This window comes from Xenia sp. Carnegie-2017, unplaced genomic scaffold (genome assembly GCF_021976095.1).
Source record: "Xenia sp. Carnegie-2017 unplaced genomic scaffold, XeniaSp_v1 HiC_scaffold_3, whole genome shotgun sequence".
NCBI classification, from domain to species: domain Eukaryota; kingdom Metazoa; phylum Cnidaria; class Anthozoa; order Malacalcyonacea; family Xeniidae; genus Xenia; species Xenia sp. Carnegie-2017.
In genome coordinates this window covers 2807027-2879115 of record NW_025813493.1, presented here as the reverse complement: position 1 = coordinate 2879115, position 72089 = coordinate 2807027, and the positions used below count along the sequence as shown (strand labels likewise).

The 72089-nt window shown below is 37.9% G+C and overlaps 2 protein-coding genes, 1 long non-coding RNA gene and 1 other non-coding gene across 4 annotated transcripts; all 4 read right to left on the bottom strand.

Moving 5' to 3' along the window:
- Nucleotides 1-5270: 5270 nt before the first annotated feature.
- LOC124454900 (collagen alpha-2(I) chain-like) lies at nt 5271-6467 on the bottom strand. The gene is made up of 3 exons (XM_047005653.1): nt 6062-6467; nt 5762-5857; nt 5271-5572 (listed from the first exon to the last, which is right to left on the bottom strand). Exons 1-3 carry the CDS (start codon nt 6465-6467, stop codon nt 5271-5273), a joined length of 804 nt encoding a protein of 267 aa, XP_046861609.1.
- Nucleotides 6468-19925: 13458 nt separating this feature from the next.
- On the bottom strand, nt 19926-59010 carry LOC124454244. Its single transcript, XR_006951362.1, has 3 exons — nt 58958-59010; nt 36193-36315; nt 19926-19946 (listed from the first exon to the last, which is right to left on the bottom strand). It is a non-coding gene; the product is annotated as an uncharacterized LOC124454244 (long non-coding RNA).
- Nucleotides 59011-63686, bottom strand: LOC124454899 (C-type lectin domain family 4 member D-like). The gene is made up of 4 exons (XM_047005652.1): nt 63363-63686; nt 62345-62461; nt 59114-59353; nt 59011-59024 (listed from the first exon to the last, which is right to left on the bottom strand). The coding sequence occupies exons 1-4, from the start codon at nt 63625-63627 to the stop codon at nt 59011-59013; spliced, it is 636 nt and encodes a 211-aa protein (XP_046861608.1). The 5' UTR covers nt 63628-63686.
- A 1429-nt stretch (nt 63687-65115) lies between these two features.
- Nucleotides 65116-65194, bottom strand: Trnav-gac. The gene has a single exon. It is a non-coding gene; the product is annotated as a tRNA-Val (tRNA).
- Between the last annotated feature and the right edge of the window lie 6895 nt (nt 65195-72089).

The window sequence follows — 72089 nt, the reverse complement described above, 5'->3', positions numbered from 1 at the left end:
ATAAATTAAGCAATTTTATGTCTAATTTAAAGATGTATAATAAATAAATATGAAATTTTTTGTTTAATTTATTACTTTTGAATATTTCTGAATTGATTTTACGAGAATGTAAAAACATAATTGTCCTTAAATTTTCAAAGAATTTTCATGAAGTCACGTTAGCTTGCAACATAAGTTAAAAGATCTAGAATGACCAACTTACTGATATAAATCAAACCTAGTTCTTACATAGCTAATAGGACTATGAATTATGAAGTGTGACGTGTACCTACGACAGTTGCTATTTTGAATTATTTTCATCATTAATAAAAAAACCGAAAAACTACTTTGCCATTTAAAGCAATGAGTTTAACTTTTGAAAAATTCACACAACAAGGGCATATTAATTATCTCATCCTGTCGTTGCAAGTGTCGGAAATTTTGAGTTTGTTAATTCAAGATGTTGGATTATCTTTGCAAAAGAAAATGCATCGATTAACAAAATTATATGAAATTAAAGCATATCATCTACACCAAACAAGCTGGACGGTTTACCCGCAATAAATCCTTTAAAAAAATTTTTTACAAGAAATGGAAAAATCATATTTGATTCAAGCATGTCGTCATAGATATGCATATCTTGGTGTGAAAAGCATAGGTATTTGGAGACGTTGCATCTTGCTGTAAAATTTTAAGAAAATATTATTCAATCAAGCCTTATTCATTGCTTCATCAAGTAGTGCTCATTTTCAAATTTATTGTTTTCTAAGTAAATCAACACTGAAAAACCAACAAAACAAGACTAAATACAAGCATGTTGGCTACAACCAGGTCTAAAACTAGAACGTTGATTGGAGGGGGGGGGGGGTTGAATATTTATATATGTGCCAATATTCATGTTTTGTGACCTAATGTGCTCAGCAGTAGGGCGTGACGGATAAAGAAGTTATGTAAATAGGAATGGCTAAGAAGGTATGGCATTTTCATTATTGCCTAAAAGCAGGTCTTTTGAATTTATATAAGTTTGGGGAAGCTTTATCTAAGGTTCCGTTTTTGACACATTTACTCGGGTAAACCTATTACTAAACATAACTCTCAATTATTTTTGATATTTAAGTGACCATTCCCTGCATACCAGTTCTTATTGAATTGACATCTTTAAGTATGAACCAAGATATACTTGCATTTTTTCAGATTGGCCAAATTTGGTACCACATTAATATTAGTTGAATATGTTAAACTATATTTGGCGATAAGAGAATTATTTGTCTTCAGGCTATTAACACTTCATCTTGGGCCATTGATTGAGTCACTCTTAGTTGCACAAAAAGTTCAGAATTCGCTTTTAGTGCTCAACAATCTGCTACATGGTCAAATGAGTTCTCTAGTTCTAGCAATTTTTTGGCAGGAAAACAATAACTAAAGAATGCACCCATTTTACTACAAAATAGTACATTTATTTAAAGTACCTAATGTATTGATAATTATAGAAGCTACTCACAGCTTAAATTACCTCTCTCACGTTGACAGACGAAGTTATAATAATGCCAACATCCAACGTCATTCCACTTGGATATATAAATTAAGTCCTGAAATACAACGCAATCCTGTAAACCACCAGAATTATTAGGTTCTCCCGGATGCCATGATGTGAAATTAGGCTTGCCATTTTGAACTGTGTAAAATTGATTGTCGCTTTTATTGCGATACAAACCAATAAAATGATATTGATTGCGTTTTCTCAAGATGATTCTGGAAATGACATTATTCTCAGCATTATTTTTTGGAACAGCAAGATCTCCTCCCATCTGTTGACAAATTTTTCTTGCTTTATTCCATGTTGCTACTTTTGCACTGAAGAAATAACAAGATGATTCTATTTGCAACCAATCAGAAGGACAGCTCGCTAGACCTAAAAAAAACAAATAAGACAACAATAACAAGTAATTGTTTTCAGAATGATTTGTACGAATAGAATAAAATATTTAATATGCACTTTTTAACTGTTAAAGCTGATTAAAAATGCTTAAACAGGCAGGATTGTGTTTTGCAGACAGACGTTGTTTAAAACAAGTCTTTCAATACCTAAAGGGTTTTTAAGGAATAAGGAGGGTCTTTCAGCGGGTTTTGTATAGTAGCCACAAGTTGCAGAGAAAAGTATAATAGAATACAATTCTTAAAAAAATTGTATAGAAATTGTAAAAGAAATAAAAGAAATTGATTGTGAAGCTTATGTAGTCCGGCTAACACTTAAAATTTTAATCATAAGGGGAAACCTTTGTGTTTAAATGGATGGTTATTATAATCGTACACCAAAAATGTGCATGAACTTGAGTTAAGCTGTCAAATATAGCTCATTTTTATGCCCATTTCAAATAACATTCCTAATTTTCCAGATTAAAGTCAAATTCATTGTAATGTGTGCTTACATGAAATTATTATGTCTGAATAAACAATTCCAGTCTAACTCTAATAGCATTAACTTGAATAGTTAGAAAGTCATTTAAAATTTTATTAAACCCAGTAGAAATTTAATGCCATCTACTGAAAAACGTTGTTACACATTGTTTACATACATTTTTTTTAACTTATTTATTGTACCTCTTAAAAATCTTGCTTATTTAAGTTTTTAAAGGAAGTAAATTCTTAACAGTAAAACCTAATTTTCTTACATCGAAAATTAACAAGATATGTATGAATGCATATTATCAGTGAATACCATGCATACTAAGCGGCGGATGACTAATTGCGCGGCCTGTAAGCTTCAAAAAATTTGTGGGATTTTAAGTAATATAACTTTTGAGGACGTTTTCATTTCTTATGCTCCATTGCCTTTGCTTCAGTTTTGTTACTCATAGTGTAAACACTATGGAATAAATTTAAATTTTGAACAAGATAAACTTACTACTTTATGAGTTCGATACATAGAGCATTATAATAGTATATCGTACAGTTTCCAACAGGATATATTATTGAAAATTTGATCATTTATCTCATCTAGAATGGCAAAGAGTAAAAACTATGTTTAAAGAGAACAGGACTTTTAAAAACGCGGGAATGTAAGCTTCAGCCTACATAGCATACTGAGTAATCGGAGAACGGCCATATTTGTCGGTTCTTGGAATAAGTTCATAAAGCTAAATCCATTGGTTGAAGACATTTGATGTAATATTATTGAGGTGCACTCATTCTAGGAGGTCTGGAAGCATGTCTGTCAAAATGATTTTTAAAGTTTGGGTTTACAGAATTCTTAGTTTACGAAAGCCAAGCAATAATAAACTCAAGACCGTCAAATATGGGGTATCTAGGCTAGAAGGGCCATAGCTAGATTACTAACCTCCGGAGGAGTGTTAAACCTAACCTTAACCCTTACCCTAACCCTAACCCTACACCCTCCTTAATGTAGAGAAAATCAAAATGTGTTAATTGTGAAAATCAAAGCGTTGCAGCTAGCGAATTTCACCTTGAGAAAGCGTCATTTCCAGCGCACCTCACAGTTTGAGAAGGAGTATACACAAATCTAAGCGCCCCAGCCCTAGCTCACTTACGTACTTCTTGTAAATATGCTAGCATAATTACAGCGAAGATCAAACCCAGGACAACGGCAGGAGCCAAAGACGGCTGGCCCACCCCCCTTATTTAGAAGCAGCGTATAGAAGGGTACGTGGTAAGATGAATAGTGAATCCAAAAGAGTACGTATGAAAAGACAAGAACAAAAAAAAGAAGAGAAAGAGAGAAAAAATTGAATAATATAATAATAAGACAAAGAGAAGAACATCTTAAATTACAAACCAGGCTGCCAATACAAACAGGTACGATACAATTAGAAGAAGAATATTTTTATATTATATTGAATCGAGATGGACACTTTTAGAGAGATTCTGCAACTATATAAACAGGGTGTTGTAAGTGGAAGAGCTCTAAACTCATTCCTTGAAGCTTTTTAACAACTAGCATCTACATCAAGAAAGCGTACGAATACAGCTCCACCTGAACCTCCTTGGTACTCTGTAAGCGCAGACCTATTAAGCCTAATGACGTAATAGAAAGTAAACCCGCCTGTTATAACAAATTCTGTAGGTAAGAAAGCTACGTATGGAAATATGAGCGACCCAGCGTTAATACGCTATTACGCACTTCAGTTTCTAAGTGGAATTCCTCCAAAAACTAAAACTCAGACGCCTCCGGCGGCCGGTTCACTCCCTTTGCCAAATGTGAAGTGTTCTTATTCAGTTCTAGATAATGAAGGAAAGCCTTCGGAATCATCTAGCGCTTTGTGTAGCAAATCTTCATTAAACAACCGTTGAATATTCGGGTATTATACTTTCTATAGTGAGTGTGATAATTACTCCAGCAGTTCCCATCTGTTAAACAACTAATGTTGCATCAGTAGGTAAGTCTACATCTATAAAATTGCTATAGCTAAATTCAGAGTTGATATCACCAACACGATGTGTTTTTGTTTCACTTAAGACAAGTATTTTGCCAGGAGTTTAAAGTACTCGTAGCGCTCCTGCACTTGTAAAACATTTTCCACTTAATGATATTCGGTAGAATGCAGCGGTTTCGATGGTGATTGTAGAAGAATCTTCTTCACCTTTTTCACACATCGCGACATTGGTCCAATCTGAACCTCTTTTTCCAGTGACTGAAGTGCCAACTTGAGTGTACACACCTACTGCAATTTCTAGTCGCTTTTTGTGTTTTTCACGTCTTCTATGATGTTTTACACGACGGGCGTGGTAGTTTTTACCGGACTAAGCAAAGCTTTGAAAGCCTCACGCGTAGGTTTATCTACGTCTGAATAGTTCCAAGAAGATATGACTATATTTTCAGACAGAATTATCTTCTAGTTGGAATTTTTCAAAATTTTTCTCTCTATTTTGTCGTAAGTATACTTCTACTGCTCGGCGAAAGAGATCGTTTGTTGATTCAAATTCATGAACCGAAGTTTCAGCTGCGTTTCAGTTTCGAATGCTATTTTATTGTTTTTCCAGTAGGAGACGTTACTAAAGTTACATTTACTTCGCTCATACCGGGGGGGGGTAAAATCCATTAGGAGAGTTCAAAACAGGTTAATCTCCTTGGTCTCCTTTAAGCCAATCAGCTCCTGCCTGTCCTTGAGGTTCTTGACGTTCTGATGGCCCCTGAGGCCCTGTGGCTCCAGTATCTCCTTTAGGCCTTGAGCCCCTCGAGGTCACGCGGGCCCTGCAGACCCCGGCACTCCTCTTGGAACTGTTAGACCTCTAATGCCTTGTTGCCCTTGAGGTCCCTGAGGTCCTTGACGTCCTTAAGGCCCTTGAGCTCCTGTGGCCTCAGGCGCACCATCACTTCCATTGGTCCCATCAGTTCTGTCATCTCCTCTAGGACCCTCATCACCTTTCCCTCCTTTTGGTCCTCGAAGACCCGTATCTCCTTGAGCCCATGTAGCTCCTGTATCACCTTTTTTTTCCTTTGGTCCTCTAGGATCCGTATCTCCTAGAGACCCCTCAGCTCCTGTGTCACCTTTATCTCCCTTAACTCCTCTTGGGCCTCTAGGTCCTGGTGGTCCTACTTTTTCAGATCCATAACCATCATCAGTTCCACCGATTACTAATGTTGCCATTAGTTTGATGCGACGGTTAGTTTGATGCGATGTTTATTTTGATGCGAGGTTTATATACTTACTTTATATAATAGAAAATTTTTTTTATTAATTACTGGATTTATATTTGACCGCGAGACAAATCTATGACGAGCCTCCAGCCAGACCCGCGATTTATTTGAAAGCTTGAGCTTTACCTTCACGACGTGCGCTTTCAGCAGCGGCGGCAACAGCTTCTTCTTTTTCACGCTCTAAGTTCTTATTTGTCTTTTTAATCTCCTTGAGTAGAGAAGCTACATCGGAAGCCTATTTCGAATTCATCTTGAATAACGCGTTTACGCTTGTTAAAACGCCGCATTTGATCTAGAACCTGTTCAAACTCTTCATGTGAGACTCGGCTGTCACTGTGAGCACGTGACGTAATATTACCAACAATCATAAGACTCGTCGCAGCAGCTTGGGCTATGCGATTTTGCTGTTTAGCCTTTCTATCAAACTTTTACAAAGAACACGCCCAACACCTAAGATCAACCCGCCAGCGACTGCAAAAGCTTCAAGAGCGGCCCCAGCCGGAGCGCCCACACCAGATAGAGTGTGAGCAATACCTCCAGTTCCTGTCACGACTGTTAAGGCACTCGATGCAGCAGATAAGGTGTCGAGTGTCCAAGTAATGCGCGTGTATTTCTTACGCAGCTTATGACGAGCGTCACGCTCTTGGCGGAGCTCTGCCTCAATGTTTAAAATGCGAACAAGGCGAAAGTTGCTCGTTTCGATTGATGAAGGGGGTGATAGAACGTTTTCTACTCCTTGGTATTCATATTCACGTTTTAAACCAGGATATATCCGTGGTACTGGCCTAGTAACGTCCACTGGCTCGAATGGAGGTGCGCTTGCAGTTTCCATTTTCTGGCAGGATTATATATACATGCAGAAAAAATTGGTCTGTTAGTCTGATGTGTTATAATTAGTCTGATGTGATATGATATAATATGGCACTCATAAATTTCGACACACCCACCGCTAAAAAATCAAAGCGCCACCATTGGATGATGCCCGAAAGCCATTATCTGTTTGTAGGGCCTACTAATTCCAGTAAAACGAACCTTTTAATTAACATCATTATGTGTTGGCTTGATTGCACTAAATCAACTATTTACACAAGAAGTCGCGACCAGGAAAAATATCTGATTCTATCAGAGTTCTACGAAAGCATCGGCCTGGAAGAATGTGTTGAATTAAGAGACCCTGTTGATGTAATTCCAGTAGAGGAATTGGACACTTATACAGAGACAGTAGTCTTTAACGATATTCTGCTCGATTCAAAAAGCTTAAACCCAATCAAAGAGTATTTCTCAGCAAGTTGACATAAGAATGTCACAGCCATATAATTAGCGCAAAACTATATGACGTCCCCAAGTACATTCATCGAAATACCGGCTGTATTGTGCTTATGAGAGTTCTTTACCAGCGCGACGTGAGAGAAATTGCAGCTGACCACGCTGATGGTATTACAAAAGAGCAGCTAGCGGCGGCTTACCATGAAGCCACTAAAAAGAAGTACGGCTACTTTGTAATCGATCGTACTGCAGAGGAGGTTCCTATTCACTATCGGAAGCGTTTTGACGGAATTCTGGTAGCCCCGAAGTGGTAATCACTTTTTTGAAGACATCATTAGACTTATTCTTGTTGGCTCTTTTATATTTTGGAAGATGAAGATAGCTTCAACGGTTTCATCAGGCCAACCCGAGGCGTCGTATTTTTGAGAAATCGGAACGAAATTTGCTATGAAGGAGAGGTAATTTAAAGACTTTCCAGTAAACCAAGACATATCAGCCGCCATACGGCTAACATGGTTGCATTGAATTTCGTTGAAAGGAATGTTGTGTTTTGAGCAGATTTTATACGTATACGTTCTTACCTTATTAAAATGAGAGTAAATGACTTCTCGCAAGGATCTATAGACGATTTTTCTGTATAACGTGACTCTTCATCCGATTCCACTGTATCACTTGAAACAGGCACGGGCAGGGTAAAATGCTGTTTATTATCTTGAGATTGTGAATCAATAGATGCTAGAACAGACTGCAAAAAGTCACTCAAGCGGTTAAGGATACTCAACAGCAACTTGCCCAACGGCTTGATGATCTAGTCATTTTAACAAAAGACAAACCATCTTGGAAGGCTATAGAGAATTCAAATTCGCTTGATCGGTTGGAGGCTGGTGAGTATATAAACGACATAGATTTTGAAAATCTTGGAAAATCTATTGGCCCGTCTACAAGAAGAACTGCTTCTTCAGCTGACCGAGAGCTATGTAAAAAAACCTCGAACGTTACAATGTTTTAAAAGAAAAAAGAAGAAGTCGCCCCAAACGACTCTTTAAAACAACACGAACAGGAACTGGAGTGCACTATTATAATAGCCCATCAGAGCTTATTGACCGCCTTCACCTTTCCTGCAAGTCTGTAGAGGCTGGTAATGACTCTCGTGAGTTGAAAAACGATATTGAAGCGATTTTAACAAAACTGCTAGACGAAAGTGCGATATCGAAAAGTTATTACCGAAAAATTAGAAATTAATACGTGCGTTAAAAATTTTCTTCTTATATATATTATACAGAGCTATTGTTCATTGTTGATATAACCATAATGACTGGAGTATTAGAAGACGAAATTAGCATTGAGATAGACTCAACAAGAGCCATTGCGGCGCACGATGGAGAAGCGAATGACTTTCAAATTGGCTTTAGGCCACCTATACCTTTAGAGGTTAACAAAAAAGTGGCTCTTACTGAAGCTAGTTTGTGCAATTCGTGAAAAAATGTCATTACAAAAAACAATCAACTTGAGTTTGAGATAATAAAAGGAAACTATGGTGATACTGATGGTGCACAGAGAGGAGAGCTTAAACAGACTCCAATTCAACGGCAAAAAATCACAATACCTCCAGGCGCTTACAACATTCCCGATATCAATCAAGCTATTGAAAATGCTTTGAAAGCATTGGGCATAAAGTTCGCACATGAAGATGAAACCGCAAGACGTGATCCACCCTTTGTGCTCTCAGTAAATATTCCCACATCTAAATCTGAGATTACTATTAAAGGTGACCTTGTAGTTTCCTTTGACACAAATAACAGCATGGGCCCTATTCTTGGGTTTGCTGTTGGTGGAGATGATATTACTAGAGGAAAGACTTTAAGTCAGAATCGAATTAACATTACAGATGTACAGAAGATCCATATTCACTGCTCCCTTGTTAATTCAAGTATAGTAAAGGGGAAACCTAGTGATGTTATTAAATCGTTTACTCCAAACCGAGGACCAGGACGTTTGTTGGAAATAAGTCCTAGTCCACCGACCTACTTACCACTCATAAAAACTAGCCTTATTATTAAAGTGAGAATGGAAATCACTGATCAGTCAGGAAATATGATTGATTTAAATGGGGAGCAAGTAACTTACACTTTAAACATCCGTCCAAAAATGTAATCATACACGCTCATAAGCGGATTCCGATTCAGAAGCTGTTGCCATAAGGGCTTATTTTCTATATATAATATACTAGGCAAAATGATATTTCCTATGATTAGACGTGGTATAGTTCGTCGAAAAATTATCGGGGGGCTATTGATGGGAAACCTCGTGGGCCTTGCTGGTAAGGCAAAGTTTGCGCTATTCAGTGCAGGGAAGTCCGCAGCTACAGCCTTAGGATCTCGCGTTTGTAAGTTTGCTCCAAAAATTAAGAATGTGGCCGTGGCGGCTGGAAAAAAGCAATTCGTGACACGGCTACAGCAGCCAAAGAGGCTGTTATATCGACTGCAAAAGAGCAGTTCTCGCCTGAAAACGTAAGCAGTCTTGTTGCCGATCTCGCCCGCGGAGACGTTAAAGGAGTGGCAAGAAAAGCTAAATCACGTGCATCTGCATTGGCTCGTGCTGGGGCTGAAGCTGGTATTAGTACTGCAAAAACGTGCGCAAAAAGTGCTCGCACTGCTTTTTAACGAAAGAAGCTAGATCTAAACTTAAAGAGCTGGTTGGAACTTCTGAAGCTAGAAAAGCTCTAGTATCGCGCGCTAAAAGCCTTGCTAAGCAGCAGCTGACTTCTCGAGACTTATGTATTCTAAGCAACCTCGTGTCAGGTAACGGCATAATGTATGCCTAAATATCACATCAGACTAAATATCAGAAAGAATAATTAAACTACTTCGGTCTGATGATCGGCAAACGCAAAGTTTTTATAATATATATACTGTACGAACAACAAACTATCATAACAGTGGCTACGGACATGATATTCCCAGCACTTCGACTCTTTGACGAGCCCATCGTTGACCGCTCTGTTGAGCGTCTGCAGTACAAAAGAGTTCTTCCCCGCGATCCAAATTTCGATAATAAGAATATCAATATTGACACTGGGAACGTTGACCAGCTTATATGGCTTCACAGAGCCGTTCTTGAAGTTCGAGATCGCATGGTAAAGAACGAGGGCACGAATTATGATGCCGCCGACAATGTCGCTCTGGCAAATGGTGGCTGGAGCCTGTTTGAGACGGTCCAGATCCAGGTTAATAACAAGACCGTTGAAGAAATAAGTCAGTATGCTTCAACTGTCAACATGATCATGCGGCTTGTAACTTATTCGGATGATTCGTCCAGGAGCACCGCCACGAGTGCTTTCTGGTACCGCGACAGCAGAGCTACCAGTGGGGCAGTTTCTAATAAGCATGTAAACAGAACTAACGCTCAGTTGCTTCCTGCTGCTATTATAGGTAACGGTGTCGCTTTGAATGGCGGCAACTTCCGGGCTAACTTTAACTTAAACTTTAACGCAACAGAGAACCCTAACTTCAACATTGGTTTCGCCAGTGGCCGCCAGCTCTGCGCGGGCGCCAAAGACGTTACCATGATGCTTCTCCTCGCTGACATCCTAGGCTTTGCCAAAGATATTGATTCAGCTTTCATAGGTATAAAGTTCAATCTGAATCTCCCTCGTGCTTCTGCTGAATACTCACTTCATAGAGCAAATGAGGTAGATGCTGGAAAATTTCAGATAAAATATCTTTCGCTCTGGGTTCGTTTCATCAGACTTCGATCGAAGTTCAAACCATAATAGAAAGCAAGTTGGTTGCTGGTTACACACGCATGCTATACTTTGAGCAAGGTCGTATTTACCGAGAGAGATACACCAGAGGTCAAACCACCGTCTCATGGCGTGTGACGACAAACGGAAGTGAAGAGCTACCAACACACATCTTCGTAGCGTTCCAAGATGCAGAGTGCTCAGACAATCAAGTACAAACTATACATGTCTTTGATAATGCTCATTTGCTTCAGATTTATGAGCGGATGAATAACAATCACAAGTATCCTGAAGAAGAGCTTGAAGTCAATTAAACAGCTGCTGAAAGAAATTACAGCAGAGGTTACATGATGCTCCAAGACGCTGTGATGAAATACAGCCACCCGGATACAGGCTCTCAAGTAAACTTAGGAGACTTCGCAAACCTCTTTCCTATTTACAACTTTCACGTTAGTCTTCATCCTGAAACTTTGAAAAAAGCTCCGGTAAACATTGACGTTCGTTGGATCTTAGGTGGCCCTTTTAATAGTGCTATTAATGCTGGTGGTGAACAGGCGTACCACGTGTACTGCTTCGTGCTTAGCGAGCGTTTCCTTCGGCTCAATGCGATTAACGGTAAAGTAGACATAATGGTTTAGTCTGTTTGTCTGATGTGATGATTAGTCTGATGTGATATGTTACGTTTAATCCGATTACTTCGAAGCAGAATTAATTAGAAAATTTAAAAAAAATAAAAGTTTTTCGACTGTTTATATACGCAAATTGTTTTGCAAATGCACAAAAATGTCGGACATTGACAACGCAATATTCGTTAAAGCTCTCAGACCCGACATGGAGCGAGTAATCACTCAGGAGTTTAAAGGCGCTGGTAGTAATCTTCCTGGGTCAAGAAGTATAGAAGGTGGTAGCTTTATTGGAAATCTTGTTGGAAAACTCATACCTACGGTCATTAAACTCATACCAAAAGTGTTACCGTCTCTAGGCCTAGCAGCTATATAAGGTGCTATCCCCGGGAGCACGCAAAAGCAGTTGCTGGTAGTGATATAGTTAGAAGAAGAGGTATCACACCATTTAATGGACCTGAGTATAATAACAGTCTTCTTGATTTCGGTAGTAGCTCTTGTAAGAAAGTTCGTTTTGGATACACAGTTCACGGTATTAAACTTTCAAAAGATCAGAAAACTACCTTGGCAAAAGCAGTTAGAGACAAAAGCGGAGTAACTTTACGAATTACCAACAGCGCTCTTGAAGGTCCTGATATGCTTATGCTTACTAATACACAGATAAAGCGAATATTGGGTGCAAGATCCAAAGGATCTGGAATCGATCTAAAATTGTCTAAGAGTCAGATTACAGCCATGACGCGCGCGCAAAAAGGTGGATTCCTTGGTTCTTTGCTTACAGGTGTAGCTGCTCCCATCGTAGCGCCCGCCCTAGGAAAAATCCTTGGATTAGGAGCGTCGGGGGAAGGAGTATACCTCCCCAGGATGCGGTGACGCGGGTGCGGAAGTGGAAGCCGCTATCAAACAAAGATATCAGTCGTATAGTAAGTGGTAATCTAAAAGCAGTAGCTAAAGGTTTTAGGGGGGTGTTTTCAAAAGACATAATTCTTAAAGAGCCTCTTTAAGCTGAAGAAAGTGTTATAATCAACTTACAAGACTTTCTCGATGGAGGTTGTACTCACTGGATTTGCGCCTTTGCTGATGAGTTCTGTGTAGATTACTTTGACAGCTTCAGCCTTCCGCCATCTGACGTAGTTAAAAGTGGATGGAACGGTCAAAACTTGTTGTTTGCTATTCTTGTAAAGAGATACAAGATTGGCGCTCCATTATGTGTGGGTGGTACTGCCTTTTCTTCTTACAAGATCGGGTTCACAATCGGTCTGCGACAGATATTCTGTTACATTTCGATTCGCGCCCTTCAGCGCATAACGAGTGTATTGTAAAACGGTTTGCTAGATAAAATCTAAGAGCGCGCTAATAATTAACATCAGACTAAATTTTTGTGCATTATATAGAGATGCTCATCGCTTACTGTTTGTACTGTAAGAAACAACAACTTGTTGTCAAAGGAAAAATCGAATATACAAAAAACCAACCTAGGCTCACGGGGCGCTACCGAGTGTGTGACAGAGGCGTCTCCTAGTTTTTTTCTAAAAGTGAATTTCTGGATAAAAAAGGAGGAAGAATAAGAGGTTGGAATTGTGCGCTTCCATTCGGTATTAATACCATTGATTTGGCAATCAAAGCCGCTGATTAAATTTAAAATACCAGAAAAGCTTGGTGAGCATAACACAACAAACTAAAACATAGTCAAGCGAAAATGACGGTCGCGTTTTGTATGCGTTGCAAAAGACTGCAACCAGTTATAGATGGTATAGTTGTAAATCATAACGGCAACTCCAGAATTGCAGGGCGCTATGGTGTATGTGGTAGTGCTGTTTCTAGGTTTCTTTCCCAAAGAATCTCGTCGTAATGGAGGAAAAATAATCCTTTCTACGGACGGAAGCGTTGAAGAACGCCTCGCAGAGGCGTACTACAGTCCTGCGGGGTACTGGCGCGGCATTATTGCTATCCCAAAGCTAGCAAAAGAAGCTGGCGTCTGCGAGGATGAGGCTCATGAATGCCTAACAGGCCATCTGGCAGATCTACTTTCCTGTACCAGCGCTAAATGCTATCCCACGGTCGTCTACGTAGCAAGTCTGTATAAGGAGGCCCAGGCAATCACAGACAAGACAGCGACTCAGGTTGGGAAGGCGTTAGAGTCGATTTATGCCCGTGTGCCTCTTCGAAGGCTTAAAGTTTTACAAGTCGAACTTGGTTCGGAGTTTCTCGGGGCTGTGCAAAAAGCGTGTGATAAAAATGGTGTCTTGATTCGACATGGTAAGGTTTGGTTTCATAGAGATCAGGGGATCGTAGAAAGATTCAACCGAATTTTGGCGGAGCGATTGTTCGGTAACCAGTATCATTGCGAGCTGGCTGAGCTTGGAACTCGGAACAAAGAATGGTTATCAAGATTAACTGAGGTGGTTAAAGCGCTCAATAATGAAACTACCCGTTTGACGGGTGAAAAGCCCTCCCTTGCGATTCGGAAGAAGAGCTTTAAGGCCAAACCCGCTGCGCTGGCGCTTCGTCCAGTTGGTTTCAAAGAGCGACGCTTGCCATCGGATGTTATGGTGCGGTATTTGTATGCGCCTGGCGAACTTGAGGGTGGCGAACGGCGTAGGGCGACCTATCCTGTATGGAGTGTGACCTCCCATCAGGTCGAGTGGGCTGTGTTTGAGGGAGGGAAGCCTGTGTTGTATTATTTGAGCGATAGGCCGAAGATATGCTGACGCGATTGTACGCGAGGAGCTCCAAGTGGTGCCCTTTGGGACCAAAACACCACCGGCTTAGTCGATGGGGTCCTGTCACGCTTTTTATGAAAGCTTTCACTACCATGTACTACCTTACGCTTAGCCGTGGAGCAGCTCATCTACTGTAATTATCACATCAGAACTAATTATCAGCATAATTACGCATTTATTATTTATTCGCCTGCGGCACCGGCTTCCCTATGCCCGCCTGCTAGGGTAGAGATCCCATCGGCCGCGAACCAGCGATTCGTGTCCAGCGGGCTCAATGATGTCTTGTTGACATGCTCGCCGAAGATATGATGCCCACGGCTGCGCAGCATATCCATACCGTTGCGGAAGCCCTTTGCCTCAAATAGCGCCTGTTTTTACTGGGCATGACTGATATGCTTTTTCACGACGCCTTTTCAACACCTTTGGCTTTGCGCTCCTCCAGACCATCGGCTTTCAGGATAGAGTACATCTTGGGCCTGAGCCCCACAAACTCAGCGGTAGGCGTCCCAGCGCACTCGTCCTTCATTCCCCCACCACTTTCTTGTTGGCTGTGCTGAACAGCGGTTGGTCTTTGGGGTAGTTGCTGGTGTCGTATTGACCAGCGTTGCGTCTCATGTCGGCGTACAGGTGCTCAGTCTGGATCTCCAGCACAAGGCTGTCGGTGTCGGTGTAGAGGAGCTCTGCTGACGACCTGTACAGCACCTTGAGATAGTTGTAGTACCAGACAGACTGCTTTTATTCATGTGAACGGCTGCGAGGTCTCTCGCATCGCCAAAGGTAAGAGGCCGATTGTATGTCGGGTTGGCGATAAGTTTGCGGAGTCTCTCGGTCTAGCTTGGCAGGAGAAGCTTCACATCGACACGCTTTTGGAGGTTCACCATCGTCTTGCCAAAGACGCTGTTGTTCAGCAGCTTGTAGAGGTTGACCTGAAAGTCACTCTATGCCTTCTTCCGGAGTTCGGTATTTTTCCGGATGTAGAGCTCCATTCATGGGCTTTGGTCGAAGCAGAGCGCTCTGTGGATATTTTTCAGGCGCATGCCAAGCAGCAGATAGAGCTGCAGATTCCGATAGTGCAAGACGTATCGGGCCTTGTCGCGCAGATTGGGGACCAGCTTTTCGACCTCGTGAGACGCACCCCCATACATCTTTTTGAAGAGAATTTGCTGGTAATCCGACATCAAAGCGTTGTCGACCTTCAGGCGTCCTGGCGCTAATGGATATGCATTGTGCTCGTCGTGCAGCTCTTCTGGATACTCCAGATCGACTTTGAGAATGTAGCCCTTCTCTGCATGTACAGGCTGGTTCAGGGCCGTCTTCACATCCTCTTGGAGGACTCACTCGAACGCGCCTTTTAGGAGCGGCTGCGACATCGCCCAGCCGTACAGGTTGTTAGCGTCGTAGTACTGGATCCATCTTTGGAGCTTCCCCGGATCGTAGTCTGGCACCTTGGAATTGTTGGCCTTGGCGAAGCGCCTGCTGGCCATGCTGATGCCACCCCGCAGGCCCTTCTAGATGAAGAGATGCATTCAATGTCGGTGAGCAGCTCGAGCTCCAGCCCTGTGTGCTTGAGGAGAGCGTCCCAGCTTAGGCCCGGGCTTGTGTAATAGTGGGCCGTGTCTAGCCGGTATTGCTCGAGGCACAGCTTTCGGAAGTTGTCGAAAACGTCAGCGAGGAGGAGGACATAGGTCCGAAGGTAGAGGACGTGGTAGTCGACGAGGGTTGTGCAGACGAAGGTGTCCCAGACCCTTTTTTTTTTGGCGTAGTCACCGTCGGTGATGCCTTCGCCGGAGAGCTTGTTGTAGAAAGCCTCCTTTGGCAGGAGGCTCTCCTCGTCCAATCGGAGCAGCTGTCCATATACTCGTAGGGGTAGATACCCTTCCGGAGCAAGAGGGTAAGCCTCTGGAGGGTCGGCTCCTAGTCTGCTGTGATGCGCATGTCTTGCGGGTCACTGGCTTTCACCAGTCCATCCAGGCATGAGAGCATGAACTGGGCGCTGTCGATGAATCGGAGCTGGCCGATGCTGAACGAGATGTATTTCTCGGCGTTGTTGGGGATACAGGTGACCTTCCCTTCAGTCTCTGTGCTAGTCTGCATAATGAGATGGCTGACGCAGCCCCAAAGGTTGTGAAAGACAAGCGTTATGGTTGTCGTCTTCGGGCTGAGTCGCAACTTCAAGTTGCACTTATTGTTGGCCGCACCTCTGTACTTGCCAGTTATGTGGCAGTGGTCTCGCACGTAATTGCCTTCGAGGGGCTTGCAGCAGACGTGGCAATTTGTGGCTTTCTTGTGACTCCCCCAGTCCTTTCCTGTCATATGCAACTGATGGCAACTGATGGTAACGGGCGGCCGTTCGTGTGCTGTTATTGGATTTCAAGAAAGCTTTGATCTGATTGATCATAACTTATTGTTTAAAACTACTTTCATTATATATATCGAAATGTTTTACACTGGATTATGGATTTCCTTTTAGGAAACAAAGAGTAAAGCTGAAATTCGATTGCTTTTCAGAGTGGCAACTAATTTGATTTCCGCCAGCAATAAGCGTTTTCCTCCGCGTTTCTAAGATTACAAGTAGAATACGCCATGTTGATATATGTTCAACTTTTACGTCACAAGTCATTAGCATACCGATCAAAAAGTTCGCAAAAAAATACTGAAAATCGTGACTTTGAACGTCCGTAAAATCACTTCACCAATCCATTTTCAATTATAACTGCAGATTTAAAATCACTGAAACAAGGTCTTTCAATTTAGCTAATAAAAAAGTGGGGCTAAAATTGTAATATAAACACTTTAAAAATAGACTCAATAAACTGAATAAACTAAGAAAATATATGTTTAATGTCTGAATTTCAAGATTTTTATCGAATTCTGACCGTTTCCTTGCCACATTGGATACCCCATGGATCTGCCCTGTATAATACGTATTTACCGACTGGAGGTCCGTATACGGAAAAATATTTTCACAAGGTCTGCAACTTATGTTGACTAAATTTGATGCTTTTCACCAAACTTCGCTTTGTCTGGACAGTAAAATGGAATCTTGCATCGACATCTTTCATCTGAATACACCTTGCTTACTCGTTAAACAATTTACATCGCTTTCAAATCAATTTTATAAAATTTGAATTTCACTTCGTAAACAAATACATTGCAAAAATATGTTGAGACTAAATTGGATTTTCTACAAACTTTGCTTCGTCTGGATAGTAAAGTTCACTCTGGCTATGATAAATATCATTTTAAAATATTCTGCCTACTCGTTCAACAATTTACATCGCTCAAGTTTGTATCCAATGGAGCATAGGCATTCGTAGGAGCCTGGGATATTTATGCATGAGTGATATTTGCCACAAGGAGAAGACTGACATTCGCCGATATCTAATGTTTCACAATAAAGTTGTTTGAAAATGTGTACCATAAATTAAGCAATTTTATGTCTAATTTAAAGATGTGTAATACATAAATATAAAATTTTTGTTTAATTTTTTACGTTTGAATATTTCTTAATTGATTTTACGACAATGTAAAAAAATAGTTGTCCTAAAATTATAATACATGTATTTGATATGAACAAATCAACAAGTAAAACGTCAAATAAATTCTGTAACAAATGAGAGTATAGTGAGATCTTTGATTTTTAGGACTGTATGGCATTAATCAATTAAATTCACATGAAATGCTTACTTTAAACAAGCTTAAGTCAGTTTTAATGTAACATAAACCACTAATTGTTATTTATTCACTTAATCAGCAGAGACTTTCGAGAAACGCCCTTCTTGAATTAGCTAATAATTTGTGCATTTGAACACAAGACCTTGTCAAGCATTTCCCATATTTTAATATTTCAAGCAGTTTTCAAAGAATTTTCATGAAGTCACGTAAGCTTGCAACATAAGTTAAAATATCTAGAAAGACCAACTTACCGATACAATTCTTTTTGGATTTGTCAAGAATGTATCCAAAGGAGCATAGGCATTCGTAGGAGCCTGGGATATTTATGCATGAGTGATCTTTGCCACAAGGAGAAGACTGACATTCGCCGATATCTAATGTTTCACAATAAAAATGTTTGAAAATGTGTACCATAATTTAATAATTTTATTTTATGTCTAATTTAATGATGTGTAATAAATAAATATGAAATTTTTTGTTTAATTTATTACTTTTGAATATTTCTTAATTGATTTTACGAGAAAGTAAAAACATAATTGTCCTAAAATTTTCAAAGTATTTTCATGAAGTCACGTTAGCTTGCAACATAAGTTAAAAGATCTAGAATGACCAACTTACTGATTTAAATCAAACCTAGTTCTTACATAGCTAATAGGACTATGAATTATGAAATGTGACGTGTACCTACGACGGTTGCTATTTTGAATTATTTTCATCATTAATAAAAAACCCGAAAAACTACTTAGCCATTTAAAGCAATGAGTTTAACTTTTGAAAAATTCACACAACAAGGGCATATCAATTATCTCATCCTGTCGTTGCAAGTGTCGGAAATTTTGAGTTTGTTAATTCAAGATGTTGGATTATCTTTGCAAAAGAAAATGCATCGACTAACTAAATTATATGAAATTAAAGCATATCATCTACACCAAACAAGCTGGACGGTTAGCCCGCAATAAATCCTTTAAAAAATTTTTTTACAAGAAATGGAAAAATCATATTTGATCCAAGCATGTCGTCATAGATATGCATATCTTGGTATGAAAAGCATAGGTATTTGGAGACGTTGCATCTTGCCGTAAAATTTTAAAAAAATATTATTCAATCAAGCCTTATTCATTGCTCCATCAAGCAGTGTTCATTTTCAAATTTATTGTTTTCTAAGTAAATCAACACAGAAAAACCAACAAAACAAGACTAAATACAAGCAGGTTGGCTACAACCAGGTACAAAACTAGAACGATGATTGGAGGGGGGGGGTGAATATTTATATATGTGCGAATATTTATGTTTTGTGACGTAATGTGCTCAGCAGTAGGGCGTAACGGACAAAAAAGTTATGTAAATAGGAATGGCTAAGAAGGTATGGCATTTTCATTATTGCCTAAAAGCAGGTCTTTTGAATTTATATAAGTTTGGGGAAGCTTTATCTAAGGTTCCGTTTTTGACACATTTACTCGGGTAAACCTATTACTAAACATAACTCTCAATTATTTTTGATATTTAAGTGACCATTCCCTGCATACCAGTCCTTTATTGACTTGACATCTTTAAGTATGAACCAAGATATACTTGCATTTTTTCAGATTGGCCAAATTGGGTACCACATTAATATTAGTTGAATATGTTAAACTATTTTTGGCGATAAGAGAATTATTTGTCTTCTAGCCATTAACACTTCACCTTGGGCCATTGATTGAATCACTCTTAGTTGCATAAAAAGTTCAGAATTCCCTTTTTGTGTTAAACAATCTGCTACATGGTCAAATGAGTTCTCTAGTGCTAACATTTTTTGGCAGTAAAACAATAACTAAAGAATGCACCAATTTTACTACAAAATGGTACATTTATGTAAAGTGCCTAAAGTATTGATAATTATAGAAACTACTCACAATTTAAATTACGTCTCTCACGTTGACAGATAAAGTTAAGTTGATGCCCACAACTAATGTCCATCCACCTGTATATATGAATTGAAATTGAAACGCAGTCCTCTAAAACACCAGGTTCTCTCCAATGCCATGATGTGAAATTGGGCTTTCCATTTTGAACTGTGTAAAATTGATTGTCGCTTTTATTGCGATACAAACCAATAAATAGATTGTCATAGTGTTCCTTCATGATGATAATGGAAATGGCATTATTCTCAGCACTATTTTTTGGAACAGCAAGATCTCCTCCCATCTGTTGACAAAGTTTTCTTCCTTTATTCCATGTTGCTACTTTTGCACTGAAGAAATAACAAGATGATTCTAAATGCAACCAATAAGAAGGACAGCTTGCTAGACGAATGAAAAAATAAATAAGACAACAATAATAAGTAATTGTTTTCAGAATGATTTGTACGAATAGAATAAAATATTTAATATGCACTTTTTAACTGTTAAAGCTGATTAAAAATGCTTAAACAGGCAGGATTGTGTTTTGCAGACAGACGTTGTTTAAAACAAGTCTTTCAATACCTAAAGGGTTTTTAAAGAATGAGGAGGCTCTTTCAGCAGGTTTTGTAGAGTAGCCACAAGTTGCTGAGAAAAGTATAATAGATTAAAATTCTTAAAAAAATTGTATAGAAATTGTAAAAGAAATTGATTGTGAAGCTTATGTAGTCCGGCTAACACTTAAAATTTTAATCATAAGGGGAAACCTTTGTGTTTAAATGGATGGTTATAATAATAGTGCACCAAAATGTGCATGAACTTGAGTTAAGCTATCAAATATAGCTCATTTTTATGCCCATTTCAAATAACATTTCCTAATTTTCCAGATTAAAGTCAATTTCATTGTAATCTGTGCTAACATGAAATTTTTTTATGTCTGATTAGAAAATTCCAGTCTAACTCTAATAGCGTTAAATTGAATAGTAAAAAAGTCATAAAAATTTTATTCAGTAGAAATTACCCAGTAGAAATTTAATGCCATCTACTGAAAAACGTTATTACACATTATTTACATACTTTAAATTGAAAATGTTAAAAATTCAGTTTCTCAAGGTCGTGTTATGATAGGATAAACGACTGAATTTTGTGAAAAAGTGTTTTTAAGCGAATGAAATCATTACTAGGTATTATTATTATTTGTTAAAAATTGCTTGTTTCATGTTTCACACGCTGGAAACCTACAGAACACAAGCATTGCATGTAAGATATGGATATTATTGACTACTGTGAATTACATTTGAAGTGGGGATGCTGTTTTTCAATGCACTCAATTTCAGAATATAAAGTCAATTTCATTGTAATGTGTGCTTACATGAAATTTTTTTATGTCTGAATAGAAAATTCCAGTCTAACTTAATAGCGTTAAATTAAATAGTAAGAAAGTCATTTGAAATTTTATTAAACCCAGTAGAAATTTAATGCCATCTACTGAAAAACGTTATTACCCATTATTTACATACATTTTTTGACCTTATTTATTTTACCTCTTAAAAATATTGCTTATTTAGGTTTTTAAAGGAAGTGAATGCTTAACAGTAAAACCTAATTTTCTTACATCGAAAGTTAACAAGATATGTATGAATGAACATTATCAGTGCATACCACCCATACTAAGCGGCGGATGACTAATTGCGCGGCCTGTAATCTTAGAAAAATTTGTGGGACTTTAAGTGATACAACTTTTGAGGACGTTTCCGTTGCTTATGCTCCTTTGCCTTTGCTTCAGTTTTGTTACTCATAGTGTAAACATTATAGAATAAATTTAAATTTTAAAGAGATAAACTCACTACTTTATGAGTTCTATACATAGAGCATTATAATAGTATATCGTACAGTTTCCAACAGGATATATTATTGAAAATTTGATCATTTATCTCATCTAGAATGGCAAAGAGTAAAAACTATGTTTAAAGAGAACAGGACTTTTAAAAACGCGGAAATGTAAGCTTCAGCCTACATAGCCTACTGAGTAATCGGACAACGGCCATATTTGTCTGTTCTTGGAATAAGTTCATAAAGCTACAATCCATTGGTTGAAGATATTTGATGTAATATTATTGAGGTGCACTCATTCTAGGAGGTCTAGAATGGACTAGGTCTGCAAAACATGCTTTTCGGTCAGTGTTTTGAGATACTTGGTCTGGAAGCATGTCTGTCAAAATGCTTTTTAAAGTTTGGGTTTACAGAATTCTTAGTTTACAAAAGCCACCCAATAATAAACTCAAGACTGTCTAATATGGTGTATCTAGGTTAGCAGGGCCATAGCTAGATTACTAACCTCCGGGGAAGTGTTAAACCTAACCTTAACCTTTACCCTAACCCTAACCCTTCCCCCTCCTTAATGTAGAGAAAATCAAAATGTGTTAATTGTGAAAATCAAAGTGTTGCAGCTGGCGAACTTCAACTTGAGAAAGCGTCATTTCTAGCACACCTCACAGTTTGAGAAGGAGTATACACAAATCTAAGCGCCCCAGCCCTAGCTTGCTTACGTACTTCTTGTAAATATGCTAGCATAATTACAGCGAAGATCAAACCCAGGACAACGGCAGGAGCCAAAGACGGCTGGCCCATCCCCCTTATTTAGAAGCAGCGTATAGAAGGGTACGTGGTAAGATGAATAGTGAATCCAAAAGAGTACGTATGAAAAGACAAGAACAAAAAAAAAAGAGAAAGAGAGAAAAAATTAAATAATATAATAATAAGACAAAGAGAAGAACATCTTAAATTACAAACCAGGCTGCCAATACAAACAGGTACGATACAATTAGAAGAAGAATATTTTTATATTATATAGAATCGAGATGGACACTTTTAGAGAGATTCTGCAACTATATAAACAGGGTGTTGTAAGTGGAAGAGCTCTAAACTCATTCCTTGAAGCTTTTCAACCACTAGCATCTACATCAAGAAAGCGTACGAATACTGCTCCACCTGAACCTCCTTGGTACCCTGTAAGCGCAGGCCTATTAAGCTCAATGACGTAATAGAAAGTAAACCGCCTGTTATAACAAATTCTGTAGGTAAGGAAGCTACGTATGGAAATATGAGCGACCCAGCGTTAATACGCTATTACGCACTTCAGTTTCTAAGTGGAATTCCTCCAAAAACTAAAACTCAGACGCCTCCGGCGGCCGGTTCACTCCCTTTGCCAAAAGTGAAGTGTTCTTATTCAGTTCTAGATAATGAAGGAAAGCCTTCGGAATCATCTAGCGCTTCGTGTAGCAAATCTTCATCAAACAACCGTTGAATATTCGGGTATTATACTTTCTATCGTGAGTGTGATAATTACTCCAGCAGTTCCCATCTGTTAAACAACTAATGTTGCATCTTTAGGTAAGTCTACATCTATAAAATCACTATAGCTAAATTCAGAGTTAATATCACCAACACAATGTGTTTTTGTTTCACTTAAGACAAGTAATTTGCTAGGATTTTAAAGTACTCGTAACGTTCCTGCACTTTTAAAATATTTTCCACTTAATGATATTCGGTAGAGTGCAGCGTTTTCGATGGTGATTGTAGAAGAATCTTCTTCACCTTTTTTCACACATCGCGACATTGGTCCAATCTGAACCTCTTTTTCCAGTGACTGAAGTACCAACTTGAGTGTACACATCTACTGCAATTTCTAGTCGCTTTTTGTGTTTTTCACGTCTTCTATGATGTTTTACACGACGGGCGTGGTAGTTTTTGCCGGACGTAGCAAAGCTTCGAGAGCCTCACGCGTAGGTTTATCTACGTCTGCATAGTTCCAAGAAGATATGACTATATTTTCAGCCCTAGAAATATTTTCTAGTTGGAATTTTTCAAAATTTTTCTCTTTATTTTGTCGTAAGTATACTTCTACGGCTCGGCGAAAGAGATCGTTTGTTGATTCAAATTCATGAACCGAAGTTTCAGCTGCGTTAGACATTTTATGTGTTTGTGTGACAAGACTCAACTGAAGTGATAAACACTATAAATATAAAGTGAAAATTTATTGTTTTAGAATTAAGAAAACTCTAAATAGTTAACCTCATATCTTCGCGTCCAGTTAATGGGTATTGTACTAACATATGACATCAATTTGTTAGTGGTATCATGTACAAAACTAACATAAGGCCCCCAACTTTGTTCAAACACAGTAGATCTAATGTTAACCTCTCGTTTTAAGACCGTTTAAACTAAATGTTTAATAATGCTATTTTATTATTTTCGAGTGTTTTTCCAGTAGGAAACGTTACTAAAGTTACATTTACTTCGCTCATACTTGGGGGGGTAAAATCCATTAGGAGAGTTCAAAACAAGTTAATCTCCTTGCTCTCCTTTAAGCCAATCAGCTCCTGCCTGTCCTTGAGATTCTTGACGTTCTGATGGCCCCTGAGGCCCTGTGGCTTAAGTATCTCCTTTAGGCTCTTGAGTCCTTCGAGGTCACGCGGGCACTGCAGACCCCAGCTCTCCTCTTGGAACTGTTAGACCTCTAATGCCTTGTTGCCCTTGAGGTCCTTGAGGTCCCTGAGGTCCTTGACGTCCTTAAGGCCCTTGAGCTCCTGTGGCCCCGGGCGCACCATCACTTCCATTGGTCCCATCAGTTCTGTCATCTCCACAAGGACCCTTATCACCTTTCCCTCCTTTTGGTCCTCGAAGACCCGTATCTCCTTTAGCCCATGTAGCTCCTGTATCACCTTTTTCTCCCTTTGGTCCTCTAGGACCCGTATCTCCTTGAGCCCCCGATGCTCCTGTGTCACCTTTATCTCTCTTAACTCCTCTTGGTCCTCTAGGTCCTAATGCTCCTGCTTTTTCAGATCCATAACCATCATCAGTTCCACTGATTACTAATGTTGCCATTATTTGATGCGACGGTTAGTTTGATGCGATTTTTAGTTTGATGCGATGTTTATTTTGATGCGAGGTTTATATACTTACTTTATATAATAGAAAATTTTTTTTATTAATTACTAGATTTATGTTTAACCGCGAGAGAAATCTATGACGAGCCTCCAGCCTGATCCGTGATTTATTTAAAAGCTTGAGTTTCACATTCACGGCGTGCTCTTTCAGCAGCGGTGGCAACAGCTTCTTCTTTTTCACGCTCTAAGTTCTTATTTGTCTTTTTAATTTCTTTGAGTAGAGAAGCTACATCGACAGCCTGTTTCTTATTTGGAGCGTCGAATTCATGTTGAATAACGCGTTTACGCTCGTTAAAACGCCGCATTTGATCTATAACCTGTTCAAACTCTTCATGTGAGACTCGGCTGTCACTGAGAGCACGTGACGTAATATTACCAACAGTCATCAGAATCGTCGCAGCAGCTTGGGCTATGCGGTCGTGCTGTTTAGCCTTTTTATCAAGCTTTTTACAAAGAACACGCCCAACACCTGAGATCAACCCGCCAGCGACAGCAAAAGCTTCAAGAGCGGCCCCAGCCGGGGCGCCCACACCAGATAGAGTGAGAGCAATACCTCCAGTTCCTGTCACGACTTTAAAGGCACTCGATGCAGCAGATAAGGTGTAGAGTGTCCAAGTAATGCGCGTGTATTTCTTACGCAGCTTATGACGAATGTCACGCTCTTGGCGGAGCTCTGCCTCAATGTTTAAAATGCGAACAAGGCAAAAGTTGCTCGTTTCGATTGATAAACGGGGTGAAAGAACGTCTTCTACTCCTTGGTATTCATATTTACGTTTTAAACCACGATATATCAGTGGTACTGGCCTAGGAACGTCCACTGGCTCGACTAGAGGGACGATTTTCGGTGATACAGGAGCTACATGGGAAATTGTCAATTTCCATTTTCTGGCAGGATTATATATAGATGCAGAAAAAATTGGTCTTTTAGTCTGATGTGTTATAATTAGTCTGATGTGATATGATATAATATGGCACTCATAAATTTCGACACACCCACCGCTAAAAAATCAAAGCGCCACCATTGGATGATGCCCAAAAGCCATTATCTGTTCGTAGGCCCTACTAATTCCAGTAAAACGAACCTTTTAATTAACATCATCATGTGTTGGCTTGATTGCCCAAAATTAACTATTTACACAAGAAGTCGCGACCAGGAAAAATATCTGATTCTATCAGAGTTCTACGAAAGCATCGGCCTGGAAGCATGTGTTGAATTAAGAGACCCTGTTGATGTAATTCCAGTAGAGGAATTGGACACTTATACAGAGACAGTAGTCTTTGACGATATTCTGCTCGATTCAAAAAGCTGAAACCCAATCAAAGAGTATTTCTCAGCAAGTTGACATAAAAATGTCACAGCCATATAATTAGCGCAAAACTATATGACCTCCCCAAGTACATTCATCGAAATACCGGCTGTATTGTGCTTATGAGAGTTCTTTACCAGCGCGACGTGAGAGAAATTGCAGCTGACCACGCTGATGGTATTACAAAAGAGCAGCTAGCGGCGGCTTACCATGAAGCGACTGAAAAGAAGTACGGCTACTTTGTAATCGATCGTACTGCAGAGGAGGTTCCTATTCACTATCGGAAGCGTTTTGACGGAATTCTGGTAGCCCCGATTTGGTAATCCCTTATTTGAAGACATCATTAGACTTATTCTTGTTGGCTCTTTTATATTTTGGAAGATGAAGATAGCTTCAACGGTTTCATCAGGCCAACCCGAGGCGTCGTATTTTTGACAAATCGGAACGAAATTTGCTATGAAGGAGGGGTAATTTAAAGGCTTTCCAGTAGACCAAGACATATCAGCCGCCATACGGCTAACAAGGTTGCATTGAATTTCGTTGAATGGAATTTTGTGTTTAGAGCAGATTTTATATACGTTCTTACCTTATTAAAATGAGAGTCAAATGACTTCTCGCAAGCATCTATAGACGATTTTTCTGTATCAAGCGACTCTTCATCCGATTCCACTGTACCACTTGAAACAGGCTCTTGCAGGGTAAAATGCAGTTTATTATCTTGAGATTGTGAATCAATAGATGCTAGCACCGACTGTATTTCAGGTAGATTTTAATTTTTCATTACACCATATGGGTCGTCCATTTTTTTGTCCTATTATATAGTAAGATAAGAAACATTTATCTATCTTCATCTATCTTGATATTGAATTTCAAGTATTTTCAGGTCAGTTGCATCTGTGGAAGAGCGCGAAAAATTAGTCCAAGAGTTTGTAAAAAACCGCGCGGAACTCAAGCGGCACCAAGTCGATTTCAAAGTGTCTCGACAGCACGAAGGAAAATGCTTTGAAAGGGTGTCTGAACCAATTGTTAATGCTGAAAATCTGTAGCAGAAGCTTTAACAAAAACAAGACAAAGAAATTGAAGGGTTGCAAGAAGTCACTCAAGCGGTTGAGGACACTCAACAGCAGCTTGCCCAACGGCTAGATGATCTAGTCCTTTTAACAAAAGACAAACCATCTTGGAAGGCTATAGAGAATTCAAATTTGCTTGATCGGTTGGAGGCTGGTGAGTATATAAACGACATAGATTTTGAAAATCTTGGAAAATCTATCGGCCCGTCTACAAGAAGAACGGCTTCTCCAGCTGACCGAGAGCTATGTAAAAAAACCTCGAACGTTACAATGTTCTAAAAGAAAAAAGAAGAAGTCGCCCCAAACGACTCTTTAAAACAACACGAACAGGAACTGGAGTGCACTATTATAATAGCCGATCAGAGCTTATCGACCGCCTTCACCTTTCCTGCAAGTCTGTAGAGGCTGGTAATGACTCTCGTGAGTTGAAAAACGATATTGAAGCGATTTTAACAAAACTGCTAGACGAAAGTGCGATATCGAAAAGTTATTACCGAAAAATTAGAAATAAATACGTGCGTTAAAAATTTTCTTCTTATATATTATACAGAGCTATTGTTCATTGTCAATATAACCATAATGACTGGAGTATTAGAAGACGAAATTAGCATTGAGATGGACTCAACAAGAGCCATTGCGGCGCACGATGGAGAAGCGAATGACTTTCAAATTGGCTATGGGCCCTATTCTTGGGTTTGCTGTTGGTTGAGATGATATTACTAGAGGAAAGACTTTAAGTCAGAATCGAATTAACATTACAGATGTACAGAAACTCCATACTCAGTGCTCGCTTGTTAGTTCAAGTATAGTAAACGGGAATCCTAGTGATGTTATTAAATCGTTTACTCCAAACCGAGGACCAGGACGTTTGTTGGAAATAAGTCTTAGTCCACCGACCTACTTACCACTCATAAAAACTAGCCTTATTAATAAAGTGAGAATGGAAATCACTGATCAGACAAGAATTAAGATTGATTTAAATGGGGAGCAAGTAACTTACACTTTAAACATCCGTCCAAAAATGTGATCATACACGCTCATAAGCGGATTCCGTATCAGAAGCTGTTGCCATAAGGGCTTATTTTCTATATATAATATACTAGGCAAAATGATATTTCCTATGATTAGACGTGGTATAGTTCGTCAAAAAATTGTCGGGGGGTTATTGATGGGAAACCTCGTGGGCCTTGCTGGTAAGGCAAAGTGTGCGCTATTCAGTGCGGGGAAGTCCGCAGCTACAGCCTTAGGATCTCGCGTTTGTAAGTTTGCTCCAAAAATTAAGAATGTGGCCGTGGCGGCTGGTAAAAAGCAATTCGTGACACGGCTACAGCAGCCAAAGAGGCTGTTATATCGACTGCAAAAGAGCAGTTCTCGCCTGAAAACGTAAGCAGTCTTGTTGCCGATCTCGCCCACGGAGACGTTAAAGGAGTGGCAAGAAAAGCTAAATCAAGTGCATCTGCATTGGCTCGTGCTGGGGCTGAAGCTGGTATAAGTACTGCAAAAACGCGCACTAAAAGTGCTCGCACTGCTTTTTAACGAAAGAAGCTAGATCTAAACTTAATGAGCTGGTTGGGACTTCTGAAGCTAGAAAAGCTCTAGTATCGCGCGCTGAAAGCCTTGCTAAGCAACAGCTGACTTCTCGAGAATTATGTACTCTAAGCAACCTCGTGTAAGGTAACGGCATGACATATGCTTAAATATCAGAAATAATAATTAAACTACATCGGTCTGATGATGGGCAAACGCAAAGTTTTTATAATATATATACTGTACGACTTACAAACTATCATAACAATGGCTACGGACATGATATTCCCAGCACTTCGACTCTTTAACGAGCCCATCGTTGACCGCTCTCTTGAGCGTCTGCAGTACAAAAGAGTTCTTCCCCGCGATCCAAATTTCGATAATAAGAATATCAATATTGACATTGAGAACGTTTACCAGCTTATATGGCTTCACAGAGCGGTTCTTGAAGTTCGAGATCGCATGTTAAAGAACGAGGGCACGAATTATGATGCCGCCGACAATGTCGCTCTGGCAAATGGTGGCTGGAGCCTGTTTGAGACGGTCCAGATCCAGGTTAATAACAAGACCGTTGAAGAAATAAGTCAGTATGCTTCAACTGTCAACATGATCATGCGGTTTGTAACTTATTCGGATGATTCGTCCAGGAGCACAGCCACGAGTGCTTTCTGGTACCGCGACAGTAGAGCTACCAGTGGGGCTGTTTCCAATAAGCATGTAAACAGAACTAACGCTCAGTTGCTTCCTGCTGCTATTGTAGGTAACGTTGTCGCTTTGAATGGCGGCAACTTCCGGGCTAACTTTACCTCAACTCAACAGAGAACCCTAACTTCAACATTGGTTTCGCCAGTCGCCGCCAGCTCTGCATGGGCGCCAAAGACGTTACCATGATGCTTCTCCTCGCTGACATCCTAGGCTTCGCCAAAGATATTGATTCAGCTTTCATAGGTATAAAGTTCAATCTGAATCTCACTCGCGCTTCTGCTGAAAACTCGCTTCATAGAGCAAATAGGGTAGATGCTGGAAAATTTCAGATAAAACATCTTTCGCTCTGGGTTCCTTTCATCAGACTTTCGATCGAAGTTCAAACTATGATAGAAAGCAAGTTGGTTGCTGGTTACACACGCATGCTATACTTTGAGCAAGGTCATATTTACCGAGAGAGATACACCAGAGGTCAAACCACCGTCTTATGGCGTGTGACGACGAACGGAAGTGAAGAGCTACCAACACACATCTTCATACCGTTCCAAGATGCAGAGCGCTCAGAAAATCAAGAACAAACTATACATGTCTTTGATAATGCTAATTTGCTTCAGATTCATGTGCGGATTAATAAGAATCACAAGTATCCTGAAGAAGAGCTTGAAGTCAATTACACAGCTGCTGAAAGAAATTACAGCAGAGCTTACATGATATTCCAAGACGCTGTGATGAAATACAACGACCCGGATACAGGCTCTCAAGTAAACTTAGGAGACTTCGCAAACCTCTTTCCTATTTACCACTTTGACGTTAGTCTTCATCCTGAAGCTTTGAAAAAGCTCCGGCAAAAATTGATGTTCGTTGGATCTTAGGTGCCCCTTTTAATAGTGCTATTAATGCTGGTGGTGAACAGGCGTACCACGTGTACTGCTTCGTGCTTAGGGAGCGTTTTCTTCGGCTCAATGCGATTAACAGTAAAGTGGACATATTGGTTTAGTCTCTTAGTCTGATGTGATGATTATTCTGATGTGATATGCTACGTTTAATCCGATTACGTTGCACCAGAATTAATTAGAAATTGAAAAAAATAAAAATTTTTCGACTGTTTATATACGCAAATGGTTTTGCAAATGCACAAAAATGTCGGACATTGATAACGCAATATTGGTTAAAGCTCTCAGACCCGCCATGGAGCGAGTAATCACTCAGGAGTTTAAAGGCGCTGGTATTTATCTTCCTGGGTCAAGAAGTATAGAAGGTGGTAGCTTTATTGGAAATCTTGTTGGAAAACTCATACCTACGGTCATTAAACTCATACCAAAAGTGTTACCGTCTCTAGGCCTAGCAGCTATATCAGGTGCTATCCCCGGGAGCACGCAAAAGCAGTTGCTGGTAGTGGTATAGTTAGAAGAAGAGGTATCACACCATTTAATGGACCTGAGTATAATAACAGTCTTTTTGTTTTCGGTACTAGCTCTGGTAAGAAAGGAAGTTCTTGATACACAGTTCACGGTGTTAAACTTTCAAAAGATCAGAAAACTACCTTGGCAAAAGCAGTTAGAGACAAAAGAGGAATAACTTTGCGAATTGCCAACAGCGCTCTTGAAGGTCCTGATATGCTTATGCTTACTAATACACAGATCAAGCGAATAATGGGTGCAAGATCCAAAGGATCTGGAATCGATCTAAAATTGTCTAAGAGTCAGATTACAGCCATGACGAGCGCGCAAAAAGGTGGATTCCTTGTTTCTTTGCTTACAGGTGTAGCTGCTCCCATCGTAGCGCCCGTCCTAGGAAAAACCCTTCGATTAGGAACGTCGGGGGAAGGAGTATTCCTTCCCGGGACGCGGTGACGCGGAAGAGGAAGTGGAAGCCGCTATCAAACAAAGATATCAATCGTATAGTAAGTGGTAATCTAAAAGCAGTAGCTAAAGGTTTTAAGGGAGTGTTTTCAAAAGACATGCTTCCTAAAGAGCCTCTTTAAGCTGAAGAAAGTGTTATAATCAACATACAAGACTTTCTTGATGGAGGTAGGACTCACTGGATTTGCGCCTTTGCTGATTAGTTCTGCGTAGATTACTTTGACAGCTTCGGCCTTCCACCATCTGACGTAGTTAAAAGTGAATGGAACGGTCAAAACTTGTTGTTTGCTATTCTTGTAACGAGATACAAGATCGGCGCTCCATTATGTGTATTGTAAAACGTTTTGCTAGATAAACTCTAAGAGCGCGCTAATAATTAACATCGTGATGCATTTTTCACATCAGACTAAATTTTTGTATATTATATAGAGATGGCCATCGCTTACTGTTTGTACTTTTAGAAACAACAACTTGTTGTCAAAGGAAAAATCGAATATACAAAAAACCAATTTAGGCTCACGGGGCGCTACCGAGTCTGTGACAGAGGCGTCTTCTAGTTTCTTTCTAAAAGTGAACTTCTGGATAAAAAAGGAGGAAGAATAAGAGGTTTGAATAGTGCGCTTCCATTCGGTATTAATACTATTGATTTGGCAATCAAAGCCGCGGATAAAATTTATAAAATCAGATAAGCTTGGTGAACATAACACATCAAACTAAAACATAGTCAAGTGAAAATGACGGTCGCGTTTTGTATGCGTTGCAGAAGACTGCAACCAATTATAAATGGTATAATTGTAAATCATATCGGCAACCCCAGACTTGCAGGGTGCTGGGTTGTATGTGGTAGTGCTGTTTCTAGGTTTCTTTCCCAATGAATCTCGTCGTAATGGAGGAAAAACCATCGTTTCTACGGACGGAAGCGTTGAAGAACGCCTCGCAGAGGCGTACTACAGTCATGCGGGGTACTGGCGCGGCATTGCTGCTATCCCAAAGCTGGCAAAAGAAGCTGGCGTTGGCGAAGATGAGGCTCATGCGTTCATCTCATCATCAGTAGGCTCGACGGGCCTGCGCTTGCGCGGTTTTGGGATAGGCATGCGCTTTCACGGTTTTGGGATAGGCGGAGTGACATTTTTTGGTGTGGGTGTCGGGTCAGCGGGCGGTTGAAGAGCCTTAAGAGAGGCGTTCAGCGCGTGTCCGCTGATTACACCTTGGTCATATAGTTGCAGAAGTTTCTCGACAGTATTCATCTCAAGTGTCCCAAATTTTAGTAATATATCTTACGCGAGATAATTCTCTAAATCGAAATTAATTCGGCGAGTACTCTAGCAAATCTCTTTCTTGCTTGTTTCTGCTTATAAACGAGCTTATCGGCACCGCAGGCTTGACAAAGGATAGTTTCTGCCTGTGTTCCGACGCCACACTTCCGACCCCGCTCTCCCTTAATCGCTTCATAGGAAGTCCACAGTATTCAACTATGGAGCTTCACCCACGAGTGGTGAGCTTTCCGGGTAGAAGCCACGCACACTTGTTCTTGCCCTGCCTCACGGCTGTCGAACGTTTGGATTACTCTATGAGAGTATATCTCTCTAAATAATAGACCCCGACGGCCGGTCGCGCAGGCGTGGGGTGGTGGGCCGGACGTTGTCCTGGGTTTGACCTTCGCTGTAATTATGCTAGCATAATTACAAGAATTACGTAAGTGAGCTAGGGCTGGGGCGCTTAGATTTGTGTATACTCCTTCTCTAACTGTGAGGTGCGCTAGAAACGACGCTTTCTCAAGGTGTAGTGCGCCAGCGGCAACGCTCTGTATACTACTTTAACAGCAAAACTGGACTCCGAACAGCAATCGAGTTACGTTTTGTAGGATAATCGGATTACATTAGGCAAATCTAAACGGCGTAATAATACGATGATTCATAAAATCTGTCGCTTAAATGCAAATTTCGAGTACGTCAACAAGTGCATTTCATGTGTTTTTTCAGTGTTTTTGGTTAAAAAATAGACTAAATAAACTGAATAAACTAAGAAAATATATGTTTAATGTCTGAATTTTAAGATTTTTTGTCGAATTCAGACCGTTTCCTGTGCCACATTAAATACCCAATGGATTACGTCACAAGTCATTAGCATACTGATCAAAAAGTTCGCAAAAAAAATGCTGAAAATCGTGACTTTGAACGTCCGTAAAATCACTATCACTAATCCATTTTCAATTATAACTGCAGATTTAAAATCCCTGAAACAAGGTCTTTCAATTTAGCTAATAAAAAAAGTGGGGCTAAAATTCGTAATATAAACACTTTAAAAATAGACTCAATAAACTGAATAAACTAAGAAAATATATGTTTAATGTCTGAATTTCAAGATTTTTTGTCGAATTCTGACCGTTTCCTGTGCCACATTGGATACCACATGGATCCGCTCCTGTATAATACGTATTTACCGACTGGGAGGTCCGTATATGGAAAAAATATTTTCACAAGGTCTGCAACTTAATGTTGAGGCTAAAATTGGATGCTTTTCAGCAAAATTCGCTTTGTCTGGACAGTAAAATGGATTCTTGCAACGAAATCTTTCATCTGAAAACACCTTGCTTACTCGTTAAACAATTTACATCGCTTTCAAATCAATTTTATAAAATTTGCATTTCTTTTCGTAAACAGGTATATTGCAAAAAAATATCATTTGTGCTTAATGGCAGATATGCGTAAAAGCTACCCGCTCACGCAGCTAATCAAATTGCTGGAAATCAAAAAATATCGCTTTGGACAGCTAAATCAAAATAAATGTATATTATTTACCGGAGCCTTTAAGACCTTGTGAAAATATTTTTTCCGTGAAGACCGACCTAAACGGTAAATACCATATTTTTTTTATTTTTATTATAAAGAAATTTGCGTTGTAAAATAGCCGACACAGCTTGATATTGAAAAAAAATTGGATTTTTTCTTACAAATTTTACTTCTTCAGTACAGTAAAATACACTCTTGCTATGACAACTTTCATTTGAATACACTGTGCTTTATCGCTGAGCAATTTACATCGCTTTTAAATCAATTTTAAAAATTTAAATTTCACTTTATAACCAACTTATTGCTAAAAATATCACTTTTGGCTCATAATTTAGGTATCGTAAAAAAATGCACGCTGCTGCAGCCAATCAGATTTCAAGAAAACAAAAAATATCGCTTCTTTTGCATAAATGAAAAAACGAATTGAAATATTTTCGTGAAATTTGGTAAAAATAAGGCTCTTAATTTCATACATGAACATCGTAAGTTCACTTTTGTATAACCTTTTCCTATTTTTTGTCCGTATAATAACGTTCGGTATATGCCACACTACGACTTTGAAAAAAAATACAAAGAAAAATTTTTACGATGAACTTTAGAACTTCAACATGCTTCATTTGCCGATAAAATGTAGCCATCTACCTTAGATAGACTAGTTAAATTCTTCGTTAAAGTCTATAATTTGAAGGAATCTCTCTTATAGGTTTTGATAGTAAAACCTTTGTCATAGAGCATTTATAAATCTTACAATAGAAAATAATCGTCGAACAAAAATCCCATGTACGTTTTCTACAATCGTAATCGCCTGGGATATTATAGCATGGGTAACAAAGGCGACAAATAGAATACTTGTGATCGTTGGTATCAAATGCCTGTTTTTTAAAGGCTTACCCCTATCCACAAACACAGAATGAAGTTTCAAAATCCCCTCGCAAATTTTCATGGCGTAGCTATGATTTGAAATATTTTGGCAAAAAACAAGCCATTGTTGAATACATTAAATTGCCATTACTTTATAGGAGCGTGATTTCTGTGTTGCAATCATTGAGTATGAGTGTGATTGAAGTTTTAGAATACAGGCAAAATTCAGTAAATTAACTCAAAAATACTCATTCATCATATATCATAAACCATTTGTATCATATATCACCTTGTATACATCAAAAATGTTGAGACTACTATTACAAAAAAATTCTTAGAATCACTTGACCCACATTTTTTTTAAGTCAGGGTCAGGCAGACTTTATAAAGGTTTTGTAAATTCCACTGACGGGTAGCTAATGTAATCAAAACTAATATTACTATGGACAATATTGTTTCCGTTATATTGATTTCAAACTGATTGCCTACTCGATGGTACTCTATAAACTAAAAGATTTTTTATATTAAACGGAAATCTCAGGAAGGTAGTAGATCAGAGATGATCTCCCCCACAGATGATTTTTGTGAGAAATTTTAAAGTTATAACGAAATGTAACAACAACTAATTGTTCTTAAATTCAGGGGAAAATGCTGCAACAAGAGTAATTCAGTTGGAAATTCAATACTAAACCTACTATATCTCCAATCTAATTTCTTTTTATGTGCTTGCTGTTGTCATTGTTGATTGAGTGATAAACTTTATTTAAGAAAATTAATCTGCCTTTTCAGCAATAGTTTTATGAAAAGTGCCAATTGCACTTTTGCACTAAACATAATTTTTTGACCATATGTGTTAATTCAAATGACAGATGACATTTTAAGCCAACAACCTAAGAATATTATAAACAATGACGTGGCCTTTAGTTAAGAAATAAAAGTTGTTTAATGTATTTGCACAGGCTTATGCCATCCCAGAGGAGACCTTGGGAAGTTAGAGCTTGAGAGCTTATCGAGAATTTGAAAGTTCTCACAAAACGTCTCTAAGGTTTGCATAAGCCAGTGCAAACACGTAAACATCATTTATTTCTTTTATAAAGCAACAATAAAGTGAAACAGACAAATTGAAATCAGACGTTTTAACTTTACCCCTAAAATGTATTTATGATCGATTTGCAATTTGATTGATTTGATTGGTTGAAATTCATATCTGTTTTGCACAGACTATAGAAAACACAGCTATTGACCAATCAGAACCACATTTCACTGTCTTTACTTATAAATTGAATTCTAATTAAGTGAATGCCAACTTTATGTTGTTTCACATAAAATGATCATTTTAAACAAGCTTAAGTCAGTTCTAATGTAACATAAACCACTAATTGTTATCTATTTAGCTTTTAATTCACTTAATCAGCAGAGACTTTCGAGAAACGCCCTTCTTGAGTTAGCTAATAATTTGTGCATTTGAACACAAGACCTTGTCAAGCATTTCCCATATTTTAATAGTTCAAGCAGTTTTCAAAGAATTTTCACGTAAGCTTGCAACATAAGTTAAAAGATCTTGAAAGACCAACTTACTAATACATTTCTTTTTGGATTTGTCAAGTTTGTATCCAAAGGAGCATAGGCATTCGTAGGAGCCTGGGATATTTATGCATGAGTGATCTTTGCCACAAGGAGAAGACTGACATTCGCCGATATCTAATGTTTCACAATAAAGTTGTTTGAAAATATGTACCATAAATTAAGCAATTTTATGTCTAATTTAAAGATGTGTAATAAATAAATATGAAATTTTTTGTTTAATTTTTTACGTTTGAATATTTCTTAATTGATTTTACGAGAATGTAAAAACATAATTGTACTAAAATTTTAATAAATGTATTTGATATGAACAAATCAACATCTAAAACGACAAATAAATACTGTAACAAATGAGATCTGTGATTTTTGGGACTGTATGTATCAGTAATTTATTTGTAAATCCAACACAACTTTATAGATTTGTTTAGACAAATATTTTTGTAAATCATACAGACTACGTTCGATTTTTGACAACAAGAATGAGTATATTAAGAGAATACATTAATTAACAATCATTTACTGTACACGATAGAAGATTGCTCACCAAGGGCTACAAGCAGAACCACACATAAAGAAAGTTAAATCTGATAGTGGGATTGATAAGGTGGCATTTATGATATAAATCAAACCTAGTTCTTACATAGCTAATAGGACTATGAATTATGAAGTGTGACGTGTACCCACGACGGTTGCTATTTTGAAATATTTTCATCATTAATAAAAAAACGAAAAACAGCTTAGCCATTTAAAGCAATGAGATTAGCTTTGGAAAAATTCACACAACGGGGGCATATTAATTATCTCATCCTGTCATTGCAATTTCGCAAATTTTGAGTTTGTTAATTCAAGATGTTAGACTATCTTTGCAAAAGAAAATGCATCGAATAACAAAATTATATGAAATTAAAGCATATCATCTATACCAAACAAGCTCGACGGTTTACCCGCAATAAATCCTTTGAAAAAATTTTTTACAAGAAGTGGAAAAATCATATTTAATCCAAGCATGTCGTCATTCATATGCATATCTTGGTATGAAAAGCAGCGGTATTTGGAGACGTTGCATCTTGCCGTAAAATTTTAAAAAAATATGATTCAATCAAGCCTTATTAATTGTTCCATCAAGCACTGTTTATTTTGAAATTTATTGTTTTTTAAGTAAATAAACACAGAAAAACCAACAAAACAAGACTAAATACAAGCAGGTTGGCTACGACCAGGTCCGAAACTGGAACGTTGATTAGAGAGGGGGGGGGTGTGTGAAATATTCATATATGTGCGAATATTCATGTTTTGTGACCTAATGTGCTCAGCAGTAGGGCGTGACGGACAAAGAAATTATGTAAATAGCAATGGCTAAGAACGTATGGCATTTTCATTATTGCCTAAAAGCAGGTCTTTTAAATTAATATAAGTTTGGGGAAGCTTCATCTAAGGTTCCGTTTTTGACACATTTACTCGGTCAAAGACTATTACTAAACATAACTCTCAATTTTTTTTGATATTTAAGTGACCATTCCCTGCATACCAGTTCTTTATTGAATTGACATCTTTAAGTATGAACCAAGATATACTTGCAACTTTTCAGATTGGCCAAATTTGGTACCACATTAATTTTAGTTGAATATGTTAAACTATTTTTGGTGATAAGAGAATTGTTTGTCTTTACCCATTAATATTTCACCTTGGGCCATTGATTGAATTGCTCTTAGTTGCACAAAAAGTTCAGAATTCGCTTTTAGTGCTCAACAGTCTACTACATGGTCAAATGAGTTATCTAGTTCTAACATTTGTTTGGCAGGAAAACAATAACTAAAGAATGCAACCATTTTACTACAAAATAGTACATTTGTGTAAAGTACCTAATGTATTGATAATTATAGAAGCTACTCACAGCTTATATTTTGTCTCTCACGTTGACAGATGAAGTTAAAGTGACGCCCACATCTAACAAAATTCCAATTGTAAAATTTATATACAACGCATTTCTCTTTGCGAAATATTTGGCAACTAGGTCCTCCAGGATAACATAATGTAAAACTGGGCTTGCCATTTTGAGCTGTGTGGAACTGATTGTCGCTTTCGTTGCGATACAAACCAATAAAATGACGTTTATTGCCTTTTCTTAAGATGATTCTGTAAATGGCATTCTTCTCAGCATTATTGTTTGGAACAGCAAGATCTCCTCCCTTCTGTTGACAAAGCTGTCTTGCTTTTTTCCATGTTGCAGCTTTTGTACTGAAGAAATAACAAGATGATTCTATATACAACCAATCAGAAGGACAGCTTGCTAGACGAATGAAAAAAAAATTAAGACAACAATAACAAGTAATTATTTTCAGAATGATTTGTTCGAATAGAATAGAATATTTAATATGCACTTTTAAACTGTAAAAGTTGATTAAAAATGCTTAAACAGGCAGGATTGTGTTTTGCAGACAGATGTTGTTTAGAACAAGTCTTTCAATATCTAAAGGGTTTTTAAGAATGAGGAGGGTCTTTGAGCTGGTTTTGTAGAGTAGCCACAAGTTGCAGAGTAAAGTATAATAGAATACAATTCTTAAAAAAATTGTATAGAAATTGTAAATCAAATAAAAGAAGTTGATTGTGAAGCTTATGTAGTCCGGCTAACACTTGACATTTTAATCATAAGAGAAACCTTTGTGTTTAAATGGATGGTTATAATAATCGTTAAGTGTTGATGTGTATTTGTTTAGTATTTATATTGTGCATAATCAACTGTCTGTTTTAGACTAAAAACTAATTCATTCCATAATGTTTCAATGGAGGAAGAAATACTAAAATAAGGAAACCATAACACCAAAAAAGTGCATGAACTTGAGGTAAGCTGTCAAATATAGCTCATTTTTACACCCATTTCAAATAATACTCCTATTTTTCCAGATTGAAGTCAATTTCATTGTAATGTGTGCTTACATGAAATTTTTTTATGTCTGAATAAAAATTTCCAGTCTAACTCTAATAGCGTTTAATTGAATAGTATGAAAGTCATTTGAAATTTTATTAAACCCAGTAGAAATTTACTGCCATCTACTGAAAAACGTTATTACACCTTATTTACATACATTTTTTGACCTTATTTATTGTACCTCTTAAAAATATTGCTTATTTAAGTTTTTAAAGGAAGTGAATGCTTAACAGTAAAACCTAATTTTCTTACATCGAAAGTTAACAAGATATGCATGAATGAAGATTATCAATGCATACCACACATACTAAGCGGCGGATGACTAATTGCGTGGCCTGTAAGCTTAGAAAAATTTGTGGGACTTTAAGTGATATAACTTTTGAGGACGTTTCCGTTTCTTATGCTCCATTGCCTTTGCTTCAGTTTTGTTACTCATAGTGTAAACATTATAGAATAAATTAAAATTTCGAACGAGATAAAGTTACTACTTTATCAGTTCTATACATAAAGCATTATAATAGTATATCGTACAGTTTCCAACAGGATATATTATTGAAATTTTGATCATTTATCTCATCTAGAATGGCAAAGAGTAAAAACTTTGTTTAAAGAGAACAGGACTTTTAAAAACGCGGGAATGTAAGCTTCAGCCACATAGCCTACTGAGTAATCGAACAACAGCGATATTTTTCTGTTCTTGAAATAAGTTCATAAAGCTACAATCCATTGGTTAAAGACATGTGATGTAATATTATTAAGGTGAACTCATTCTAGGATGTCTGGAAGCATGTCTGTCAAAATGCTTCTTATAGTTTGGGTTTACAGAATTCTTAGTTTACGAAAGCCAACCAATAAAAAATTTAAGACTGTCTAGTATGGTGTATATATGTTAGAGGGGCCATAGCTAGATTACTAACTTCACGAGGAGTGTTAAACCTATCCTTAACCCTTACCCTAACCCTAACCCTAACCCTAACCCTACTCCCTCCTTAATGTAAAGAAAATCAAAATGTGTTAATTGTAAAAATCAAAATGTTGCCGCTGGCGCACTTCACCTTGAGAAAGCGTTGTTTCTAGCGCACCTCACAGTTTGAGAAGGAGTTTACACAAATCTGAGCGCCCCAGCCCTAACTCGCTTACGTAATTCTTGTAAATATGCTAGCATAATTACAGCGAACGTCAAACCCAGGACAACGGCAGAAGACGGCTGGCCGTCGGGGTCTATTATTTAGAAGTAGCGTATAATAGGGTACGTTGTAAAATGAATAGTGAATCCAAAAGAGTACGTATGAAAAGACAAGAGCAAAAATAAAGAAGAGAAAGAGAGAAAAAATTGAATAATATAATAATAAGACAAAGAGAAGAACATCTTAAATTACAAACCAGGCTGCTAATACAAGTAGGTACGATACAATTAGAAGAATAATATTTATATATTATATAGAATTGAGATGGATACTGTTAGAGAGATTCTGCAACTATATAAACAGGGTGTTATAAGTGGAAGAGCTCTAAACTCATTCTTTGAAGCTTTTTAACCACTAGAATCTATATCAAGAAAGTGTACGAATACAGCTCCACCTGAACTTCCTTCGGTACCCTGTAAGCGCAGACCTATTAAGCCTAATAACGTAATAGAAAGTAGACCGCCTGTTATAACAAATTCTGTAGGTAAGGAAGCTACGTATGGAAATATGAGCGACCCAGCGTTAATACGCTATTACGCACTTCAGTTTCTAAGTGCAATTCCTCCAAAAACTAAAACTCAGACGCCTCCGGCGGCCTGTTCACTCCTTTTCCCAAACGTGAAGTGTTCTTATTCAGTTCTAGATAATAAAGGAAAGCCTTCGGAATCATCTAGCGCTTCGTGTAGCAAATCTTCATTTAACAACCGTTGAATATTCGGGTATTATACTTTCTATATTGAGTGTGATAATTACTCTAGCAGTTGCCATCTGTTGAACAACTAATGTTGCATCAGTAGGTAAGTCTACATCTATAAAATCGCTATAGCTACATTCAAAGTTAATATAACCAACACGATGTGTTTTTGTTTCACTTAAGACAAGTAATTTGCTAGGATTTTAAAGTACTCGTAACGTTCCTGCACTTTTAAAATATTTTCCACTTAATGGTATTCGGTAGAATGCAGCGGTTTCGATGGTGATTGTAGAAGAATCTTCTTCATCTTTTTCACACATCGCGACATTGGTCCAGTCTGAATCTCTTTTTCCTAGTGACTGAAGTACCAACTTGAGTGTACACACCTACTGCAATTTCTAGTCGCTTTTTGTGTTTTTCACGTCTTCTATGATGTTTTACACGACGGGCGTGGTAGTTTTTATCGGACTTAGCAAAGCTTTGAAAGCCTCACGCGTAGGTTTATCTACGTCTGAATAGTTCCAAGAAGATATGACTATATTTTCAGCCAGAATTATCGTCTAGTTGGAATTTTTCAAAATTTTTCTCTCTATTTTGTCGTAAGTATACTTCTACGGCTCGGCGAAAGAGATCGTTTGTTGATTCAAATTCATGAACCGAAGTTTCAGCTGCGTTAGACATTTTAATAATTGTGTGACAAGACACAACTGAAGTGATAAACACTATAAATATAAAGTGAAAATTTATTGTTTTAGAATTAAGAAAACTCTAAATAGTTAACCTCATATCTTCGCGTCCAGTTAATGGGTATTGTACTAACATATGACATCAATTTGTTAGTGGTATCATGTACGAAACTAACATAAGCCCCCCAACTTTGTTCAAACACAGTAGATCTAATGTTGAACCTCTCGTTTTGAGACCGTTCAAACCAAATATTTAATAATGCTATTTTATTATTTTCGAGTGTTTTTCCAGTAGGAAACGTTACTAAAGTTACATTTACTTCGCTCATACCAGAGGGGTAAAATCCATTAGGAGAGTTCAAAACAGGTTAATCTCCTTGGTCTCCTTTAAGCCAATCAGCTCCTGCCTGTCCTTGAGGTTCTTGACGTTCTGATGGCCCCTGAGGCCCTGTGGCTTAAGTATCTCCTTTAGGCTCTTGAGTCCTTCGAGGTCACGCGGGCACTGCAGACCCCAGCTCTCCTCTTGGAACTGTTAGACCTCTAATGCCTTGTTGCCCTTGAGGTCCTTGAGGTCCCTGAGGTCCTTGACGTCCTTAAGGCCCTTGAGCTCCTGTGGCCCCGGGCGCACCATCACTTCCATTGGTCCCATCAGTTCTGTCATCTCCTCTAGGACCCTCATCACCTTTCCCTCCTTTTGGTCCTCGAAGACCCGTATCTCCTTGAGCCCATGTAGCTCCTGTATCACCTTTTTCTCCCTTTGGTCCTCTAGGACCCGTATCTCCTAGAGCCCCCGCAGCTCCTGTGTCACCTTTATCTCTTTTATCTCCTCTTGGTCCTCTAGGTCCTGGTGGTTCTGCTTTTTCAGATCCATAACCATCATCAGTTCCACCGATTACTAATGTTGCCATTAGTTTGATGCGACGGTTAGTTTGATGCGATGTTTATTGTGATGCGACGTTTATATACTTACTTTATATAATAGAAAATTTTTTTTATTAATTACTGGATTTATATTTGACCGCGAGAGAAATCTATGACGAGCCTCCAGCCAGACCCGCGATTTATTTGAAAGCTTGAGCTTTACCTTCACGGCGTGCGCTTTCAGCAGCGGTGGCAACAGCTTCTTCTTTTTCACGCTCTAAGTTCTTATTTGTCTTTTTAATCTCTTTGAGTAGCGAAGCTACATCGGCAGCCTGTTTCTTACGCATCGGAGCGTTGATTTCACCTTGAATAACGCGTTTACGCTCGTTAAAACGCCGCATTTGATCTAGAACCTGTTCAAACTCTTCATGTGAGACTCGGCTGTCACTGAGAGCACGTGACGTAATATTAAAGACTCGTCGCAGCAGCTTGGGCTATGCGGTCGTGCTGTTTAGCCTTTTTATCAAACTTTTTACAAAGAACACACCCAACACCTAAGATCAACCCGCCAGCGACAGCAAGAACTTCAAGAGCGGCCCCAGCCGGAGCGCCCACAGCAGATAGAGTGAGAGCAATACCTTCAGTTCCTGTCACGACTGTAAAGGCACTTGATGCAGCAGATAAGGTGTCGAGTGTCCAAGTAATGCGCGTGTATTTCTTACGCAGCTTATGACGAGTGTCACGCTCTTGGCGGAGCTCTGCCTCAATGTTTAAAATGCGAAGAAGGCGAAAGTTGCTCGTTTCGATTGATGAAGGGGGTGATAGAACGTCTTCTGCTCCTTGGTATTCATATTCACGTTTTAAACCAGGATATATCCGTAGTACTGGCCTAGGAACGTCAACTGGCTCGACTGGAGGTGCGCTTGCAGTTTCCATTTTCTGGCAGGATTATATATAGATGCAGAAAAATTGGTCTGTCAGTCTGATGTGTTATAATTAGTCTGATGTGATATGATATAATATGGCACTCATAAATTTCGACACACCCACCGCTAAAAAATCAAAGCGCCACCATTGGATGATGCCCGAAAGCCATTATCTGTTCGTAGGCCCTACTAATTCCAGTAAAACGAACCTTTTAATTAACATCATTATGTGTTGGCTTGATTGCCCTAAATCAGCTATTTACACAAGAAGTCGCGACCAGGAAAAATATCAGATTCTATCAGAGTTCTACGAAAGCATCGGTCTGGAAGAATGTGTTGAATTAAGAGACCCTGTTGATGTAATTCCAGTAGAGGAATTGGACACTTATACAGAGACAGCAGTCTTTGACGATATTCGGCTCGATTCAAAAAGCCTAAACCCAATCAAAGAGTATTTCTCAGCAAGTTGATATAAGAATGTCACAGCCATATAATTAGCGCAAAACTATATGACGTCCCCAAGTACATTCATCGAAATACCGGCTGTATTGTGCTTATGAGAGTTCTTTACCAGCGCGACGTGAGAGAAATTGCAGCTGACCACGCTGATGGTATTACAAAAGAGCAGCTAGCGGCGGCTTGCCATAAAGCGACTGAAAAGAAGTACGGCTACTTTGTAATCGATCGTACTGCTGAGGAGGTTCCTATTCGCTATCGGAAGCGTTTTGACGGAATTCTGGTAGCCCGGAAGTGGTAATCCATTTTTTGAAGACATCATTAGACTTATTCTTGTTGGCTCTTTTGTGTTTTGGAAGATGAGGAGCAACCGCGTGCATTATAGCTTCAACGGTTTCAGCAGGCCAACCCGAGGCGTCGTATTTTTGACAAATCGGAACGAAATTTGCTATGAAGGTGGGGTAATTTAAAGGCTTTCCAGTAAACCAAGACATATCAGCTGCCATACGGCTAACATGGTTGCATTGAATTTCGTTGAAAGGAATTTTGTGTTTAGAGCAGATTTTATACGTATACGTTCTTACCTTATTAAAATGAGAGTCAAATGACTTCTCGCAAGGATCTACAGACGATTTTTCTGTATAACGGGACTCTTCATCCGATTCCACTGTATCACTTGAAACAGGCACGGGCAGGGTAAAATGCTGTTTATTATCTTGAGATTGTGAATCAATAGATGCTAGCACAGACTGCAACAAGTCACTCAAGCGGTTAAGGACACTCAACAGCAACTTGCCCAACGGCTTGATGATCTAGTCATTTTAACAAAAGGCAAACCATCTTGGAAGGCTATAGAGAATTCAAATTTGCTTGATCGGTTGGAGGCTGGTGAGTATATAAACGACATAGATTTTGAAAATCTTGGAAAAGCTATTGGCCCGTCTACAAGAAGAACTGCTTCTTCAGCTGACCGAGAGCTATGTAAAAAAACCTCGAACGTTACAATGTTTTAAAAGAAAAAAGAAGAAGTCGCCCCAAACGACTCTTTAAAACAACACGAACAGGAACTGGAGTGCACTATTATAATAGCCGATCAGAGCTTATCGAAAGCCTTCACCTTTCCTGCAAGTCTGTAGAGGCTGGTAATGACTCTCGTGAGTTGAAAAACGATATTGAAGCGATTTTAACAAAACTGCTAGACGAAAGTGCGATATCGAAAAGTTATTACCGGAAAATTAGAAATTAATACGTGCGTTAAAAATTTTCTTCTTATATATATATTATACAGAGCTATTGTTCATTGTCGATATAACCATAATGGCTGGAGTATTAGAAGACGAAATTAGCATTGAGATAGACTCAACAAGAGCCATTGCGGCGCACGATGGAGAAGCGAATGACTTTCAAATTGGCTTTAGGCCACCTATACCTTTAGAGGTTAACAAAAAAGTGGCTCTTACTGAAGCTAGTTTGTGCAATTCGTGAAAAAATGTCATTACAAAAAACAATCAACTTGAGTTTGAGATAATAAAAGGAAACTATGGTGATACTGATGGTGCACAGAGAGGAGAGCTTAAACAGACTCCAATTCAACGGCATAAAATCACAATACCCCAGGCGCTTACAACATTCCCGATATCAATCAAGCTATTGAAAATGCTATGGAAGCATTGGGGGTAAAGTTCGCACATGAAGATGAAACCGCAAGACGTGATCCACCCTTTGTGCTCTCAGTAAATATTCCCACATCTAAATCTGAGATTACTATTAAAGGTGACCTTGTAGTTTCCTTTGACACAAATAACAGCATGGGCCCTATTCTTGGGTTTGCTGTTTGTGGAGATGATATTACTAGAGGAAAGACTTTAAGTCAGAATTGAATTAACCTTACAGATGTACAGAAGATCCATATTCACTGCTCCCTTGTTAATTCAAGTATAGTAAACGGGAAACCTAGTGATGTTATTAAATCGTTTACTCCAAACCGAGGACCAGGACGTTTGTTGGAAATAAGTCCTAGTCCACCGACCTACTTACCACTCATAAAAACTAGCCTTATTATTAAAGTGAGAATGGAAATCACTGATCATTCAGGAAATATGATTGATTTAAATGGGGAGCCAGTAACTTAAACTTTAAACATCCTTCCAAAAATGTAATCATACACGCTCATAAGCGGATTCCGATTCAGAAGCTGTTGCCATAAGGGCTTATTTTCTATATATAATATACTATGCAAAATGATATTTCCTATGATTAGACGTGGTATAGTTCGTCGAAAAATTATCGGGGGGTTATTGATTGGAAACCTCGTGGGCCTTGCTGGTAAAGCAAAGTTTGCGCTATTCAGTGCAGGGAAGTCCGCAGCTTCAGCCTTAGGATCTCGCGTTTGTAAGTTTGCTCCAAAAATTAAGAATGTGGCCGTGGCGGCTGGAAAAAAGCAATTCGTGACACGGCTACAGCAGCCAAAGAGGCTGTTATATCGACTGCAAAAGAGCAGTTCTCGCCTGAAAACGTAAGCAGTCTTGTTGCCGATCTCGCCCGCGGAGACGTTAAAGGAGTGGCAAGAAAAGCTAAATCACGTGCATCTGCAGTGGCTCGTGCTGGGGCTGAACCTGGTATAAGTACTGCAAAAACGCGCACTAAAAGTGCTCGCACTGCTTTTTAACGAAAGAAGCTAGATCTAAACTTAATGAGCTGGTTGGGACTTCTGAAGCTAGAAAAGCTCTAGTATCGCGCGCTAAAAGCCTTGCTAAGCAGCAGCTGACTTCTCGAGACTTATGTATTCTAAGCAACCTCGTGTCAGGTAACGGCATAATGTATGCCTAAATATCACATCAGACTAAATATCAGAAATAATAATTAAACTACTTCGGTCTGATGATCGGCAAACGCAAAGTTTTTATAATATATATACTGTACGAACAACAAACTATCATAACAATGGCTACGGACATGATATTCCCAGCACTTCGACTCTTTGACGAGCCCATCGTTGACCGCTTTGTTGAGCGTCTGCAGTACAAAAGAGTTCTTCACCGCGATCCAAATTTCGATAATAAGAATATCAATATCGACACTGAGAACGTTTACCAGCTTATATGGCTTCACAGAGCCGTTCTTGAAGTTCGAGGTCGCATGGTAAAGAACGATGGCACCAATTATGATGCAGCCGACAATGTCGCCCTGGCAAATGGTGGCTGGAGCCTGTTTCAGACGGTCTAGGTCCAAGTTAATAACAAGACCGCTGAAGAAATAAGTCAGTATGCTAGGTAACGGTGTCGCTTTGAATGGCGGCAACTTCCGGGCTAACTTTAACTTAAACCTCAACGCAACAGAGAACCCTAACTTCAACATTGGTTTCGCCAGTCGCCTCCAGCTCTGCATGGGCGTCAAAGACGTTACCATGATGCTTCCCCTCGCTAACATCCTAGGCTTTGCCAAAGACATTGATTCAGCTTTCATAGGTATAAAGTTCAATCTGAATCTCACTCGCGCTTCTGCTGAAAACTCGCTTCATAGAGCAAATGAGGTAGATGCTGGAAAATTTCAGATAAAACATCTTTCGCTCTGGGTTCGTTTTATCAGACTTCGATCGAAGTTCAAACATAATAGAAAGCTAGTTAGTTGCTGGTTACACACGCATGCTATACTTTGAGCAAGGTCGTATTTACCGAGAGAGATACACCAGAGGTCAAACCACCGTCTCATGGCGTGTGACGACAAACGGAAGTGAAGAGCTACCAACACACATCTTCGTAGCGTTCCAAGATGCAGAGAGCTCAGACAATCACGAACAAACTATACATGTGTTTGATAATGCTCATTTGCGTCAGATTCATGTGCGGATAAATAACAATCACAAGTATCCTGAAGAAGAGCTTGAAGTCAATTAAACAGCTGCTGAAAGAAATTACAGCAGAGCTTACATGATGTTCCAAGACGCTGTGATGAAATACAGCGACCCGGATACAGGCTCTCAAGTAAACTTAGGAGGCTTCGCAAACCTCTTTCCTATTTACAACTTTGACGTTAGTCTTCATCCTGAAGCTTTGAAAAAAGCTCCGGAAAACATTGACGTTCGTTGAATCTTGGGTGGCCCTTTTAATAGTGCTATTAATGCTGGTGGTGAACAGGCGTACCACGTGTACTGCTTCGTGCTTAGCGAGCGTTTCCTTCGGCTCAATGCGATTAACGGTAAAGTAGACATAATGGTTTAGTCTGTTTGTCTCATGTGATGATTAGTCTGATGTGATATGCTACGTTTAATCCGATTCCTTTGCAGCAGAATTAATTAGAAATTTAAAAAAAATAAAAATTTTTCGACTGTTTATATACGCAAATTGTTTTGCAAATGCACAAAAATGTCGGACATTGATAACGCAATATAGTTTAAAGCTCTCAGACCCGACATGGAGCGAGTAATCACTCAGGAGTTTAAAGGCGCTGGTAGTAATCTTCCTGGGTCAAGAAGTATAGAAGGTGGTAGCTTTATTGGAAATCTTGTTGGAATACTCATACCTACGGTCATTAAACTCATACCAAAAGTGCTACCGTCTCTAGGCCTATATCAGGTGCTATCACCGGCAGCACGCAAAAAGCAGTTGCTGGTAGTGGTATAGTTAGAAGAAGAGGTATCACACCATTTAATGGACCTGAGTATAATAACAGTCTTTTTGATTTCGGTAGTAGCTCTTGTAAGAAAGTTCGTTCTATATACACAGTTCACGGTATTAAACTTTCAAAAGATCAGAAAACTACCTTGGCAAAAGCAGTTAGAGACAAAAGAGGAGTAACTTTATGAATTACCAACAGCGCTCTTGAAGGTTCTGATATGCTTATGCTTAATAATACACCGCTCAAGCGAATAATGGGTGCAAGATCCAAAGCTAATCGATCTAAAATTGTCTAAGAGTCAGATTACAGCCATGACGCGCGCGCAAAAAGGTGGATTCCTTGGTTCTTTGCTTACAGGTGTAGCTGCTCCCATCGTAGCGCCCGTCCTAGGAAAAACCCTTGGATTAGGAACGTCGGGGGATAGAGTATTCCTCCCCAGGACGCGGTGACGCGGGTGAGGAAGTGGAAGCCGCTATCAAACAAAGATATCAATCGTATAGTAAGTGGTAATCTAAAAGCAGTAGCTAAAGGTTTTAGGGGGGTGTTTTCAAAAGACATAATTCTTAAGGAGCCTCTTTAAGCTGAAGAAAGTGTTATAATCAACTTACATGACTTTCTCAAAGGAGGTTGTACTCATTGGATTTGCGCCTTTGCTGATGAGTTCTGTGTAGATTACTTTGACAGCTTCGGCCTTCCACCATCTGACGTAGTTAAAAGTTCATGGAACGGTCAAAACTTGTTGTTTGCTATTCTTGTAAAGAGATACAAGATTGGCGCTCCCTTATGTGTGGGTGGTACTGCCTTCTCTTCTTACGAGATCGGGTTCACAATCGGTCTGCGACAGATATTCTGTTAGATTTCGATTCGCGCCCTTCAGCGCATAACGAGCGCATTGTAAAACGTTTTGCTAGATAAAATCTAAGAGCGCGCTAATATTTAACATCAGACTAAATTTTTGTGCATTATATAGAGATGCTCATCGCTTACTGTTTGTACTATAAGAAACAACAACTTGTTGTTAAAGGGAAAATCGAATATACAAAAAACCAACCTAGGCTCACGGGGCGCTACCGAGTGTGTGACAGAGGCGTCTCCTAGTTTCTTTCTAAAAGTGAACTTCTGGATAAAAAGAGAAGAAGAAAAGAGGTTTGAATAGTGCGCTTCCATTTGGTATTAATTCTATTGATTTGGCAATCAAAGCCACGGATAAAATTGATAAAATCAGAAAAGCTTGGTGAACATAACACATCAAACTAAAACATAGTCAAGAGAAAAGGACTGTCGCGTTTTGTATGCGTTGCAAAAGACTGCCAACCAGTTAAGAGTGGTATAGTTGTAAATCATAACGGTAACACCAGACTTGCAGGCGCTGGGTTGTATGTGGTAGTGCTGTTTCTACGTTTCTTTCCCAAAGAATCTCGTCGTATTGGAGGAAAAATAATCGTTTCTACGAACGAAACGTTGAAGAACGCCTCGCAGAGGCGTACTACAGTCCTGCGGGGTACTGGCGCGGCATTGCTGCTATCCCAAAGCTGGCAAAAGAAGCTGGCGTTGGCGAGGATGAGGCTCATGAATGCCTAACAGGCCATCTGGCAGATCTACCTTCCCGTACCAGCGCGAAGTGCTATCCCACGGTCGTCTACGTAGCAAGTCGGTATAAGGAGGCCCAGGCAATCACAGACAAGACAGCGACTCAGGTTGGGAAGGCGTTAGAGTCGACTTATGCCCGTGGGCCTCTTCGAAGGCCTAAAGTTTTACAAGTCGAACTTGGTTCGGAGTTTCTCGGGGCTGTGCAAAAAGCGTGTGATAAAAATGGTGTCTTGATTCGACAGGGTTAGGTTGGGTTTCATAGAGATCAGGGGATCGTAGAAAGATTCAACCGAATTTTGGCGGAGCGATTGTTCGGTAACCAGTATCATTGCGAGCTGGCTGAGCTTGGAACTCGGAACAAAGAAAGGTTATCAAGATTAACTGAGGTGGTTAAAGCGCTCAATAATGAAACTACCCGTTTGACGGGTGAAAAGCCCTCCCTTGCGATTCGGAAAAAGAGCTTTAAGGCCAAACCCGCTGCGCTGGCGCTTTGTCCAGTTGGTTTCAAAGAGCGACGATTGCCATCGGATGTTATGGTGCGGCATTTGTATGCCCCTGGCGAACTTGAGGGTGGCGAACGGCGTAGGGCGACCTATCCTGTATGGAGTGTGACCTCCCATCAGGTCGAGCGGGCTGTGTTTGAGGGAGGGAAGCCTGTGTTGTATTATTTGAGCGATGTGCCGAAGATATGCTGACGCGATTGTACGCGAGGAGCCCCAACTGGTGCCCTTTGGGACCAAAACACCACCGGCTTACTCGATGGGGTCCTGTCACGCTTTTTATGAAAGCTTTCACTACCATATACTACCTTACGCTTAGCCGTGGAGCAGCTCTTCTACTATAATTATTACATCAGAACTAATTATCAATATAATTACGCATTTATTATTTATTCGCCTGCGGCACCGGCTTCCCTATGCCCGCATGCTAGGGTAGAGATCCCATCGGCTGCGATCCAGCGCTTCGTGTCCAGCGGGCTCAATGATGTCTTGTTGACATGCTCGCGGAAGATCTGATAACCGTGACTGCGCAGCATATCCATACCGTGGCGGAAGCCCTTTGCCTCAAATAGCGCCTCTTTGTACTGGGCATGACTGATATGCTTTTTCACGACGCCTTTTCAACACCTTTGGCTTTGCGCTCCTCCAGACCATCGGCTTTCAGGATAGAGTACATCTTGGGCCTGAGCCCCACAAACTCAGCGATAGGCGCCCCAGCGCACTCGTCCTTCATTCCCCCCAGCACTTTCTTGTTGGCTGTGCTGAACAGCGGTTGGTCTTTGGGGTAGTTGCTGGTGTCGTATTGACCGGCGTTGCGTCTCATGTCGGCGTACACGTGCTCAGTCTGGATCTCCAGCACAAGGCTGTCGGTGTCGGTGTAGAGGAGCTCTGCTGACGACCTGTACATCACCTTGAGATGGTTGTAGTACCAGGCGTACATCAGATGCTTCGAGAGGTCGAGAATGCTCATGCCCACGAATACAGGCCGGTTGAGCAGCAGACTGCTTTTATTCATATGAACGGCTGCGAGGTCTCCCGCATCGCTAAAGATAAGAGGCCGATTGTATGTTGGCTTGGCGATAAGTTTGCGGAGTCTCTCGGTCTCGCTTGGCCGGAGAAGCTTCACATCGACACGCTTTCGGAGGTTCACCATCGTCTTGCCAAAGACGCTGTTGTTCAGCAGCTTGTAGAGGTTGACCTGAAAGTCAGTCTTTGCCTTCTTCCGGAGTTCGGTGTTTTTCCGGATGTAGAGCTCCATTCATGGGCTTTGGTCGAAGCAGAGTGCTCTGTGGATATTTTTCAGGCGCATGCCAAGCTGCAGATAGAGCTGCAAATTTCGATAATGCAAGACGTATCGGGCCTTGTCGTGCAGATTGGGGACCAGCTTTTCGACCTCGTGAGACGCACCCCCATACATCTGTTTGGGGAGATTTTGCTGGTAATCCGACATCAAAGCGTTGTCGACCTTCAGGCGTCCTGGCGCTAATGGTATGCATTGTGCTCGTCGTGCAGCTCTTCTGGATAGTCCAGATCGACTTTGAGAATGTAGCCCTTCTCTGCATGTACAGGCTGGTTCAGGGCCGTCTTCACATCCTCTTGGGTGACTCACTCGAACGCGCCTTTCAGGAGCGACTGCGACATCGCCCAGCCATACAGGTTGTTGGCGTCGTAGTACTGGATCCATCTTTGGAGCTTCCCCGGATCGTAGTCTGGCACCTTGGGATTGTTGGCCTTGGCGAAGCGCCTGCTGGCAATGCTGATGCCACCCGGCAGGCCCTTCTAGATGAAGAGATGCATGTCAATGTCGGTGAGCAGCTCGAGCTCCAGCCCTGTGTGCTTGAGGAGAGCGTCCCAGCTTAGGCCCGGGCTTTTGTAATAGTGGGCCGGTTCTAGCCGGTATCGCTCGAGGCACAGCTTTCGGAAGTTGTCGAAAACGTCAGCGAGGAGGAGGACATCGGTCCGAAGGTAGAGGACGTGCTAGTCGCCGAGGGTTGTGCAGACGAAGGCGTCCCACACCCTTTTTCTTTTTGGCGTAGTCACCGTCGGTGATGCCTTCGCCGGAGAGCTTGTTGTAGAAGGCCTCCTTCGGCAGGAGGCTCTCCTCGTCCAATCGGAGCCAGCTGTCCATGTACTCGTAGGGGTAGATCCCCTTCCGGAGCATGAGGGTAGGCCTCTGGAGGTTCGGCTCCTAGTCTGCTGTGATGCGCATGTCTTCCGGGTCACTGGCTTTCACAAGTCGATCCAGGCATGAGAGCATGAACTGTGCGCTGTCGATGAATCGGAGCTGGCCGATGCTGAACGAGATGTATTTCTCGGCGTTGTTGGGGATACAGGTGACCTTCCCTCCAGTCTCTGCGATAGTCTTCATGATGAGATGGCTGTCGTAGCCCGGCAGGTTGTGAAAGACAAACGTTATGGTGTCGTGTTCGGACTGAGCCGCAACTTCAAGTTGCACTCATTGTGGGCCGCACCTCGGTACTTGCCAGTAATGTGGCAGTGGTCTCGCACGTAATTGCCTTCGAGGGGCTTGCAGCAGACGTGGCAATTTGTGGCTTTCTTGTGACTCCCCCAGTCCTTTCCTGTCATATGCAACTGATGGCAACTGATGGTAACGGGGCGGCCGTTCGTATGCTGTTATTGGATTTCAAGAAAGCCTTTGATCTGATTGATCATAACTTATTGGTTGAAAAACTACGTTCATTATATATATCGAAATGGGTTTTACACTGGATTATGGATTTCCTCTCCTTCAGGAAACAAAGAGTAAAGCTGAAATTCGATTGCTTTTCAGAGTGGAAACTCGTACCTGCAGGCGTTCCGCAGGGCACAGAATTGGGGCCTTGGCTATTTTTGATAATGATTAACGATCTCAAGTTATCAAATAATGAAATGTAGAAATTCGTGGACGATACCACTGTTAGTGAAGTAATTGCGAAAGATCAAACAAGTAACTTACAAAACCAAATGGACACATTAGCGAACAACACCTCGCGTGATAAGTTCCAGTTAAATGAAACCAAATGTAAAGAGATGCGAATTTGTTTTGGATCTAATACCAATGACCTTCAACCAATTACCATCAATAACATTACACTGGATATTGTCCAACACGCGAAAGTTTTGGGATTGGTTATAGCCAGTAACCTTAAGTGGAACATCCACGTAAATGAAATAATTAAGAAATGCCGTAAACGCCTTTATTATCTTATTCAACTAAAACGAGCAAATATCGAAGTCAAGGAATTGCTCCAATTTTACAAAACGTGTATAATACCTGTCTTGGAGTATGCTTGCCCAGTGTTCCACAATAGTCTGACATTGTATCTGTCAGATGACCTAGAGTCAGTCCAAAAGCGAGCATTAAAAATAATCCTGCCTCATCAAGAATATGAAAACGCTCTGCAGTTTACTAATTTGCAACGCCTTAGCGAAAGGAGGAATGATATAACAACAGCGTTGTTTCAGAAGATAGTAGCAGATTCCTCACATAAGCTTCATGACCTTTTGCCTCCTCGTTTAGAACGTTCAACTATGGAACTTAGGACTCAATCTTCATTTAATACTAACTTTAATACCAAACGTTTTAGAAATAGTTTTATAACTTGTAACTCTTTGAAGATGTAATTTAGTTAATTTATTTATATATGTATTATATGTAATCTTAAACGTATTTCAGCAATATGGCTGCCAAATCTCTTTCTTGCTTGTTTCTGTTTATAAACGAGCTTATGATGCACCCTATCGGCACCGCAGGCTTAACAAAGGATAGTTTCTGCCTGTGTTCCGACGCCACACTTACGACATGGTTGTGGAAGTCGCCCGCCTTCCCTTAATCGCTTCATGTGAAGTCCACAGTATTCATCTATGGAGCTTCGCCCACATGTGATGAGCTTTCCGGGTAGAAACCACGCACACTTGCTCTTGCCCTGCCTCATGGCTGTCGAACGTTTGGATTACTCTATGAGAGTATATCTCTCTAAATAATAGACCTCGATGGCCGGCCGGGCCGGCGCGGGGGGGTGGGCCAGCCGTCTTTGGCTCCTGCCGTTTTCCTGGGTTTGACCTTCGCTGTAATTATGCTAGCATATTTACAAGAAGTACATAAGCGAGCTAGGGCTGGGGCGCTTAGATTTGTCTATACTCCTTCTCAAACTGTGAGGTGCGCTAGAAACGACGCTTTCTCAAGGTGAAGTGCGCCAGCGGCAACGCTCTTTATACTACTGTAACAGCAAAACTGGACTCCGAACAGCAATCGAGTTACGTTTTGTAGGATAATCGGATTATATTAGGCAAATCTGAACGGCGTAATATTACGATGATTTATAAAATCTGTCACTTAAATGCGAATTTTCAGTACGTCAACAAGTGCATTTCATGAGCTTAATTGAAAATTTGGATTATTTGAAGAGCTATGACATGTCGCTGGACTTAAACAGATAAATATAAGTTCCTTAATTTTGCCTCCAAAGTCGGGTACTATTTGCGAATTTTTTACGACGCCATATTGATACTTGTGACGTAGATAGTTGAACACGTCTGTTTCCGTCAATATAATATTATATTATAGGAGGTGATTTTGTTGTCGTTTGTCTTGTCTTAAAAACAAATAATGACAGTATTTTCAATAAAATATTAAAAAACAAGTTTTCCAGAAAGTATGGCCTCGAATCAGTGCTCAGATAATTCGAATTCGATGTCTGAATGCGTATCTGATTCGAGCTCGGAATCCATGGGTTATGTCGAGCATTTAAACGACTTCGCATATGACGATGAACCGCTCGCAGGAGATGGTGATGAAGTGCACACTCCAGATGATCCCGATGGAATTCTCCCTGCGACATTAGAACAACGAAGTGATGGCGTAATTCCACTCGGTGAATGGTAAGTTGTTGTTTTCTCCTGTTTGTAATATACATAAAGTTACTTTATAAACCACAATGCTCCCACGTTTCAGGTGTAATTGTCAATGCTGTCATACCGATTTGTTAGAAGGCGCATTAGAGTACAGATGCTGTAAGGAAATAGGACCAGCTTTGCAGAAAATGACATTCGATGGCAGCATTGAGATAATATCATGCATAACACAGTATGCCAAATTTGGGCCTTTAGTTCATGAGGCTGTCCTTGAAAACGTCGGGCCACTATTGAGAGATAGGAATGGACGTTCTTATTGCCGCCAAGCATCACAATCATTAAATATGTAAGATTGTAATTGTATGAGAAACAATGTTATCATCAACATTGTTTCATCAACAATAATTAGTCCAACCTTTTTATTTACTTCAGGTACTTGAGAGCTGTGGCATACAGATGGTTGATGCGATGGTTTTGTGGGTCTATGGGATGGGAGAATACTCGGCCTTTACCTGCTTGTGTTTACCACTTTATTCGGAAAGCATATCCAAGTGGTAACACAAACGGTTACATACCATTAGAGGGCGATGAAGGAATAGTCTATTAACTTGTGCACTGAAGACTGTTGACCTTCTTTGCTGAGTTTGGAATGGTCAGGAAATATGCCTAGATGAAAACCAAATAGGAGATACATGGATGCACTATATAAGTTGACATGCAGTTTAATGGTTTGAAACAAGAGTAAACAATAAAAACAAATTGGTGCAACTACTGAGAGGTTAAGCTGAAAGAATTAATTTTAAGAAAATCTTTTCTTCAATGTCAGTCTGGGAAAAAAGACAAAACAAAAATATATGGAATTAAATCATAGCATAAATGTAAAAATGGAAAATAGCAAGCCCTTCAAATGGCGAATCGTTTGCTTCTCCAGTGCATACTTCAACATGCTCAGCTCCATCACTAGTAGATGGTACTTCCTCATTGAGAGAACATGTTTCCTTCAGCAATGGCTTATGGAGAGTAAATCGAATAATCAACAAAACTTATATCGAATTTACATATGACAAAAAAATAATAACATAAACAAGCGTAAACTTACTTGTCTTCGCTTTCGATCGGTTATTTCGTCCTGTAATTGTTCAGGAATCCCAGCCAAGTCAATGGTTGGGATAGCACCTTTCTTCAACCTTCTTTTGAGCTTGACTTGCATGCTCAAATTAAGGTGAAAACAAGAATCTTCAAAATGCGCAGAACACAGACACGAGATAGAGGAAGCCTCAAAACCTGGTCTATGTTTACGCACAAAATTTACCTATTTTCTATGTCTTTGCGGCTCTGTTTCCTTTTTAGGAAACAGATGCATCGACATTCCATCGGTTTTTGAGTCATTGGCGCAACTAATTTGATTAGGTCCACCAGCAACACAGCGTTTTCCTCCGCCTTTCTTTTAAGATTACTAGTAGAATACGCCATGTTGATATATGTGTTCAACTTTCTACGTCACAAGTCATTAGCATACCGATCAAAAAGTTCGCAAAAAAATACTGAAAATCGTGACTTTGAACGTCCGTAAAATCACTTTCACCAAGCCATTTTAATTATAACTGCAGATTTAAAATCACTGAAACAAGGTCTTTCAAATTAGCTAATAAAAAAAGGGGGGCTAAAATTCGAAATATAAACACTTTAAAAAATAGACTCAATAAACTGAATAAACTAAGAAAATATATGTTTAATGTCTGAATTTCAAGATTTTTTGTCGAATTCTGACCGTTTCCTGTGCCACATTGGATACCCCATGGATCCGCCCCTGTATAATACGTATTTACCGACTGGGAGGTCCGTATACGGAAAAACATTTTCACAAGGTCTGCAACTTAATGTTGAGACTAAAATTTGATGCGTTTCAACAAACTTCGCTTTGTCTGGACAGTAAAATGGAATCTTGGAACGACATCTTTCATCTGAATACACCTTGCTTACTCGTTAAACAATTTACATCGCTTTCAAATCAATTTTATAAAATTTGCATTTCACTTCGTAAACAAATACATTGCGAAAAAATATGTTGAGACGAAAACTGGATTTTCTACAAACTTTGCTTCGTCTGGATAGTAAAATTCACTCTGGCTATGATAAATATCATTTTAAGACATTCTGCCTACTCGTTCAACAATTTACATCGCTCAAGTTTGTATCCAATGGAGCATAGGCATTCGTAGGAGCCTGGGATATTTATGCATGAGTGATATTTGACACAAGGAGAAGACTGACTTTCGCCGATATCTAATGTTTCACAATAAAGTTGTTTGAAAATGTGTACCATAAATTAAGCAATTTTATTTTATGTCTAATTTAAAGATGTGTAATAAATAAATATGAAATTTTTTGTTTAATTTATTACTTTTCAATATTTCTTAATTGATTTTACGAGAATGTAAAAACATAATTGAATGTAAAAACAAAATTATATGAAATTAAAGCATATTATCTATACCAAACAAGCTCGACGGTTTACCCGCAATAAATCCTTTAAAAAAATTTTTTACAAGAAATGGAAAAATCATATATGATCCAAGCATGTCGTCATAGATATGCATATCTTGGTATGAAAAGCAGCGGTATTTGGAGACGTTACATCTTGCCGTAAAATTTTAAAAAAATATTATTCAATCAAGCTTTATTCATTGCTCCATCAAGCAGTGTTCATTTTCAAATTTATTGTTTTCTAAGTAAATCAACACAGAAAAACCAACAAAACAAGACTAAATAAAAGCAGGTTGGCTACAACCAGGTCCAAAACTAGAACGTTGATTGAGGAGGGGTTGAATATTCATATATGTGCGAATATTTATGTTTTGTGACCTAATGTGCTCAGCAGTAGGGTGTAACGGACAAAGAAGTTATGAAAATAGGAATGGCTAAGAAGGTATGGCATTTTCATTATTGCCTAAAAGCAGGTCTTTTGAATTTATATAAGTTTGGGGAAGCTTCATCTAAGGTTCCGTTTTTGACACATATACTCGGGCAAAGACTATTATTAAACATAACTCTTAATTATTTTTGATATTTAAGTGACCATTCCCTGCATACCAGTTCTTTATTGAATTGTCATCTTTAAGTATGAACTAAGATATACTTGCAATTCTTCAGATTGGCCAAATTTGGTACCACATTAATTTTAGTTAAATATGTTAAACTATTTTTGGGGATAAGAGAATTATTTGTCTTTACCCATTAACATTTCACCTTGGGCCATTGATTGAATTACTCTTAGTTGCACAAAAAGTTCAGAATTCGCTTTTAGTGCTCAACAGTCTACTACATGGTCGAATGAGTTATCTAGTTCTAACAATTTTTTGGCAGGAAAACAATAACTAAAGAATGCAACCATTTTACTACAAAATAGTACATTTGTGTAAGGTACCTAATGTATTGATAATTATAGAAGCTACTCACAGTTTAAATTACGTCTCTCACGTTGACAGATGAAGTTAAAGTGACGCCCACATCTAACAAAATTCCACTTGTAAAATTTATATACAACGCATTTCTCTATGCGAAATATTTGGCAACTAGGTCCTCCAGGATAACATAATGTAAAACTGGGCTTGCCATTTTGAGCTGTGTGAAACTGATTGCCGCTTTCTTTGCGATACAAACCAATAAAATGACGTTTACTGCCTTTTCTTAAGATGATTCTGTAAATGGCATACTTCTCTGCATTATTTTTTGGAACAGCAAGATCTCCTCCCATCTGTTGACAAAGCTTTCTTGCTTTTTTCCATGTTGCTGCTTTTGTACTGAAGAAATAACAAGATGATCCTATATGCAACCAATCAGAAGGACAGCTTGCTAGACGAATGAAAAAATAAATAAGACAACAATAACAAGTAATTATTTTCAGAATGATTTGTACGAATAGAATAGAATATTTAAAATGCTTAAACAGGCAGGATTGTGTTTTGCAGACAGATGTTGTTTAAAACAAGTCTTTCAATACCTAAAGGGTTTTTAAGAATGAGGAGGGTCTTTGAGCTGGTTTTGTAGAGTAGCCACAAGTTGCAGAGTAAAGTATAATAAAATACAATTCTTAAAAACATTGTATAGAAATTGTAAATGAAATAAAAGACATTTATTGTGAAGCTTATGTAGTCCGGCTAACACTTGACATTTTAATCATAAGGGGAATCCTTTGTGTTTAAATGGATGGTTATAATAATCGTTAAGTGTTGATGTGGATTTGTTATGTATTTATATTGTGCATAATCAACTGTCTGTTTTAGACTAAAAACTTATTCATTCCATAATGTTTTAATGGAGAAAGAAATACTAAAATAAGGAAATCATAACATCAAAAATGTGCATGAACTTGAGTTAAGCTCTCAAATATAGCTCATTTTTACGCCCATTTCAAATAATATTCCTAATTTTCCAAATTAAAGTCAATTTCATTGTATTGTGTGCTTACATGAAATTTTTTTATGTCTGAATAAAAAATTCCAGTGTAACTCTAATAGCTTTAAATTGAATAGTAAGAAATTCATTTGAAATTTTATTAAACCCAGTAGAAATTTAATGCCATCTACTGAAAAACGTTATTACACCTTATTTACATACACTTTTTGACCTTATTTATTGTACCTCTTAAAAATATTGCTTATTTAGGTTTTTAAAGGAAGTAAATGCTTAATAGTAAAACATAATTTTCTTACATCGAAAATTAACAAGATATGTAAGAATGAATGTTATCAGTGCATACCACCCATACTAAGCGGCGGATGACTAATTGCGCGGCCTGTAAGCTTCAAAAAATTTGTGGGACTTTAAGTGATATAACTTTCTCCCAAAAATTACAGTCTTTTGAGGACGTTTCCGTTTCTTATGCTCCTTTGCCTTTGCTTCAGTTTTGTTACTCATAGTGTAAACATTATAGAATAAATTTAAATTTCGAACGAGATAAACTCACTACTTTATGAGTTCCATACATAGAGCATTACAATAGTATCGTACAGTTTCCAACAGGATATATTATAGAAATTTTGAACATTTATCTCATCTAGAATGGCAAAGTGTAAAAACTATGTTTAAAAAGAACAGGACTTTTAAAAACGCGGGAATGTAAGCTTCAGCCTACATAGCATACTGAGTAATCGGACAACGGCCATATTTGTCTGTTCTTGGAATAAGTTCATAAAGCTACAATCCATTGGTTGAAGACATTTGATGCAATATTATTGAGGTGCACTCATTCTAGGAGGTCTGTAAGCAGGTCTGTCAAAATGCTTTTTAAGGTTTGGGTTTACAGAATTCTTAGTTTACAAAAGTCAACCAATAATAAACTCAAGACTATCTAATATGGTGTATCTAGGTTAGCAGGGCCATAGCTAGATTACTAACTTCAGGAGGAGTGTTAAACCTAACCTTAACCCTTGCCCTAACCCTAACACTACACCCTCCTTAATGTAGAGAAAATCAAAATATGTTATTGCTAACATATGCTATTGTCATTTAGAGAACCATACACTTTCAATGTAGTGTGCTGAGGGAGTTTTAAGAGTATCGAAGCTTTTCATAAATTTATTACTGATTTTCTGCTTAAAGTAAATGGTTTGAACCCGGGAGTATCGTTATATGTTTGTAAATGATGATCGTCCAGGTTAATAAAGTCCTGAGAAGGACTGTTTTTGATGTTGTTGACTGACGTTTCGACAACCTTAGCGGTAGTCATCTTCAGAGTCAAATGAGGAGTAAACGTCAGGTTAGCCGTATTTGTTGTCTGGTTCTTACGTCATTGTATTGTGTGTACAGGAAATGTGCAGGAAATGTGTATTGTCATTGTGGATTAGTGTGAAGTGAAATATTTTATTTTTAGTTGTGATGTGTGATTTAGGTGTGACGTTTTTAGTTGTAGTGTGTGGGTGTCAATTGTGTATTGTCATTGTGAATTAGTTTGAAGTGTAATGTTTTTAGTTGATCGTTTGTTTGTATTGTGAATAAGTCGTTTGTAAGGTGCCGGTAATTGCTGTGATCTGTTCAGGGGGGTTTGTTCCAAGTTGGTATACCAACTTTCTATTGTAAGCCGTTGTCTATAGTCAGTACTGTAAGTGATGCATTTTGCCGAGTCCCAGTCAATGTTGTGCTTTGTGATTCGGTGATGTTCGGCAATGTGATTAGTTTTGTCTTGTTTCTTAGTAGCTCGTTTGTGCTCAGTAAGTCTTATGTTTAAGTTCCTGCCAGTTTCCCCGATATAGGAGGCGTGGAAGTCAAAGCAGTTTATTTTGTAACTATTCAAACTAATTCACAATGACAATACACAATTGACACCCACACACTACAACTAAAAACGTCACACCTAAATCACACATCACAACTAAAAATAAAATATTTCACTTCACACTAATCCACAATGACAATACACATTTCTTGCACATTTCCTGTACACACAATACAATGACGTAAGAACCAGACAACAAATACGGCTAACCTGACGTTTACTCCTCATTTGACTCTGAAGATGACTACCGCTAAGGTTGTCGAAACGTCAGTCAACAACATCAAAAACAGTCCTTCTCAGGACTTTATTAACCTGGACGATCATCATTTACAAACATATGATTTCCTGCTTGATATTATTGATAATGATGAAATTGTATGTTTGGCTGTGAGCCTTATTTTGTGGTTACATGTAAAATGTAGATGCAGCAAATTCCTTGCACATAAGCAACAGCACAGAGAACATCTCAGGATTCTCAACAAAGAACAAAGTTTTAAAACTGCACAAAGATGCTCTTTATTCAAGATCGGCGATAAAAAATATTGATAAAGACAGTAATAAATCCATACCTTGGCACGAGTTACATTCTCCTGAGTATCCTTCCATACACGTGCAGTTCAATGTTCCATTAATTTTACGATAGTATGTGTTGGGTCCACACAAAGGAAAGTGAAAAGTGCTTGTCGCTATATCGATCAATAAAATTAAAAATAAAATCAACCAGGGATTTTAAACGAAACATATTCTTCCTCAAAGAACACAATTTGTCACTCAGTATGCACGTTCACGTACCCAGAAAGCAAGTTTGTAATGCAATGTTGGTAATTTTGGTGTTCGCGCATTTCGTAAAAACAAAACAATTAAATAAATGTTGAAAATTTACAGTGTATGAAGAAATTTGCTGGCTGTTTGGGACACTATAAAGGATATACTATGAAGTTAGATAATTGAAAAATGTTCAGAAAATTATCAATTCATCAGTAGTTCTCACAAAATGTGTCAAAGCTCATTTATTTTGGCATGGCTTTGCCTTGTTTATTTAAAGTAAAATGAATGAAAAAACTAATCTCAAAAACCATGTGAGTACTTCGTAATCGCCTCAACTTGAACAGCATGCACAAAGAAAATGAAAAGTTCAAATCTAGTTTAATCCAAAGATGTAAAAGTTTAAACTCTGTTTTGCAATATACTAAAATTTTAAGAAATTTGATCAACATTAACCTCACTGCACAACATGCTCAATTTGGACGTTTTTGTCTTTCAATCTATTTTCATGATTTTTTTTTTTATTTCAGACTGATTTCAAGCCCAAGTGATTGTTTAAATGATGTAAGAAACAATAAAGACTTAAATTTAACACCCAAGAGGTTTGATAAGAATAGACAAACGGCAAAAATGTCCAAATTAGACACTTTTCACTTTGAACTTAATGTTCATCAAATTTTCTATAATTTTGGAAGGAAGAACAACCGTTTACTAAGGCAATGTAACTTTGAACTTTTTAACGTCTTTCTATTTTATGAACATTAGTGTGGGAGTTTTTACAAGTCTTAGATTATTATGTCAAATTAGTAAATATTTAACTACCGTTTGAGTCAGGAGTGATACTGTGTACAGCTACATCAAAATAATCGTTGTTAGCAGGAAGAAAATATTTGCGTCTCGTACGTTGATTTGTTGTGTTATGGACACTAACGACACTTTGTCCAACACTAGTCATGATACAAATAAAATCCCCAAATACTGCCATGGGACCTCCTGAAGTTCCAAAATCAATTACATTATGGGAGTAGTAATCACAAGAAAAAACATTTCCGTTTGAAACTCGCCAATAAATCTTCTCTTTAGCCATGTCAAGCGTTAGATCATGTGCTATTGACTGAAGTGAAACTGAAAAAATATGATGTTTATTTGCAGCAATGCTCCATAACCATAAGAAAAGTTGTGTACTTTCTGCCAAGAATAGATACCTTAATAAAAATATTTGTTATGTACATTAGTTTTCTCTATACGTACTGAAATACATAAACAATTGGCAGGCTAATATATACAAGAAAAGAAAGATAGAATACTTTTTTAGTTTAGACAAAGATGTTGTCAAAGTATTCCGAACTACCTTCATATATAGACGGTTTAATGGAACATATTCATAAAATTTGATAATATAGCAACATAAAGCTATTGTAACTAATAGGAAAAGATCACCTTTATCATTTGAAATCTCTCTTTTAAAATCTGAACTAAATAATATAAAGTAACTAACATTGCATGTGGTTCAGAACATGCTAATAAATGTAATATGTTATTTTATTCACATAACTTCTATAATGATTGGTATTGTTTGAGATTATTGTCGGAATGAGTAATGCTGTAGTTTGGAGTGGCTGCTGAATGAATTGTATTGGTAATTGATAATGCTGAAAATTAGCTGATGCGTGGAAGTTTACTTCGAATTGAAAATTTAGTGTTGGTAAATGTTATGCACCATTTAATGTAGATATAAAATTAAGAAAGCTTTGTAATTTCAATTTTAAGCTTTCTTAATTTTTCAGTTTCATCTTGCATGAAAATTAGCAGCTCCTTGGATGGATCATCATCCACAAATGTCTTTAAAAGAGCTATAGCTTCAAAAACATTGTCTTTTGTTGATACTTTTTTTCTGTTTGTTTGGACAAACGATTTTGTAAAACTATCTTAACCTTCTCTTTTTAATTGTCAAATTTTTTTAGAGTTTTTCTGAAAAATCAGAAAAAGATTGATACTGGAGCTAGGGCTATTGGTATCATTTGAAAATGATGATTTTATCGCCATGTCATGTTCGTGTTTTTAAGAATCTTTGGATTGGACAAGCTGAAAAAACTGCTGGAACACTATGGCCTTTACTTTATCGAAAATGTTTGATGCAACTGGCAGTTTTGATTATCATCGCAGTTTTGATTATCAGAGTTTCTACCGCTCTGTTTTATTTTGTTTAATGACTTCATCATTTATAAACATTGATCCCTCCGTTGTTACCTTTTTTCTAAAAGCTCTTTGGTTACTCAACATAAATATCGCTGTCGATTTTTGCAATTTCACGATCTGCATGTTATTTTCTACTGCATGTGTGCTGAATAATCACACGAAACGTGTTCATTATTGCAGTTGGTTTGAAATTCCTTATAGTCACGCAATAAAATTTTGCTGGCCAAATCTCTCCGAAAGACGTTGATTTTAATAAAAATCTATCGAACTATATGACGTTTGTTTCTTTATAGCCAACAAATTACTTAATTAACTGAAGATATGATCTTCGCACTTTGCTGGAGAATTTAAGCAATTGTCTCATGAACCTGAAAAATTCAGGTGACTCAACGGGATTCGAACCCATGACCTCTGCGGTGTCGGTGCAGTGCTCTGACCAACTGAGCTATGAGTGACCGCAGATGTCATTGGTTCGAATCCCGTTGAGTCACCTGAATTTTTCAGGTTCATGAGACAATTGCTTAAATTGTCCAGCAAAGTGCGAAGATCATATCTTCATTTAATTTCAAAATCCGCACTGCATAAAACACTATCATAAAATACTTAATATTCGCTCCCTCGGGAAAAAGCAAGTTTTGATTTCCCTGGAAAATCGATTTTTTTCTATTATTTATACCTTTAAATAACAAACCATAATACGGACTTATAAAATTTAACTTTTCTACTAAATTAAAACACCGTCTCTAAAAACAAAAACTCTTACCTTACTGAAGAAAACCCTTCAATAGAGTGACATAGTTTATTAATTTTACGCTTACAAGTAAATAAAAAGAATTTCAATATCACCTTACCCATGTTTTGAGTCAAATGCAATGCTGGAAAATTGTAAGCCTGGTTGAAGCGTCATAACACTTGTAACGTTCTTTTTCAAATAAATTTGATAGATAATGTTCGTGGAGTTAATGTAAAAGATACGACGACCAGTCCAGTCAACTGTAATATCATGAACAAAAACATTTTTCGCAAAAATTTCGTTTCTAGTCAAGTCAAGATTTCCCCGTTTGATGTCTTTGTCATCAATGTAGTAAAGCACATTCTCAACTACATCAATTTCTATGTCATTATATCTTGAAGCATGGTCAGCTTTATTTTTACTGGAGCCATTAATAGTGCTGACATGAATATCTCCAGTAATAGAATCAACAGAGTATATTTTATCAAAGCTCATAATAATCAAATATGGCTTTGGATAAACATCTAAATAAATCATAAAAAAAACTATAAATAACAACGATGGGAGTGGATTGAAAAAATGCAAATTTTATAGACTTTACGATCATAATATTTTGTGAAAGTCCATAATAAGTATTTTTAGAAAGAATTTTTTCACTGTAGAAATATTACTAATAACTGAAATTAGATTGGCTGCACAGCTTCTACCTATCTTTGTTGAATATTGTTTTTGGTGCTATGAACAAGAAACTATGAAAATTTGTCAAATCTAAAGATTATACCTTTGTAAAAACACATTTCTGTTTGCATTTGCATCATTTCTTTGTTGTATTGTTTTACTTCCTTGCATGCAGTTGTGTTATCGTCATTGCCATTTTTATCGACGCAAGTTTCCAACCATTCTTTCACGTTGTCTTTTAATGTCTCTAAGCTTTTCTTGCAGATTGATATGTCGTCATTACCATTTACTATTTGGCCACTAATAGACAGGATTATGAGAGTCCCAAGAAACGCTTTTGTTGAGCTTGATATCATCTTTATTTTCTATTTATTAGAAGGTGGACGATTACTAATTTCTTTAAAGCTTTTGTAGTAAAACATTTACTTTATTTATCAAAGGCTTATCATCAATATAATCATATAATCATTTGTTCTTAAACTTTTTTTGGTATATAAATCAAGTATTGATTTCTATAATTATGTAACATTTTAACTTCCTTCCCCAAAAAGTATTTTTACGTTTGCTTTCAGATAATTTATGATGATTGGATATTGTTGCAATAGATTAGACAAATTGTTCATTTATAAAGACTCATGTTTACAACAATTCATATAAATAGAGTTCACCAGCCTAGAACGTGTTTTGAATAAATAGATGTAAGGTTTCTAGGAAACGAAAGCATAGAAAGAAATAAAACATTTCAATGTGCACTATAACGAAATGGCGCAAAATATGAAATTCACCAAGAGCGGTTTAGAAAAAATTTAAAATGGGTTGATTTCAAATTTGCTCATGTTAACTCAGTCTACCAGATGAATGGGAAAGACGTATTGCTTAACTAAGCTAGCAAAATTAAATGCCAAGTAATCTGTTGCGCAGTGTTAAACAGACTCGCTGGCCTCTCTCTAACTACATGTCGTCTAGTTACAAAAATTGAGGCCGTTAAAAAATACATGATATTCTGCTTTACAACATATGTCAGTCGTATAGAGAAGTTCGACTCTCATAATTGTATAAATTCTGAATTGAATGAAATTTATGAGTATTTTGACAGAACTGCTAAAGCAAAGAAAATCTAAAAAGCTAAATAGAGGAATGCAACTTTGCAGTATTAAAAAATTCTTACTTCTTCAAATATTTTGTTTTAGACAATCAAAAAGCATTTGATATTGTCAAAAATATTCTTGCAATATTGAATAATTGTAGCAAAAGAAACATGAGACGAATAATGTATCATTTGTTTTACATGCATTCCTTGCTTTTTAAAATGACTTCTGTATTGATGTTTGATGATGATTTACCCATTTCAATTTGTTGAATTATGTACCTCTCTTTCTTTATCATTTCCTCAATCATAAATCTTAGTTTTAATGTCCAATCAAATATTCTTTATCACACATGCATTCAAGTTTTAGTTTACTATCATTCTCATGTAAAAACGTAAAACTCCTTGTAAATATTTTATAATTTTTAAATGTCTATAATAGTTGGAAAACAATATTTTGTTATCTGTATTCAGAACAAAAATACGAATGGTGGTTGCTTCAAATATTTTTAATGTAGTTACGATTTTCTCTGGCGTATCAATGGAAATATGATGTAATACATTTCCAGAAATTCATAAATATCAATTAGTAGAGCTTTATCATTTGTTGTGATCAATGAATTCGCTATTGTTTTCATCATGAGGATAAATATAAAATGATAAAAAGATTTGCGAAACAGTAAAAGTTTTTTAAGAATTTTAAATTAGTCGAATCAACAAATGGCAGCTATTATACATGATGCATAGCTGCGCTACTCTTAATTAGAGAAAGTGTTTAAAAACAACATACAAAAATGTTTTATAAGGCTTTAAATATTTTAAAAGATAAAGATTGTATTAGATTATCTTTTGTATTACGTACAAGCATGACTATGATAAATGAAATGTATGGTGTTCATAAGGAAGTTTAATCCATATGAGCTATTGTTCTTAAATTATGTGATAGGCTCTGAATTTTAGGTTTTCTTTATGTTTTCATTACTTACCATTGAAGAGGCGATTTGGCTATCAATGAAATTTCTTATTTAAGTTCTGACGAGTTGTTTTCTATTTTTCTCAAACAGCACCTTAGAAAAAATGTAACTGAAGTAGAAACTGTCTTGTCTTAAAGTGCTAGTAATATTGGCTTCTTGAATTTTGATATCAACACAAGACAGGTACTTTTCTGTGGACGGGGACACAAATTGTGATAATTTTTAATTATATTTTAGATAAAGAGCCGTAATTGCAGAAATAAGCTGTCAGAAAAAATATGCAACAAAAATATTGTTTCAACAATTCGAAGAAATATCATTTACAATGAAAATAACAGGCCAAACTATTTTAATTCCTTATAACAACACCCCCATAAAAAATATGTTTATTTTGACGTTATTCAAATTGGTCAACTATTTCAAGTGTCTCTATAAACTAAAAGAAAAATGTGCACTGCAGATGTTAGTTTCCGCTCATAGATAAGATACTATAAAGCCAAAAAAGGAGTATTGTCTATAAGCAACTTTTGTTCAACTTTTATAGTTCATTATAATATGTTTTACCCTTTTTTACTTAACCTAACATGAAACTTTCTAAAGTATGTCAAATTCAAACAAGGCTAGTTTCTTAGGTGTTTATCTTTATACATAACATTTCACATGATTTTAATTTCTCATGTTTTTAATAAATTTAGTTTATTTCAATGTATTCATTCTCTTTCCTATCTCAAAAATGCAGAAAATAAGGACAAAAAAGACACAATAATGGTTGCAACCCCCCATCCCCGTAAACATTTTCAGAGCAAAATTTTCGACTTAAATTTTACGTGATATACATGATATTCTGTTTACAACATCTGTCAGCCGTATAGAGAAGTTCAACTCTCGTAATGATATAAGTTCTGAATTCAATGAAATTTATGACCATTTCGACAAAATTGCTATAGTAAAAAAGGTCTATAGAACTAAATAGAGGAATTCAACTTTAAAGTATCAAAAAGTTTTAATTCTTCAAATATTTTGTTTCAGACAATTAAAAGGCATTTGCCATCTGTCAAAAATATTCTAGCAATTTTGAATAATTGTAGCAAAAGAAACAAGAGACGAAAAATGAATCATTTGTTTTGCATGCATTCCTTGCATTTTTAAAATAAGTTCTGTATTGATGTTTGATGATGATTTGCCCCATTTCAATTTGTTGAATTATGTACTTCTCTTTCTTTATCATTTCCCTCAATCATAAATCTTAGTTTTAATGTCCAATCAAATATTCTTCATCACACATGCATTCAAGTTTTTGTTTACTGTCATTCTCATGTAAAAACGTAAAGCACTTTACAAATATTTGATAATTTTTAAATGTCTATGATAGTTGGAAAATCTTTTTTTTGTTATCTGTATTTAGAACAAAAACACGAATGATGGTTGCTTCAAATATTTTGATGTAGCTACGATTTTCTTTGGCGTATCAATGGAAATATGATGTAATACATTTCCAGAAATTCATAAATATCAATTAGTAGAGCTTTATCATTTGTTGTGATCAATGAATTCGCTATTGTTTTCATCATAAGGATAAATATAAAATAATAAAAAGATTTGGAAACCAGTAAAAGTTTTTTTAAGAATTTTAAATTAGTCAAATTAACAAATGGCAGCTATGTATAAAAGACGCATGGCTGCGCTAGACTTAACTACAGAAAATGTTTAAAAAACATACAAAAATGTTTCATAATGCTTTAAATATTTTAAAAGATAAAGATTGTATTAGATTATCTTTTGAATTACGTACAAGCATGACTATGATAAATGAATTGTATGGTCTTCATAAGGAAGTTTAATCCATATGAGCTATTGTTCTTAAATTATGTGATAGGCTCTGAATTTTAGGTTTTCTTTATGTTTTCATTACTTACCATTGAAGAGGCGATTTGGCTATCAATGAAATTTCTTATTTAAGTTCTGACGAGTTGTTTTCTATTTTTCTCAAACAGCACCTTAGAAAAAATGTAACTGAAGTAGAAACTGTCTTGTCTTAAAGTGCTAGTAATATTGGCTTCTTGAATTTTGATATCAACACAAGACAGGTACTTTTCTGTGGACGGGGACACAAATTGTGATAATTTTTAATTATATTTTAGATAAAGAGCCGTAATTGCAGAAATAAGCTGTCAGAAAAAATATGCAACAAAAATATTGTTTCAACAATTCGAAGAAATATCATTTACAATGAAAATAACAGGCCAAACTATTTTAATTCCTTATAACAACACCCCCATAAAAAATATGTTTATTTTGACGTTATTCAAATTGGTCAACTATTTCAAGTGTCTCTACAAACTAAAAGAAAAATGTGCACTGCAGATGTTAGTTTCCGTTCATAGATAAAATACTATAAAGCCAAAAAAGGAGTATGCTCTATAAGCAACTTTTGTTTAATTTTTATAGCTCATTATAATATGATTTACCCCCTTTTTACTTAACCTAACATAAAACTTTCCAAAGAACATCAAACTCAAACAAGGCTGGATTCTTAGGTAATTATCTTTATACATCACATTTCTCATGATTTTAATTTCTAATTTTTAACAAATTTAGCTCATTTCGAAGTATTAATTCCCTTTCCTCTCTCAACATTCGGAAGAGAAGGACAAAAAAAGGCAATTTAATGCTTACGACCCCCCTCCCATAAACATTTTCAGAGAATATTTAGGACTCCCTTTTTCATAAAATACAATCCTCATACAGGTAAGTGTTCTTTCGTTTTCACTAAATGAATCAAAACAAAGTTTCTCCACATACTTTTTTAGTTTTCTATCAGAAATTTTGGCGTACTAGGTATGTTTGTGTCTTATTAACATAATGTCAAATCTAAGTTGTTTGGGCTCATTACTTGTGCAATAAGTATAAATGAACATGGTTAGTTTATACTTTTGAACAATTTTACTAAAAATAATAATGGTTTTTCTACAATTCGTTTTTAAAAATATTACATTCTCATTGAATGCAAAAACGTTCTCTCAACTTTATTCAGTTTCTACAAAAAAAAACGCTTTCTGTAAAAAAATCTGCAAAGAAATGCCTCTTTTGCTACGTTGCTTTTGAGTCAGATTGTGTGATAGGGAATATTTAATACTGATTGCAAAAAGATAGAAACACCTTTTAAAAAGATTCTTTTTAACGTTTAAATTATTATACAGCTTAATTCCATTGACGTAAATTTATTAGCATGCCTCAAATTTGCATTCAAATTTTCACGAAGACACGCAATATTGTTCGTTTTCTTCTTTGAGTCACGCAACGTCAACAAGAGTTGTGAATTTTTAGGTTTGAGAAGCCAGTTAGAGAAGTCATACGACGTAGATATGGCTCTAACATGCTTTTTTAGAGATTGTACTTTATTCATCATGTTTCTAATAAATTTTGCTTCGTCAGGTATCAATGAACCCAATTTATTCATCTTTTATGCTTTAACATATATCCAAAAATAATTTAGAAAATTCTGTATGCATGATGCCTTATAATATTTCTCTTGCATTTACACAGCATATAAGAAACGCTTTGCCTGCTGCTTTAATATTGAAATTTTAAAAGTTATTTGTGTGGGAGAATAAATAAGTTTTTATTTCTAGCAGCTGAAAAGCTGTTTTGTAAATTTCCAATTGACTATATTTACAATGTATGAATCTCTGCAAAGTAAGAAATTTCATTATAATTTTGCTATTGTTCAACCGAATAGTTTTTGATATATTACAGAGTTAAACTTTCACTAGTTGACAGAGGTCATTTTAATAAAATATGTCGTCATGTAGCAATGTAAACTATTTGTTACAAAGAGTTCGTTGCTAATGTCGTTTTTTGTGGACATTTAGATGTCA

Coding starts and splice junctions, on each gene's coding strand:
- LOC124454900 (XM_047005653.1), bottom strand. CDS start 6,467: ATGGAAACTGCAAGCGCACCTCCATTCGAGCCAGTGGACGTTACTAGG. Junction 5,858..6,061: donor TGGGCGTGTTCTTTGTAAAA/GTTTGATAGAAA, acceptor CTTCCGATGTAG/CTTCTCTACTCAAGGAGATT. Junction 5,573..5,761: donor TGAAAGCGCACGTCGTGAAG/GTAAAGCTCAAG, acceptor TGGCAACATTAG/TAATCGGTGGAACTGATGAT.
- LOC124454899 (XM_047005652.1), bottom strand. CDS start 63,627: ATGGCTAAAGAGAAGATTTATTGGCGAGTTTCAAACGGAAATGTTTTT. Junction 62,462..63,362: donor TATCACTCCTGACTCAAACG/GTAGTTAAATAT, acceptor TGATCGATATAG/CGACAAGCACTTTTCACTTT. Junction 59,354..62,344: donor AGAATGTAACTCGTGCCAAG/GTATGGATTTAT, acceptor TCATTCGTCTAG/CAAGCTGTCCTTCTGATTGG.